This window comes from Xenopus tropicalis, chromosome 10 (genome assembly GCF_000004195.4).
Source record: "Xenopus tropicalis strain Nigerian chromosome 10, UCB_Xtro_10.0, whole genome shotgun sequence".
Classification (NCBI taxonomy): Eukaryota; Metazoa; Chordata; class Amphibia; order Anura; family Pipidae; genus Xenopus; species Xenopus tropicalis.
This window is the reverse complement of record NC_030686.2, coordinates 18,580,601-18,652,460: the sequence shown is the minus strand read 5'-3', so window position 1 is coordinate 18,652,460 and position 71,860 is coordinate 18,580,601. Positions and strand designations below refer to the sequence as shown.

Here is a 71,860-nt window from a genome sequence, read left to right as displayed (position 1 = left end):
GGTTTATTGTGAACAGAGATCTAACTAGGGGTAGGCAGAAGGGGCACATGCCTGGGATTAAATGATGGGGAGCAATTGTACCTGTTGTCTGCTTACCCGCTAGTCCAGGACCTTCCAGAGCCTGCTCCCCACAACCTGTCACTGCAGATCCTCCCCTCCCTTGCATCACTGTGCGTGGGAGGGGCGGGGTGGCCAGCCAGGTTGCCCAGGGCCCCTGACAGGCTTGGCCCAGCACTGACTGTAAATGGTTTTGTAACCACCTTATCTCTTCAGTGCTCTGGAAGTTGGAGGTTATGTGCTTAAAGGAACAGTAACGCCAAAAAATTAAAGCGTATAAAACTAATTAATATATTATGTTCTATTGCTCTGCACTGGTAAATGTTTACTTCAAATCCTTACTATAGTTTATATAGTTATGCTGCTGTGTAGCCATGAGGGCAGCCATTCATGCTGGATAAAAGGGACATTATATTCTACAAAGTATATCTGCTATATAGCCTGTGCCTTTTTTCCAGATTGAATGGCTGCCCCCATGGCTACACAGCAGCTTATCTATATAAACTATAGTAGGGTTGCTGTAGCAAACACACCAGTTTTACCATTGCAGGGTAACAGTACATTATATTTTAATAACTTTAAAACACTTTTATTTTTTGTTGTTACTGTTCCTTTAAAATGATGCCTGCTGTGTCACACTAGTTGGTGCCAGAGGGGCTGTAAAGGTGAGCAAGCTTCAGTACTGGAGGGGTATCATTTCTCGCAATAATCTCACTTGACTGAATAAATGGTGGATCTCTATCACTAGAAGACATTTACAGGAAAACAGAAAGGTGTATGTTGCTTGAAAGAAAGCTACATTTTTACACAATCACAGGAAAATCAAAGGAGGCCAAAGGCCATATTATAGAACTGTCACAAGCACTGTCACAAGCAAATCCAAAACAGAGGGGTTGCTGTGCAATCACAGTCGGGGCAGACCAATGAGAAAGGCTCCTTTGCAAATCCTGATGCCAACACCGAGGAATCCCATGCACCCATAAGTCAGGGTTACTAGGCACCCAGAAGCTGCTGCTGGAAACACTTTATATTTTAAGTATTTAAAGGCTATCTTTTAAACCTTTGTGGGTTCCAAATATCAAATCCAAAACACTACAGGGGTGCAGTTGGACAACCTTGAATGAAAATTTCCTCTAATATATGCCAAGCAAGTATAGGCCGTTAAAGACATTTAGGGGCCCATTTACTTACTCACGAACGGGCCGAATGCGTCCGATTGCGGTTTTTTCGTAATGATCGGTATTTTGCGATTTTTTCGGAAAATTATCGCGACTTTTTCGTTACCAATACGATTTTTGCGGAAAAACGCAAGTTTTTCGTAGCCATTCCGAAAGTTGCGATTTTTTCGTAGTGTTAAAACTTGCGCAAAACGTTGCGCCTTTTAAGTTTTAACGCTACGAAAAAATCGCAACTTTCGGAATGGCTACGAAAAACTCGCGTTTTTTCGCGCAAATCGTATTGGTAACGAAAAAGTCGCGATAATTTCCGAAAAGTCGTAAAGGCGCCGAAAAAATCACAAAAAATACGAAAAAGTCGCAAAATGTTCGTTTTCCAATCGGAATTATTCCAATTCGGTCTTAGTAAATCAGCCCCTTAGCTTTGGTCACTTATAGACGTATATAATAAAAGACACCAAGTTTGTCCAGGAGCAGTAACTCATAGCAACCAATCCGCAGGTAGCCTTTACTGGTCACCTGTTTAAAAAAATCAAACATTGTATTGGTTATTATGGACTGCTCCTGGGCAAACTTTGTGCCTTTTATTACATATGGGGGGATAGTGCTTGGAGATAGAAGGTTAAACCCCTGGGTACAAATGCAAGAGCACGCCCTCTTAGTGCTCATGCTAACAGCACTTGTGCCCAGACGTGTGTCACTTTTTGAACGGAGCGTCAGGTTAAAAATGCAGTACTACCTGTCTTTCCATAGCTTCTGCCAATAGCAGCACTTTGCATGCTGAGTGGGGCAATTGTGAATGCCCCCTATAGAGGTGCACACAAATGTACATTAACAATGCTGCTTTAGGGCAAAATAAGTACAACATAATGTAGCAATATAAAATAAAAGAGTTTGTTCTCTGCTGCTTTGATCTTTTTTGCTAGTTTGTCCCCTTGCTTGATGGCCTGCAGCCATCAAGCAAGGGGATCAGAGTTGCCGTCTTTTAAAGTTACAGCTTCTGAAACAAACAAAAGGAATTCTGGGAATGAATTCCAAACTCTTAAATTCCATTTACATGGGTTTATTCTATAGGCTACAGCTCACCCTCTGGGTTTGAAGCTGAAGCCAGGACAATAGCTTCAGCTTCAAACCCAGTGGGTGAGCTGTAGCCTATAGGATAAACCCATGTAAATGGGATTTTTTTAAGAGTTTGGAATTCATTCCCAGAATTCCTTGTGTTTGCTTTTGTCTGTATGAGGCAGTCTCCTCAACCTAATTTATTTGTTTGTAGCTTCTGAAACAAAATTTGTTAAAGACCCTCCACACATCACAGAAAGCCTTATTTTATCTATCACTGTAATCTGTTCATCTCTTTCTGCATCATTTGATATCCTGGCAGTGGAAGAGGGATTCAATATTGATGTTACAAATTGTAACAACTTCTCCAGTTGATAGACAGCATGCATGGACTACATAAACCACAATGCATTGCACTGTGATGTTCCTTTCCTTATTGACATCACCTGAGCAGGAAATTGTGGGATTTGGAGGATACAGGGCTTCAAAGTAGCTTCAAAGGCTTTAAAGGAACAGTAACACCAAAAAATGTATATATTTTAAAGAAATTAAACTATAATGTACTGCCGCCCTGCGCTGGTAAAAGTTGTGTGTTTTGCTTCAGAAACATTAATAGAGTTTATATAAACCCTGGTGTGTAGCCATGGGGGCAGCCATTCAAAAGAAGAAAAGGCACAGGTTATATAGCAGCTAACAGATAAACCCTGTAGAATACAATGGTGTCTTATCTGTTATCTGTTATCTGTTATGTAACCTGTGCCTTTTCTCCAGCTTGAATGGCTGCCCCATGGCTACACAGCAGCTTATTTATATAAACTATAGTAGTGTTCCTGAAGCAAACACACCAGTTTTACAATTGCAGGGCCACAGTACATTATATTTCAATTACTTTAGAACACTTTCATTTTTTGGTGTTACTGTTCCTTTAAAGTAGTCAGCCAGATCAGCAGGAGAACAGGGGGCCAGGCTCGGTAACTATTCAAAACCATATTATTATGTTATAAATCATTAAACATGTTTTAATGTATATTGCAAAGTTGCTTAAGATGTGTTTTATGCAGGGCATCAGCATCCAACTACTAGCTGTAGATAAACACTTCAATGGTTTAACTGCGCTTTAGCGTCTCTTGATAATTGCGTAGCCATGGTTACAGCGACGTCATCCAAGTAACATAATGAATAGGGTATTTACAAATCCCTGATCCTGAGAGCGCATTTATTAAGGCTGGGGATCTTAAACTGCACGCAAAGGCACCCATCTCACTCTGCACTCCTGTTCAATTGCTCCTCCTTTCCTTACATAAAAAAAGCCTCTGCTGAGTTCCATTTATTCGTCACCCAATCAAACTACTTCCTTATTAAATCCCGCCCTCAAACCTTATCATCTAATCGCTACTGTCCTGAGGGGCGGGTTTCCAAACGGGCAACCAATCAAAGGCTGTATACTCTGTTTACGTCTACGTCACTTGTAAGTGAAACCAGAGGCCTGCTCTGTTCTAAGTTTGCGTGCGTTGCGTTTTGCCTGCACTAAGATGGCGGACTTCACAGGACGATAAACGTGTTTGCACATTCCCAGGATGCTTTGTTCCTTAGAGCCACGTCCTGATGCAAAGGCTAAAGTGGAGTCCTGGAGTAAGGGAACGGGGCGGAGAGTTTCTGCTTTTAAACAGTGTAAGTGACATGAACTGGAGCGGGGAAAAAGGTAAAACCCTACCCTGAGTGCGGTACTGTATTAGGAATGTTGAGATATTATATTAACAGGGCTGGGCCAAAGACAGTTTCATCTAACTCAGCTGTCAGTGCTCAAGGTGTTTATTTATTGTACTGTGCCTAAAAGTGATGGGTCTGTCATTTTAACAACCCCAAACTTGACCACAAAGCTTGCTTTCTAATATACTGCCTGGGAGGCAAAGTGATGGCAGAAATAGAACATTGCATCAGGTAACCTTAATAAGCTTATGTTCAGTGTCAGCAGACATGTCAGTGTAGATTGTAATCTATTTTCAGTTCATCTTGTGATTGTTTACATATTTTGTTCAGCATTCAGGCTGGTTGCTGGGGGTTCATCACCCTAGCTAACAGGAACAGTTTTGAAATCAATATTAGGGCTGTGACAAACGGGGAGATGCCATCCCACCGGCTAGAATGTAAATCGCCAAGTGGGATGGCATTCATGGCGCCGCAATTTGCCGAAGTTGCCTTGAGAGGAAACAGATAGATAATAGAGGGAAGTGGTGTAAAGAAGGCCACTCTCAGGGGCGGGCCAAGCCGACCGGGTGCCCTAGGCAACCCGGTCGACCAACTCCGCCCACCTCCACGCCCCCCCGAACGGCTCATGCGCGCCAAAGCACAGGACGCGGTGGGGGGGGCGGGGTGATTAGATCGGTCATTGCCTCCGCCGCTACTAACAAGCGGCGGAGGCAATGACAAAGTAGCACTAGGGGTAGGCAGGAGAGGCTCCTGCCTGGCACCCCTCAATCGTTGCGCCCTAGGCAGCTGCTTCTTCTGCCTACCCCTAGTTCCGGCCCTGGCCACTCTGCTTGCAGAATCACCCTGTAGGCTGCTGCATGAGGTCAGACCACGCTAGACTTTAAATGCCCCAAAAGTTCCTCTGCAGGGGCCCTAAAAACTTTTGTCACGCCACTGACAACCAAATAGCATGTTCTATTGCAGGCTAAAAGAAAGCAGAATAGTAAAGATAATATTTAAAAACAGACAAAATAAAGACCTGTGGCTCGCCTTCCATTTTTTTGAGTTATGGCTCTTTATATCGCCAAAGGAGTGCTAGAGGCTGAACATTACTGCAGTGTAGAGCTCTTCAGGGTGGTAAATAGACAGCATGAAACCGAATAGCCAAGAATAACCTTAAAATTCTGTATACACTTGTAATATCTTGATATATGTACAGCTATGCCTCTCCGGTCACGTCCCACATGGTGTTTCTCAGATGCCACCTGACCTGATGTTATACAGCAAGACCCGATCATCTTTACAAAGGAGGAGATAGTTGGATTGGGTGGAGCAATGGCCTTCCAATGCTGCTTCGTCCTAGGGAAGGTTCTTCTGACCTTGGGACTGGTCCTTTTCTACTATTGCTTCTCCATCGGCATCACTTTCTACAACAAGTGGCTGCTCAAGGTAGGGGATAGAGGGTCCTTATGAAAATGATATGGGTTGACGGGCTGAGGAGACAGAGTAAACTTTATCTAGGCATTTGGCTTATCATGACCCACCACCCACTTCTGCCCCTCACCAGAATTTCAAAGGATGTAGAAAGTTAAGAACTGTTTTGCAGCTAGATTTCAGTATATACAAATGGTATTTATTCATACTTTTTGAAGGATCAGATTGCAGTGATAAGCATATTAGGGGTTTCTGTGTTGTGTTTGGGCAAAGCTTGCTTCATCTGTAGGTTTTTCAGTATGGTACTGTAGTATTGTGGATGCCTGTGTATGTGACAGATTGGTGCTCATGGTTTCACCTCAGTTGGACATATATTTTCCCTACAGCAGGTAGTTGTGTTTCTGGGCATAACCCTTCACATCTCTACCTCTTCTTCAGAGTTTCCATTTTCCTCTCTTCATGACACTTGTGCACCTCATAATGATCTTCCTGCTGTCCGGATTCAGCAGATTGCTTGCGGCTTGTTACACCGGCCACCCACGGGTCATACTTCCCTGGAAAGACTACCTCAAGAAAGTGGCCCCCACAGGTAAAATATGGAAAATCCATTGACATATAGTCTATAAGGGGATCTAGTTGCATGGTAGCATATGTTTCTCAGGCTGCTTAGCTCTGGGTTAAATTAAAGGTTTTCTGAAAATCAAAAACATTCATTGGTTAGATGTGATAAAGTGGTTGTGTTTGCTGGTCTCCCCAAGAATCTGTTCTTTAAGGCTTCAGCTTAGTGCATACAAGTGCTGTATATTACAGTGTGTACATCATCCAGTGCAGCAAGAGGAATCTCGGCAACCCATGGGATTCAACAAAATCCTTGTGCATACCTTCTTCTTGTACATTTCCAGCATAATTTAAATAATAAGTTAACATGGGTAAATGCTGGGTGGCCAGCTTTTACAAGGGGTTATGGGTGGGAAAAGTAAGAATTTATAGAAGTGCCTATGGATTTGGTAAACAAGATTGTTTTGGTCCCATACAAGAACCAGTGGGCTTTTGATTTGGTTACAAAGGTTTGAAATGGCGCACAGTAGGTGCCCATGTGTGGGCACTTTAAGACAGCAGTATTACTGAATCATCTAAATAATTTGTTTAATTTACATTCATTCTCAGCACTGGCCACAGCCCTTGACATTGGACTTTCCAACTGGAGCTTCCTGTACATCACTGTATCTCTGTAAGTCATAAAGCGGGGAAGGCGGGTGTTTGGAATGATGGCGAGCTAGAGGCCAATGGGATACTGAAATCCCTTCAGAAAGGTATTACAGCTTGTGGCTGCATCAGGTGGCCTAAACCGCTGTTGTGTCCCCCATGGCAGCTGTAAGAATGCAGTACAAGAGCAGAATGCAGCCTACTGTAAGGCACGGCCTTGTTTGCTGCCTACCAAAACCCCTGCCTTCATATATTTATTGATTTTGGCAGCTGGATCCTGTGTAATATACTTCCTTAGTCAGTGAATGGAGCAGGAGTATGAATCCTTATGCAGATGGTGATACTAAAGGGTGGTTCACCTTTAAGTTAACTTTTCTATGTTATAGAATAGCCTATTCTTAGCAACTTTGCAATTGGTCTTAATTTTTTATTTTTTTTTATATATTTACCTTCCTTTTCTGACTCTTCTTCCCAGCTTTCAAATGGTGGGGTCACTGACCCCAGCAGCCAAAAAAATTTTATTGTTAATTTTTTATACTTTTCTGTTTAGGCCCCCCTTGGTTGCCAATTTAGCCTAGCAACCAGGCAGTGGTTTGAAAGAGAGACTGAAACATGAATACATTTATTGTTAATTTTTTATACTTTTCTGTTTAGGCCCCCCTTGGTTGCCAATTTAGCCTAGCAACCAGGCAGTGGTTTGAAAGAGAGACTGAAACATGAATACATGTTTCAGTCTCTCTTTCAAACCACTGCCTGGTTGCAAGGCTAAATTGGACCCTAGCAACCAGAAAGCTGCTGGAAAGCTTAAATTTAGATCATTCAAAAAAATAAAATATGAAGAACAATTGTAAAATGTCTTAGAATACCATTCTCTACTTCATAATAAAAGTTAATTTAAAGGTGAACATCCCCTTTAATGCCTCATACTCCATTTTGGCAGCTGCTGCAGACATTTACATAATTTTACTAATTACTGTTTGGGCTTGAAACTGGAGGTGAACAATGGTTTATTTTCTTAATAATGTCATTCTTTTGTGGAAAAAAAATAAGCAATGCTGATCCATTTTTGTCCTGTTGCCAATTTAGGTACACAATGACAAAGTCCTCCGCTGTCCTTTTTATCTTATTCTTCTCACTGGTGTTTAAGTTGGAACAAATGGTAAGTTTTAGGGGTGGACAGGGTGGGGGAAGAGAAAGGCAAAAAGAGCAGACTGGTGGTGGTGTGGCAGAAGGAAATGGATTGGTGAAGGAAGTGAGGAAAGGTAGGGGAGAAACCAACATGAGCAGATCAGTAGCACCGACAAAAATCTACATTTTTGCTGAATGTGGTTGATGTACAAACTGGTTACTCTCTTCTCTTGTTTCCCACCCATGTAGAGGCCGGGCCTAATACTTGTGGTGCTGCTGATCTCAGGAGGGCTCTTCATGTTCACATTCAAGTCCACACAGTTTAACACTGGCGGCTTTGTCCTAGTCCTTGCTGCATCGGCTTTCGGAGGTGTCCGCTGGACCCTCACCCAGCTGCTAATGCAGAAAGCAGAGTTAGGTGAGTTATTAATGTAACTGATGAACATGGAGATCTGAAAAGGAAAATCTGTGCCTTTATGGCAGTTAAAATTGATTTCCATATCTCTCCCCCCCAGGTTTACAAAATCCCATAGACACAATGTTCCACCTGCAGCCTGTAATGTTCCTCAGCTTATTTCCTCTGTTCGTTGGGATTGAAGGTGAGACAGCAAATGCTGGGCTTGAACACATGGCGTCTCTACCTGGGCAAACTATGGTTGGCACCATTGGTACTGAAAGCTGTGCTAAGGATAGTCCTAGGGACCTGTTTATCTAATGGAGTTGTAGAAGCACCACACTTGTTTTTTTTTAATTTTGCTTTTATTGTATATTTTCAGGTCTTCATGTTGCTACGTCAGAGCAGCTCTTCTGTTCCCAAGATTCTCATCAGCTGCTTGCTCTTTTAGCGACTCTGGCTTTGGGGGGGCTACTAGCCTTTGGCCTGGGATTTTCTGAGTTCCTCCTGGTGTCCAAAACCTCCAGCCTCACACTCTCCATTGCTGGCATATTTAAGGTTAGCTTTTAGGGCTCTGGCACACGGGGGAGATTAGTCGCCCGCGAACAGGGAGTTTTATCGCGGGCGACTAATCTCCCCCGTGTGCCAGAGCCCTTAATCCCAAGTATTGCTTTTGTGTCATGTGCCCTAGCCTTATACAAAGATATCTGCACACTGTGCCACAGTGATAGTTCGAACAGGGACAAAAACAAATGAGATAGATGGGAGATATCTAGCCAAATACCCGGGAGACAGAACAAACAATTCCTACAAATGCAAACAGTGCTCCACAGGACAAACAGTGAGCAGCACATACAGTTTACACATGAGTTTTACACATGAGTAGCCATGGCAGTTGAATGGCATTCCAAGTTATTTCATGACTTTCAAATTGTGTGTATTGCCTCTGGCACAGGTCCCAGCAGCCTTGTATGTACACGTAGCTCTGTATATGCAGTGTAGTGAATGTGGGTACTGTAAAATGTGCACTGGTTCTGCTTTTATTTATGTACCTAACAGGCCTGGGCTGGGATTCAAAATAGGCCCTGGACAGAGCTCCAAACAGCCCCCCACCAGCCCAGTAAATAGTGACTGTCTATGGAATCTTACAGCAGCCACTCTGGCAGTCGCCTGAATCCACAGATTGGCAATCTGGACTTGATACCTAACCATTGACAGCTATTCAGATATATCCTGTATTGAACCACTCAGTCCCCCTCTGACTTCTTCCATTTCTCTCTCCTTCTCTTTTGCATATCGTTGTGAATGTGTACTTATTTTTACTAGGAGCTCTGTGTTCTTCTGCTGGCAACCCACTTGCTTGGTGATGAGCTGAGCATCCTGAATTGGCTGGGATTTGCTGTCTGTATTGCTGGCATTGCTCTTCATGTCGCTTTAAAAACCACCCACTCCAGAGGTAACACATGGTTGAAATGGGCCTTATAATTAATCAGAAATGGGTGGGGGCACAGACTACTGTATATACCATCCAGGCCTGGACTGGGATTTCAAATAGGCCCTGGCATTTCATAAACTGAGTCCCAAACATCCCCCCTCCAACTGTCCTTGGCATTTTGCAGCAGCCACTCAGGCATTTGCCAGAAGCCACAGATTGCCAGTCCGTGCCTGATACCAACCATAGTTTGGGCAATTGCTAAGTCTATAAAGCAACTGCTAATCTCATGTGTTTATCTACACAGTCGAAGAAGGCAGAGGAGTACTGACCGCAGACATGGAACTTTTGCTTAGAGGCCATGAGGATGAAGAGGAGGAAGAGACATGACAGTTTGAAAAAGGACAGAAATATTGTCAAGTGCTTCGTACCAATAACACTACCTCTGGGATGGGACAGGCCCATCCTAAACCTCCCCTGCATTTCAAATAACATGGAAAACCTGTTAGTAATGAATTTGTGGTAAGCTGCCCAGCAGGGGATTAGAGAAACAGGTTGACATCATAAGTGCATCTGCCAGAATTAGAGAGCTGGCCTCTCTCTCTGCCCTTTAAATTAATACATTTAGACTCTTGCGAAACCTTTCGGATCTTTTTATGCTACATTTTAACTGTAGCACATCCTGAGCAAATAATGGCTCTCGGACCAGTGCGGTGCGTAATATTATACAGTGGTAACTGACAGACTTTTCTCATTGCTTCTGGCCAGCTGTATTGTTTTTACCCTGGGCCTAACTGTTCCACCTTAATGATTCGTCCTGCCCTTTGATTATGGACATTTTTGTGCATAGTGTTTTTATGGATTTCTGAAGGACAGTTACCCTAATTAAAATACAAAAGGATCTCTCGGTTTACTATAAGTGCTGTTTGTCTGGCTTAGTTATATTTTACCAGAATAACCTCCCACAGATGATAACATTCGCCAATGACCTTACCCAGATCCTGTAGGAGATATCGGCCAACCCCAACTTCTAATAGCACTGTTTAAAAGCATGGAGTCTCCAGGGTGCAATTAAAATGTATACAATCCTTTCCTATCTTATTGAATGCACTGAAGTCTGCTGGAAGGACCTACTGTTAAATAAGGCATCAGAAAGTTAATTGTTTGGTTCACTTGTGCATTTATACAGTTATCTCATCCCCCCCCTTGAGTGCCTCTTCTCCTGTGCAATCAATTCCAAGTTTCCCAGCCTTTTCTTGGCCATCCATTTGCTTTATCAGCTTAGTTGCTTTTACTTAGACTTTCACTATTGCACTACACCCCCCAAGCATTGGAGACCAAAACTGCACTGCATATTCTAGAGGGGGCCTTACCAGGACATTTTTAAGAGAAAGGATGACTCCACCTCCCACAAATCTGTACCCCTTTTAATTCAGCTCCAAACCTTGCTGTCCCTTCCTACTGCTGACTGGCATTGCTTGCTACAGTGAAGAACATTATATACAAATACCCCCAGGTCCTTCTCCATCAAGAATTTGCCTAACTGAAACCTCTGGGGTATACAGTAAGTGGTGGCATATTTTTAAATTCCAGGTGCACATATTTAGATGTAACCTTAAATTAATCAATACTGAATCTCATTTGCCACTGCCACCCAAATAGCCAGTTTGTCTAGATTCCCCTTCAAGGATGCCACATCCTGGATGAAATTGCATAGTAATCATCAGCAAACACATACATTATTACAATGCCCCCCATTAATAAATAAATTAAATAAGAAAACACAATACAGAACCCTGCAACACCTCACTAGTAGAGAATGTGCCACTGCCAACCACCCTTTTGTACATGATCCTTTAGACGTCCTAAACCAGTGATCCCCAACCAGTGGCTCGGGGGCAACATGTTGCTCCCCAACCCCTTGGATGTTCCTCTCAGTGCCCCCAAACCAGGTAGTTATTTCTTAATTCCTGACTTGGGGGCAAGTTTAGGTTGAATAAAAACAAGATTTCCTACCAAATAAAGCCCTCTGTAAGCTGATAGGGTGCATAGAGGCTGCCTAATAGCCATTCACAGCCCTTATTTGGCACCTCCATGAACTTTTATGATGCTTGTGTTGCTCTCCAAGTCTTTTTACATTTGACTGTGGCTCACTTGTAAAAAAAAGGTTGAGGACCCCTGTCCTAAACTGTTAAAATTATGTTCCTTTAACAGGTGGCTCTGTCCTTTGTTCTCTGATATGTGCCTATATGTCCTCTATAACAGTAAAGGCTAATCATGTCCCTTGCAAGCACAATAGACAATAACCCAACTTTGATAGTCTTTCCTTCTATTTTAAAAGGGGAAATCCGGCATCTGAAACAAATTTGTTAGAATCGTACACAACATAACTAATATATATCACTGTAATCTGTTCCTTAAAAGAGTATGGATAAATACTGTTTTTATATGCTGAAATCAGCTGCAAAAGAGTTGTTCTCTTTCTGCATCATTTGAAACCCTGGTAGGGGAGAAGGGACTAAAACATTGATGTTACAGATTGTGACAACTTCTCCTCAGCTTACAGACAGGATGCAAGAACTATAAAACCCGCAATGCACTGCAATGTGATGTTCCTTTCCATATTGACATCACGTTTGCAGGGAATTATGGGATTTGGAGAACGCAGAGGACTACTGTTAAATTTTCACCCTCAATGTATAGAGAGTGCTTTATTTCAGGGTCAGACTGGGGTGTCCGGGGCCAACTAGAACTGCCTCCTGAGGGCCCCCACCCCAGTCATGACATCAAACTCTCTTCACCCCACCACATACTGCACTTCCTTGCAGCCATGATGGTAGGAGATGGGCCATCTCCTGCAGTTAGTGTAGGGAGGGATCGTGGGGCTCGCTGGGTTTTTTTTCCTGGTGCCCCGCCTGCCCAGTCTGACCCTGCTTTATATGTCTTAACAGACAATGACTAAGACTGCATAGATTTGTGAAGTTTGTTATCCATAACCCCCCTTCCCCAAAATCCTACTCACTTAAAGGGGTGGTTAATTTTTAGGTTAACCTTTTTGTATGTTATCGAATAGCCAGTTCTTAGCCAATTCAATTGGACTTTATTTTTTTAATGTTTTTAAATTTTTTACTTTCCTTTTTCCAGCTTTTAATTGGGGGTCACTGACCCCAGCAGCCAAAAAAACTATTGCTCTGTGAGGCTACAATTTTATTGTTATTGTTAATTTTTATTATTTATATTTTAAAGTAGGCCTCCATCTATCTATATCCCTGTCTAGCTTTCAGATCACTGCCTAGTTGACCTACCAAAAATAATAAAAAAATAAAGACAAATTGTCTCAAAATAGCACTCTGCATGATCCTTAAAGTTTATTTAAAGGTGAACATCCCCTTGAGAGCCCCATGGCAGCTAAATAACCCAGGTGTTACCAATAGAAATAATTTTGCTAATATTTCATAATTCTAATATGAAAGGAAACTGTATTGTTGGTTAATATGGTATTTATTTGCCTCTGAAATAGGACTGAACCAAACTACATTTTATGAACGGAGGTATGTACTAAAGAAAAGACATTAGAGAATGACACACACCAGACTGTTTTGAAGGGACAACAGTCCACAGACATTGTTAGGATATGGGTATTTATTACAAACTGTCTTCCCCCAGGGTCGATAACATCAGCAGGTACCATTCTTCCATAGTTTGTCCTTTTGTACCTCTTGCTATTCTGTGGGATGAGAGCAATTTGGGTGTTAGTGCCAGGAGAATATTGGGCATATTTATTATAGTTTGCAAGCCAACATTACCGGGTGATGTTGCCCAAAGAAACCAATCAACAATTGGATTTGAACGGTCACCTACAAGTTAGAAAAAAGCAAAGATCGAGATTGGTTGCTATGGGCTACATCACAGGTGATGTTGGCTTCCACACTATAATAAATATGCTCTTATGTCTTATCTTGGACCATAGTTGGTCTGTAAAATTTCATGGGCATTACCTGGATTCATACAAGAGAATTTTCCGCAGGTGTTTGGGCAGCACTTCCATCCCTGTTCACAGCCTGTGTCCTCAGTACATTCCCTGCCACAAATTCCAAGGGTTCCATCTCTTACTTCGGGGCAGGAAGTGGCATTTCCTGGGATGAAATAATGCCACACCTTATAGTTCAGACTGCTCGTAGGTAAACATGTCTAAATCTAATAAAGCTTCTCTGCACCACCACCCAGGGGGACTACTGTGGGCTCTAAGGAAGAACTGTTGACATTAAAAGGGTGGTTCACCTTTAAAGGACAACTATAACCCTAAACAATGTAGGTCTCTATAAAAATATATTGCATAAAGAAGCTCATATGTAAAACTCTGCTTCATTTAAATAAACCATTTTCATGAAAATATTCTTTTTTAGTAGTATCTAGTAGGATTCACAGTGCACACAAACACATACATGCTAGGCCACATCAGCCAATTAATGGACAGAGTTCTGTCTTTTTCTTTCACATTTCTTTCTGTTACAGTTAGAGCTGCATTATTTCTGGTCATGTGATCTCTAAAGGTCCCCATACACTATAAGATCGCCAAGTGAGCGGATCTTCACCCGATATCCCCACCTACGGGTGGGCGATATCGGGTAGCAAGTAGCTTAAAAAAAAAAAATCCGATCGTTTGGCCCTGGTGCCAAACGATCGGATTACATTTGCGGCCATGGGGCAGTCAGTTCGGGGACCGCATCAACGAGCAAATTCGGTCCCCGATCCGACTGGATTTTCTAACCTGGCCGATCGATATCTGGCCAATTTCAGGCCAGATATCGGTTGGCCAGGCCCCTCGTTTCTGCCCCTACAGGGGCCGATAAGCTGCCGAGTCGGTCCACGGGACCGATATCGGCAGCTTCTATCGGCCCATGTATGGGGACCTTAAGAGAGCGGTAGTTGGGGACAGAGATCAGCATTTTGATTATACAGGGGTATACCCTGGAAAGACTACCCTAGTCGCAAAGAGCTCTATGCCAGTGATCCATACATACAAAAATAGATTTTTAGATTTTTTTGGGTTCCCCTAGCTAATAACAAGGTTTGAAATAAGTTGTAATCATTACAATCATCTTCCTATAATGTAAAAATATCCATAACAGTCCATTACCATTGGCACAACCTTTTATTTGGACACAACCTGTGCCCCCCAACCCCTTCCCAAAGAACTAGTTTGGTCCATTAGGACTCCTCTAACTATTGGAAGGAATGCTTATACAGTATATATATCTATGCTACCTCAGGCACATAGTGCCTAAAATGCCAGAAGTACTCCTAACCTTATTGGCAGATTTCTGATTTTTTGTATTTAATAAAATTAAGGAGGGACAATGTTAAAAAAATATGTCCTTTTACGAGAAAGGTGAGTGGCGTAATTAGATGTTACTGTGCCCCACAGCAAATTTAGTTTATGGCCCAAAAATATTTGTAATTTCACTTATTTTACCACAGTATATTGACACTAATCATGAATTAGAGCCTCACCGGGTCCTTTCCACTTCTGGGCCCCCCAGCAACCTAAGGGTCTGCTTCCTCTATTTACATCCCTGAGAAAGGCTAGTATCCCTATAAACTACTATATGCCTCTAGTAAGCATCCAGTGCAGAGTAGCTGAATGTGGCATTTCCGTGGGGGGAATGCAAAAAAAGTCAATTATGGAAATATTATTTGCAATGCAAAAATGTATGCCTCTATGCGAACAAATTTGCCTTTGCACAAATTTAATATGGGCTTTGTGAATGCAAAAACTGTTTAGTGACCACACAAAGTTTGCGAATTTTATTGTTTGCAACAGTGCGCAGTGTATGTAATAAAACTTCTTACTGAAAAAGTTAAGTTTGCTCCAAAAGATTATGCTACCTTCAAGCATGCCTTAAAAGTTTGCAATGCGCAATTAAAAATTGCAATACAATAACAGTTACATTGTGTAATTCGAATTTGTATTCATTTGGTTGCATTTTTTTCCATTTATGACTTTTATTACATTCCCACAATAGATTTTAATGGCTCTTCTCATATTGAGATACTTAAGTATATATTTTAAATGCAAAAGAACAACTGATTTGTTTGCATTGACATTGTTTTTGTTGAAAAGATTACAACACAAGAAATTCTGACTGGTTTCATGCATGTTGGGTTATGTAATAACAAAATAATAATGGTCAAAAGTTTACCCCAGTAAACCATAGCCATCAAGGCGTACTGAGCAGTCACAGTCTAATGCAGTCAGGATAATGAAAGCAAACACTGTATTGGTTGTTATGAGTTACCAGACCTGCCCAACATTGCCCGTTATTCCATGACTTTTCATCTGTTAGAATAAGCTCTCATAAGAGACCACGTTTGCTGTCTAAGAATGAAGGGACTAGGTGCTGAAGACTCACATCAGCTCTTCTGTCCTATAGCTCCTATATACTGTAGTGTCTACTGAATGGCAAATGTCCTGTCCTTGTCCCACCTTTATCCTGTCCTTAATACTGTAACATAGTTACATACATTGGGCTAAAAAAAGACCAGAGTCCATCAAGTTCAACCCTTCCAAGTACCCACAGTAAGGAGTGTACAGAGATATCAGCTACTTTATTGTGCACTCCACTGCAGAATATATATACCCCTGTATTTCCCTTTCAACTATCTGTCAGCTCTTACCTGCCGCCTGCACTTCCATCCTCTCCACAAACACAGCCAGGAGCAGGACAAGTGTCAGATACTTTAGTGCCTCCATGCCGAGCTGCTTCCAGCACTAGGTCTGAGTTCCTCCAGGTAAGGCTGGGAGAGTCACACTGCCTCCCCCCTCCCACCTGCCGAAAAAACGTATCTGCTAATGACAAAAGATATTTGGCACCAGGACACGTTCCACATCATAGAGCATATTGCATGAGAGAGGGCGGGGAGGGAAAAGGAATTCAATACTTAATAAAGGAGGAGGACTGGGATGGATTCAGTAACGTTTGTTTTGTGCCAGGTCACGAACAGTAAGTTATTGTGCCCATGCACAGGGATTCCTGGCACCCTATCAATAGCTTGGGAGTGATGTAATGCATCAATTTACACACATGTTAATTTAATGCGAGAGTTTACAGTATATCGGATACTTAAAATATAAAGAGTGCTGTAAGCATTGGGTGCATATTTTATGATGAGTGTTTAAGGTATGGTTTTTGGAACATGTAATCGACATGTTATCCAATGGCTTTAGGGCATGGAACTCTAATCCTGCATCTCATACTAATTGCTTTTAATCGGCTTCTGAGCCTAGTGTGTGTGTGGATGTGACAGGGACCTTAGATTGTAAGCTCTACTGAGTCAGGGACTGGTGTAAATGACCTAATCTCTGTAAACCATATATTGTTTTAAACTGAAACCAGTATTGGAAGGTACATTTGTTTTGTTCAAGTAATTTAATTTTTAGATACAGAAGGTAGGTATGGGGCATGTATGTACCTTTTATGCCATGAATGTGATTCAGTACTGTATGTACCAATCACCTTGTCCTGCATCTGTGCAGGGTCCATCTGTTGTTAACCAATATGCATGTATTGTCTGGGTCAGGTTCATGTGTGGTTTGTGGCAGGTTACAGATGTTTTTAAAGGAGAAGGAAAGGTAAAAACTAAGTAAGCTTTATCAGAAAGGTCTATGTAAATACAGTCATAAACACTTACAGAAATGCTGCACTCCTCCCTAAAAGAAAAACCACAGTTCATTCCTTATATTTTGTATATATGGTCTTCTGTGTCAGACTTTCTTCTCTCAGAAAAATCCTTCAGGGCAGGGCACAAGCCTGCTCAGTTTGCTCCTCTCTTATCTCCCCCCCTCCCTTCTGCTCTATCCCCCTCTCCTCTCTGCTGTAATCTGAGCTGAAAGCTATTCCCTGCCTGCACGCTGTTGCCTGGAAGTAAAGTCAGACCAAACTAAAATGACAGCTGCAGCTGCTACAAACAGAGGGAGCTTTTAGGGCTCTGGTACACGGGGAGATTAGTCGCCCGCGGCAAAACTCCCTGCTCGTGGGCGACTAATCTCCCCGAGTTGCCTTCTCCCTGCCATCCCACCGGCGAACATGTAAGTCGCCGGCGGGATGGCAGACGCGGCGGCGCGATTTCATGCAAATCGCCGAAAAAGACTCGCGAGGCTTTTTCGGCGATTTGCGCGAAATCGCACCGCTGCGTCTGCCCGCGAACAGGGAGTTTTGCCGCGGGCGACTAATCTCCCTGTGTACCAGAGCCCTTAGGGCTGTTTACTCATAAAAAATTATGCAGAAGAAATATAGCATTCTAGCTTGCTCTATTGTTACTAAAATTCAGTGCAGGGTTGGGATGCCAGGAGCCCAACAGAAAACTTTAGACCCTGGGCCCACTCTCCAAGCTATTTTTCATCCACTTCTCACTTAACCTCTTTATTTTCCTAGTTTTTAATCTTTACATACTATAATCTATTCTTCTTTATATTTAGTTGATTTGTTCCCATAGAGAAATAGAAAATGACCACAGATTAGGCTAAATGGTTAGATGCAGGAGGGCCCAGTCCGACCTTTGCCGTCACTCCCCCTTCTGACTGTTCCTCCCCTGACATGTTCAATTTATACGCGCTCGGGGAGGACGTCAGGGGGGGGTTAGGGGGGCCCCTGGCGGGCTAGGGGACACGGCTGGCTGGGGCGGGAGCCACGGTGGGCCCTGCACCCCCCAGTCTGACCCTGGGAGTGCCCACTGACACCTGGGCCCACCGGGAGTTTTCTTGGTATCCCAGTGGGTCAATCCGACACTGCTAATATTTTGCCAATTAAATTCCTGAGTAGTTTTCTTTCTCTATTAAGTATTTTGTATGTACCACTCACTTTTTCTTTGTCTAGGCAGGGTAAATCCGTGTTTACATTTTCTGTGTGTACAATACACCTTACCCTTTGGATTGACAAGGTACATAGGTAAGTACTGATATTTACTTATACATTATGTTTAATGTGGAAATGAATCAGTCCTATATGCATATATTTCTTGGAAATTAATTTGTACTTACGGGTCAAAATTGCATTGGAATTTGCCATAACTGTAGTCAGATATTACAATAACCTTACTCGCCGGTGAAATGGTTTGAATCTTCAAAGGAAATAAAAGTGCTGTGACATTTGTATGCAAAGTTGTGCAATGAGGGTGTTTCGTGCACGATAACCGGTAGCTTTACTGGTGCAGTTACACAGAGAGTGAAAGCACAGGGTTGCCTCACCACTAATTGCACAATTATCTCTCTGGGAAGAAAGGGACACATGATCCATGCATAATTATCTTTTATTTATGAAGTACAATAATCAATCAATACAATTCAACAGAATGGAACCTGCGTGGCTAGTTTAAGGTGGGCTGGGCTTGCTAGTACAGGTGGCTACAGTACAGGTTTCTACCCAACCTTCTGAGTATGTGTGGTACCTTGGTGGGGTCAGTTCCACCAGACCATCCTCTTTACCTGTATTATGATTCTATTTATCTAGCCAAAGTGAGAACCTTGTCTGTCAATGCCCCTTTTTGGAAAATTAATGGGACACTTAGGCTCAGATGCCACAGGTCAGAAAGCTCATCCCATGCATTATTTCCTTGTGCTTCTATTTCTCCACACTCTCAGCTGACCTTGCTTTTTCTATCAATTAGCTGCTTTGGCGCTTTCTAATTTTCCAGTGATCACTTGAAAAGACCTCAGAGTCACATTGGTAGACATGATTGCCACCTGCTCTATGTGGGACATAGTCAAAATCTAGTTTTACTTTTCTTTGGAGAGAAAATCTAAATTGAATAGAGCTGATGAGCTCAGATTGCAGAACCTGTTGGGCTGGTAATCACCACCAGGACTTTCTTGAATCATGTAGTCGAGTGACCCCACCCAGTGACCCAAATTGGTCAGATAGAGTGTCAGCTGTCAGTGCCAGGAAACATAATAATATGTAATTTCTAGGTTGCACAACCCCCTGACTAATTTGTTATTACAAATATATTCTAAACGAAATCCTACTCCCAACTTGGGTCACTGAATGCGGTCATTTGGCTACATGAGTCACATACTGTAAGCCATGGTGGATATTATGTCCATGGCTTATTAGAAATCGAATGCAAGTTGCACCACTATGCTGGTTACTAGGTAGTTATGCGGTTTGCATGTAAAATAAGGTGGCCATGGACAGGCCAATAAAAGCTACTGATTCAACCACTCAATATTGACCTGGCAGCTTATTAGCCATGTACAAGCCTGGACTGGCAATCTGTGGATTCAGAGGGGTTGCTGTAAGATACCATAGACAGCCACTATTTATTGGGCTGGTGGGGCGCTGTTTGGGCCTTTGTGTACTTGAAATGTCAAGGCTTATTTTGTCTTCCAGTCCAGACCTGGTCATGTAAGGGCCTTTCTGTCAGCCTGCCTAATATATATCTGGTCAAAAATTGGCCAGAGTATGCCCAGCTTTATATACTAATTAATGGGGTTTATGTTCCTGTTTTAAAGGGGATAAAATAGCAACTCTCCTAAGAAAGATCTTTTGAGATTCTTCCTAGGTTTAGCTTTGCTGGAGCAACCCAGAGTATGGTCAACATATACAGGTATAGGTATCCAGAATGCTCAGGACCTGGGATTTTCCGGATAAGGCAGTAAGGCTTTGCACCTTTTCAACCCTTTTTTTTAAATGAGCCCTCATGTTTGCAATTGCTTGAGTCTTCTGGGATTTACAAGAAGTCCCATGGTAGCTGAGTATAGATGTCTGTAGTTCAGTGTCCAGTTACTTACCATTGTTTCATATACTCTATAGTCATCACAAACCCTCTTTCACCTGCAATATTTCTCTCAGATTTCCCCATGCCTTTGGAATGCGCTGCCTTTCAACTCCTGCCAAGTATTTATTCTTATTAGCTTCAAGAAATTCCTCTTGAATTATAAGAAAGCCCTTCAGAAGATTAATATACAGTAGTAGGAAATATCCCCTACCACACGTCCACTGGCCTTATCAGTTCCCTCTTGTTCTTTCTATGTTCATTTATGTATTTACCCTAACAAAACAAAGGATGGGTCATAAAATAGAGTTACATTTTGGCTAATGTCAACATTGGCAGAGAAAACACCAGTTCGCCATTATGTTGTCTTTCAGACCTGACATCAATGGCATCTGCCTTTCATTGGGCACACAGGGTGGATTTCAACCCAACAATGCACACATGTTTTGGTAGTGTTGGTGTTTTCTCCATCAGTGTTTAAAAAAAATAATTCCCTGTTGTATAAAGAAATTTCACATTTTTGAGGGGACCATTTGAACCCACGATATACAGCATGGGGGACTGGGTTTTGGGTCCTGACCCATAGGTTAAGAATCACAGTTTTAAGGATACCCAGGAAAGCAAATAAACATTAACTATCAAATTAGTTCTTAATTGCTAGACAGAGGAGAGTGGTACATAAAGAATAAACACATAGGTACCTGGCCAAGGCAGATGATGATAAATTGAGTAATCACAGATATAGCGTGCCCAGCTAGAGGGTAAGGTGGTACATCCAGTGTAGCTATGCCCAGACACAGGGTAAGGTGAGGGCTGATTTATTGGTTTCTAACACTTGACTTTGTTCCTGATTCTCTTGATTGCTGCTTGCCCTGACCAAAGCCTGGATCTGACCACAGTCTTGATTAATCCCTAGGATACTTTGCTATTGGACTTTGGCCTTCTCTTTATTGTTGATATTTTCTTCTTTATAAAAGACTAAAGCCTTCGGAAAACTTTATATTGTTTGTATTTGTTTTTTAGGACTGATATTCAATGACATAGGTACAGCAACACTAGTACAGCAAAGTTATTTCTGTACCAACATATACAGTATCATTGTTTGTTCTATGACACATGATCTATGATCATTAAATATAAAAGATATTTTATAAGGGATTTAGCTAAATCTCTATAAATATTGATGAAAGGTGATATAAACTAAGGTAATGCACAAGGAAATGTGTAAATGTAGGCACACCCACCGAATACTGATTGCTGTGGCAATATTGGAGTCAGGAAGGAATTTTTTCCCCTCTGCGGCAAATTAGAGAGGCTTCAGATGGGGTTTTTTGCCTTCCTCTGGATCAACTAGAAGTTAGGCAGCTTATATATAGGCATTATGGTTGAACGTGATGGACGTATGTCTTTTTTCAACCCAACTTGCTATGTTACTATGTTACTATGTATGTACAGGGAGGGATGTGACAAAGCTGCCAGAGGCAGTGTACACTGGTTCCAAACCCATTCTCTTCAAGTCTGTTTAGGATAAATATGGCGTTATGCTTGTGAAGACCCAGTGGTCCTGTTTGTCATGCGTTTAATAATTGCAAGCTTTGTGTAGTCAGACGCATCTATAACTCCCAGCATAAGCATGTCGCAATCAGAAAAAAAGTTAGCTTAAGGAACTTAAATAAAAACAACTAAGAAAAAACTAGAAATTAATTGAAAAAAATCATTTATTAAAGGGGAATTTTGGCTTTGAAACCAAAATTTGTTAAAGAGCCCCACACAAAACAGAAACCACTAATATACCTATCCCTGTAATCTGTTCCTTCAAAAACTATGAATAACACAACTCAATACCAAATGGAGTTGTGTCTGAGTTGCGCCCCCAGATTTCCTAATTTGCAATACCGGCCAGGCAGTTTTGACCTTGACAACCCTTCCAAAAACAGGGCTGTCCGGATCAAAACTGGACAGGCAGAAACCCTAGTGCACACATGTAGGGACTTTGCTTTACTTTGCTCAGCATTCTGAAATGCCAGTGCATAAAGGATAAAGGAATCACTCAGACCGCTTAGCTTTGACTACTACTCAAAATAGCACTGATACTGGTTATCTGTAGATGTCCGGAATATACTCCCCTAATCACAGTGGGCCACAGTATGCCATGAAATGCTTGGGGGCCATTATTTTGTCTGTCATGAAATTCATGAGGGCCACAGTGTGCCATGAAAGGTATCTGGGGTGTGTGGCCACAAAGTGTCTGTGCATGGCAGTTTATACTACAGTATAATTTTTCAAATGGAGTCAGGAAGGAATTTTTTCCTGAAGGAATTAGAGAGGCTTCAGATGGGGTTTTTTACCTTCCTCTGGATCAACTAGAAGTTAGGCAGGTTATATATAGTCATTATGGTTGAACGTGATGGATGGATGTCTTTTTTCAACCCAACTTACTATGTTAAATGTTGGGAGGCATGCAGTGATCTTACTGGCATGTCTGGAGTTCTGAATATTCTGAATCATTTTTTCTTGGATTCTGGGATGTTTCCTGGCCCAATATCTGCTAATACAAGCAACCAGTAAATTCTGGATAATGTAGTTTTACTGTATGTCAAGGATGGCAGCTCATGGGCACATAGGGCAAGACACATCAGTCATGTGTTGTGTGGGTGACATTGGAGAGTGGGCAGGGGGCACGGCTAGTGATTCTAGGCTTGAGATAGAGAAAGTGTATTTTAACATATATTCTTTTATTATATAGATTTTATTTCACTGCACATATTAGGCTATTTATGGGCTACTTTTGAAACATTTTGGGACTGACTTTATCTGGTTTTTAAATTAGACCTGGCAACTCTGGCCCACAGTATATTATTTACCATTCTCTACTATAGAACTTCCACTAGAGGGAGTAGTCTCCTCACTTATTATCTTGTGGATAAAATGGTGAGGCTGCTAGGGGAATATAATAACACAAAGTCAGGTTATATTTTGTGTATATCAGATTTTTAACTACAGTTACAAACCTTCACTACACTGATGAGCCCCAAGAAGGGCAAAACCGGTCTGTAGTTGGGAATCTGATCAGCTTTTATCCTGGCTTTTGCATTGAAAACCCAGTGGGTCAGCATTAGTCTATAGGATAAACCCATGTAAATGGGACAAGCCCATGTAAATGGGACTTATCTAAGAGCCTAAAGGAATTTCTTCCCAGAATCCTGTTATGACAAACCAAAATATAGGGACTGAATCTGTGCCTATGCCAACGAGACATAGTGCCACGTGTACATCATTACATACCAAAACCATATTTTCTGTCCTTTCCTTTCTTGTTTAGTCTTTTTAATGGATTATTTGAAAACCTGCTTTCAATAACCCCTAATAGTAAAAAGAATGGTATCAATAATGAACACAGAACAATCTTTTTCTTAATAAATACTGCCATCTAGTGGGAAATCAATGAATTTGGACAGAAACAGGAGGTCCTTTGCACTGTGCATTAAAGGGGCTGTTCACTTTTTCTATGTTATAGAATGACCAATTCTTAGCAACTTTGCAATTGGTCTTCATTTTCTTTTTTTTCTATTTAAATCATTTGCCTTTCCCTTCTGACTATTCCCATCTTTCAAATGGGGGTCACTGGCCCCTCCAGCCAAAAAACTGTTGATCTGTAAGGCTACAATTTTATTGTTACTTTTTAGTCCATCATTTTCTAATTAGGCCCTCTTGTATTTATATTTCAGTCTCTCTTTCAAACCACTGCCTGGTTGCTAGACTAAATTGGACCCTGGCAACCATAAAGCTGCTGAAATTCAAGCTGGAAAAGGTAAATAATTAAAAAAAAACAAAACAAAAAAAAAAACAAATGAACACCAGTTGTAAAATGTTTAAGAATACCATTCTCAACTTTATACTAAAAGTTAATTTAAAGGTGAACAACTCCTTTAGGCTACCAAGAAATGCCCTCCCCTTTAAGCAAAACAGGGGTTGTTTGTCCATATATTGCAATATACTACAAACAATCCCCAAGGGGAGGGCATTTCTTGGCATCTTAAAGGAACAGTAACACCAAAAAATAAAAATGTTTTTAAGTAATCACAACACAATGCACTGTTGCCCTGCACTGGTAAAATTTGCACATTTGCTTCAGAAACACTTTTATAGTTTATATAAAAAGCTGCTGTGTAGCCATGGGGGCAGCCATTCAAGCTGGAAAAAGGAGAAAAGGCACAGGTTACATAGCAGATAACAGATAAAACACCATTGTATTGTACATAACTTATCTGTTATCTGCTATATAACCTGTGCCTTTTCTCTTTTAAATGGCTGCCCCCATGGCTACACAGCAGCTTCATTTACTAAACTATAGTAATGTTTCTAAAGCAAATACACCAGTTGCACCAGTGCAGGGCAACAGTACATTATACTGTAGTTCCTTTTATACACTTTGATTTTTTGGTGTTTGTCATGCCAGGCCATATTGCCCGGGCATTGTAACAAGGCAAAATGGCAGCATTTGCGTTGTGTCCACCAGACACCCCTAATTAACCCAATACACACTATCAACATCTGGTTTCGGGCTCCCGCAGAGACCCTTAATGAAATATGCACCCAGTACTGCAGGAAGGTGTCAACTTCATCAGACAATGCGGGACCAGCCTGTTGGGGCAGGAAGCTGGGGTCTTTGATCTGTTGATCAAAGAGAGGCAAAGAGTGGGCTTAGGAACAGCAGGGGGGACAGCATACAGAAAATATGGATTATAGAAATGGATCCATATCTCCGCTGCTTTAAGGTCCACATCCTCATAAATCACATAGGATTTATGAGGAGGCCCCAGGCTTCCCAATGATACCAAACAGTGGCGGCCTTTACCCGCCAGTTAGGAGGGATGGTTTCTGGGGGACTGGGACATGAGACCCCCCTCATGTTTGGTATCATTTTGATCGCCCCCATATGGGTTAAAACAATTCCCTACTTTCATAATAATATTGAGTACTGGCTAGTACCAATATTATATGAAAGAAACTGGCATGAGAAGTACAGCTCTCTAAAGAGGGTGGGTGGGGACCACCCAAAGGGGTCATGTGACCAGTTCCTGGGCACTCCCTCCTCATGCATACGGTAATGAGGGAGGGGCCCAGCAGGGGATAAAAGCACGCATGCCCAGGTATTCTTTAGCTCATTCTGGAGGCCTCAATTTATGCAACTTATGTTGGGGGATGGGCTCAGGACCTTCAACCTCTTGCCTCAGAGGGCACAACAGATCACTCGGTAATGTACTAGGGTTTTCTCTGTGTTTTTATCCCCGTTTATTTTATTGACTGTTTTGTATGTATGTTTCTCTTTTGTAACATCTTTTGAAAACTGCACTGTTTACCCTGGTAATATTAAATATAAAATTTAATAAGTTTAGTCCATTGGCTCTATATCAATTCCCACGTACCTCGTATGACTGCTCAGGCCTAGGTGTATTAACTGTTTGGTGTGTGTATGTGTATTGGGTAGAGGGCAGATTCTGTGTAGATGCTAATTAACTAGTGGGCTGCTAGCAGGGGGGTGGGTTTGACTGTAATGTTAACCCTGTGGCTGCTAGTGTGCTGTTAAATTAGTGAGAACTAACCTTAACTGCAGTAAGAAAGTTTGTGTGCGATATATTTCAGTAACTAGGTTTCTATCGCCTGTTAATGATAGATGGTGGCAGCGAATAGTTGTATTTGGGGCGGTGGTTTGTTTGGGGGTGCTTGATGTTAGTCTAACCTGTGTGAAAGGTGACTGCGTGTAACCCCTTGTTCCCCGTCCCGGTGTCAGGCGCGTCTGTTAGTGGCGTTTTCCTGACAGTGTTACTGTTCCTTTAAAGGAGAACTAAATCCTAAAAATCAATATAACTAAAAATGCCATATTTTATAGACTGAACATACTGCACCAGCCTAAAGTTTCAGCATCTTAATAGCAGCAATGATCCGGGACTTCAAACTTGTCACACGAGCTTCCCATCTTGGAAAGTGTCTCACATGCTCATTGGGCTCTGGGCGGCTGTTGAGAAGCTGAGCTTACGGTCATTGCAAATTATCAAGCAGAACAGGAGGTTGGCCAGTAATATAAGCTGATGCTAAAAAGTTGTTTTTTAAATTCTGATGCTAGTCACACTGGTTTCTGAGCTACCATGTAGTAATTATCTGTATTAATTACTAATCAGCCTTATCCTTTGCCATTTATATTTTGTATATACAGTATATTGTATTGCAGTGAATCAGCAGAAAAGAAGATGGGGAGCTACTAGGGGCATCTTTGGGGGCACAGATCTTCCTTGCATAAGGGCTGTGGTTGCCTTGGGCTGGAACAGAAACCCAAAATATAATGTACAACATTTATTTAGTTGGGCTTTAGTTCTCTTTTAATACACAGAATGTGTCCTATATATATGGATGGGAGGAGTGCAGATGATCTCTTGTGTCTGTCTATATGAATTTTGTGGTCACATCCTCATTCTTGGGAAATCAGTTAATTGCCAAACCTGAGATTTAAAGGAGATGGAAAGTCTAAATGGGTGCCAAATATTAGTCTGTTAAATGTCACAAAAAAAGTATATACATAGTAAAGGTTAAGAGGTGTAGGAGCTTGGCTACTGGTGTGATTGGGTGTAGCCAAACCCTGTGCATGAGTGTAGTAGATGATTACCGTATAAGACTGTGCCTGGCACAATCAGTATGTTGAGCACTGGCGGGCAGGGCAGGAGTGGAGTGAAGCAGTTCCCTATCCCTAGCAGAATGATTAGGTGAGACTTGTTGCTTATGGTTGAGCAGAGGTTCTGACTTACATTGCATGCTGGGGAATTATGTATCTATTAAATTTGGTCAAAAGACACCTTAATCTAGTTTGCAGGCTATGAGTTTAAACTTACTCTGGCTTCTCTATTCTGTATTAATGTGCCTGCTATATAACAGACTGGAATACAATGAAACAGAGGTGTTGCATCCAACCAGGAGACTTAGCTCAGGAAATATACTATGATGCCAACATTGACAGGCAGTAGCTCAGGTCAAGCATATATATGTGTGGGGTTATGAAATAAAATTCCTGCTGATGGTTTTTCACTGAAAGCGTTGCTTTTGTAAGTAATTATTAGTTGAAGTTCCTAAACCTGACTGTTTTGCCAACCTGACTGTCCCTTCTCAGCCTGTCAGTTACAGCTTCTAATGCTAACAGACTCCTGCTGCACAAATATGGCAGCCCCCTCATAGAGGAACATGACTGTATATCAAGGCTGGTCAGGTCAATTAGAAAAACAAACAATGAGCTTTACACAACTATATTGTTGTTCTAGTATACAATATTTTTATTGTCCTAAAGGATAAAAGTTCTGTTGCATGTTGTTCAGGTATGGTATCTGTTTTCTAGAAACCTGTTATCCAGAAAGCTCTGAGTTATGGTAACACCATCTCCCATAGACTCTATGATATATAAAGAAAATTTAATTTTTTAAAAAATTATTTCCTTTTTAGCTGTTTCAATATAACAGTACCTTGTACTTGCTCCCAAATAGCATATATTTAATCCTTATTGGAGGTAAAACAATCCTATTGGATTTAATTAATGTTAAAATGATTTTTAGGAGATTTAAGGTACGGAGATACAAATTATGGAAAGATCCCTTATCTGGAAAACCCCAGCTCATGAACATTCTGGATAACAGGTCCCATACCTGTATTACAGAACTCTCTATGTGTTGTCCCTAATGGGCCACTATGCCTTTTTTCATCTACTGCTATATGTTGGCCAATGCTCATTTGTTTAGAGCACTCCACATCTGAATAGAGATTAATACTGAGAATATCCCTTTGGCCACGAAGCTGACATATCTTCTGTGATCAAGCCCAGTAAAATCTTGCCATAATTATCTTTTTTTTTTGGAAAACCTCTTTGTGAGTCAGTACAATTTAACTTTAACTTTATTTTACTTTTGTTGAGGTTACAAATAAATATTTTACAAACCCAGGCATTAGAGCTCCAACCCCATCACATTACAAAATAAAGCCAAAATTCAGGTATATACACATAAATATGCACTTTCTGTAGTTGTCATATGTATTTGTTGCATGTGGGCAAATATACATAGGTTATTTAAACATTACACACACGTGCAAGGCTGAAACAACATTTCTTATGTCCGGCTAGGTCCAGGCTGGAGGTTAAAGACTGGTATCGCTGTTCCATATACAAGGAAGGATGGCACTAGAACAAGAGAATAGAAACAGTGGGTCTTGTTTATAACCAGAACATATTACATTGGTACTACCTGTTTCCTGCCATACACAGTAGCACAGGTAATGCAATAAAAGTTGCAAAGTTTGTACCTAGTTCTGCAACCATTCCGAATTTAAAATGTTAAGCAGTAAATGCTACCCTAGAACCCTAGAGCCCTAGAGCGGTTGCAAAGACTTTGTAGAACTGGAGCACCCTTTGCGTCTTTCATTTCTGGTTTTGGTCAGCTCAAGCCTGAGAGGCAGAGTGAAGGGTCAACATATAGTTTAGGGGACAATAAGAAAATAAACTCATATGATGGGAGTTTTTGATACACAGCCTATAGTTCATTTGGGCCAGGAAAGTGGTAGCCCCCCAAACATTCCATTAACATCTGCTTTCTCTTCTCCCCCAGCCACTCTCCTACCTGTGCTGGCATGGAAGGGAGACACAGGCGGGCAGAAGATGTGAGTGGGCAGTCGGGTGGACAGATGCCAATATGGATCATAGTGTGCTTGGCCCTTCTGAAAATTTCTTTGTGGGGGGGCCTGGTGCATGCTAGTTACACTTTCTATCTAACTAAAGGTGGCCATACACAGGCAGATTTCAGCTGCCGACTCAAATTCTTTAGACCCATTCAGCAACATATCTGCCTGTGTATAGGGACCCCCCAGGGTCCTACCAAACCTATCATGCAGGTCTGATTTTTTAGTCGGGACGGTACTGCATCGGATGATTGATGTTATTCTAGCTCACCTTTTTGTATCCCCTACATTGCACGATATTCTGAAGGATTTGCTTGTATGACGCAACATTGCCAAAGAGCTAATTTTGAGTATGGCGATGTTTTGTTACAAAATCATCACGCTTCTTGCCTGTTGCACACCAACCATGAATGTTTCCACATACTCCTACATTTTGGGAACACTGGTCTAGGAGAAGAGAAATATAATATGAATAGTAAAGCTTACCATTTACTGCTTTCAGGCATTGAAATCCACAATTGGTTTGGCAACACTTATAAAACATGGCGCAGTCGTAGTCAGTTTGGCAAACTTTCTTTGCATCATTGGAGCAGGTTGGTGGGGATACAGGACATGTACCTGCTCTCTCTAAAATGCACAGGAGAAGTAAATCAGAGATGTTATATGGCACGTTATTTTGTCACATTCAGCGGTCACTTAAAACTATAGGATATTCCCTATATTTATTTAATACTTCTTATAACTCTTACAAATTTTTCTTTTGGTCAGTTTAACAGAATTCCTCTTTCTAACTCTACCTGCTGACCAATATTATCCTCCACATAATACTGCTGCTCCATATAATGCCTAAATTTAGTTCCAGATATTGCCTCATATTCAAGAACCATCTAATGAACTCCTCCTTTTGCTTCAAATGTCCCCTATCTATAATACCTCCTATTTCTCCATACAACCAGTGTCCGATTAATAACACGTGAGGCCCCTAGGCAACACTCTCCACAGGCCCCCTTCTAGGCTACTCCCACTCCCAACAATTATAAAAAATATACAACAATAAACTTTCAAAATGTTAACTATTAGTAATAACTATTAGTAAAGTAATGCACCTGGCCTGTGTGGAGTAGGCAGACAAAAAAAGAAGTGTGTGTGATCAGGGACACATGTACCCTTTTCAAATATTAAAATTTACGCTTACATGGGGTTACATGGGGCCCCTGATCGCACTGGGCCCCTGATCGCACTGGGCCCCTAGGTTATAGCCAAGGGATGCCTAAACATTAATTTGCCCCTGCATATAACCCTGCCTATACCACCTCCTATTGCTCCATATAACTCTCCCTATAGCTCCTCCTATTGCTCCATATAACCCTCCCTATAACTCCTCCTATTGCTCCATATAACCCTCCCTATAACTCCTCCTATTGCTCTATATAACCCTCCCTATAACTCCTCATATTGCTCCATATAACCCTCCCTATAACTCCTCCTATTGCTCCATATAACCCTCCCTATAACTCCTCATATTTCTCGATACACCCCTCCCTATAACCCTTCCTATTGCTCCATAAACCCTTCCCTATAACTCCACTTTTGCTCCATATAAACCTCCCATAACCCCCCCCCCATAGCTCTGGTTTTGCTCCATATAACCTTCCCTATAACCCCTCCTATTGCTCGATATAAGCCTCCCAATAACTCCTCCTATTGCTCCATATAACCCTCCCTATAACTCCTCCTATTGCTCGATATAAGCCTCCCAATAACTCCACCTATTGCTCCATATAACCCTCCCTATAACTCCTCCTATTGCTCCATATAACCCTCCCTATAACTCCTCCTATTGCTCCATATAACCCTCCCTATAACTCCTCCTATTGCTCCATATAACCCTCCCTATAACTCCTCCTATTGCTTCATATAACCCTCCCTATAACTCTTCCTATTGCTCCATATACCCCTCCCTATAACTCCTCCTATTGCTCCATATATCTGCTCCCAGTAACTCCTTCTGGTATATCATAAAATTCCTTCATGTCAGGGACACCGTTGCAAACAGATGGCAGATTTCTTTCTCAGTGACTCACTGAGTGTGAAAAAAATGAGGTTGAGGAATTCACTGATTAATTGTTAAGTATAAAAACAGCTCTGAAGCTGGGCATACACGCTCAGTTTAAATGCAACAATCTGAAACCAACAATCAGACTGAAATTGTAGGATAAAGCCTTTAAAATTCAAATCGATAATGTTCTAAACATGAAATAGTTGGCACACAAATTGTTTGAAAATTACTTTCACTGTAGGTCCCCCAAGGATATTACGCAGATTTTATCGGTATCTGACCAAAAGAGTCTAACCTGGCCAATAGACTAAGCGACCAATCACCATGGTAAGAAAATTATCGGGACTATGATTTGGAGCCCACAGACGGTTCCAAAATCATACTGGTTTTCTTACAATCTTATTGGTATGTGGATGGTCTGCTTAAGAAAAAGATTAATTTGTAAAACCTATTTTTTTTTAAACCCCCACTAAGGTCTAATGGTTTGTTTTTATTAGGGACAGTTCTCCTTTAAAATATTTAACATCCTTGATTCTAATAACGGCAAGGGTTGTAATATACACAGAATTGCAGCAAATCACACATTTAGAGGTACCTTTCAGCGCCGGCTGACACTCCTTGCGGCATAGCTTTGGACAACATTTTTCACCTCTGTAACAATTTTTATCAGAACCGCAATAATCTGCCTCCATTACGCTGCATTTTAGGAGTTGTTCCTGTTGACAGAAACCTTTCTTCACTGAAAAAAATTTTAGAAAGAAAAAGAAGAGTGAAACTGAAATAAAAATACTGTACATTCCAGAAGTGCTTAGCAAAGCACCCTGAGCAATTTTAGTTCTTTAAGGGTTACATATTCTTTACCAATCGTATACAGCTTAGAACGCACACCGGATAGCCGTAAGATGTTAAAAGCTTACAACCTTTACTTGTATCATTTATTTTGCCTTTGTTGGCACTCTGTTGTTATGATACAAATAAAGGTTGTAAGCTTTTAACATCTTACGGCTATCCGGTGTGCGTTCTAAGCTGTATATGATTGGAATTGGATTAGTTCCCTTGGGCTACGGGTCCGGGGCTTGAAGCACCCGGACCATTCATCGACTGCGGTGAGTCTCCTACAAACTGTTGCAGATCGTTTGTGAATACGTGAAGTGAGAAGCCTGGGGTTTGGACACCCGGGCTAACATATTACTTAGGTATTGTGTTTGTAGCCATACCTGCTTTTCTAACTTTATCTGCCACAGTTTTTCTAAGTAATTTCCATTTGGATGTAATAAGAATCAATATATAACTTTTTCTTTTGCTTAATTTATCATTACATATTCTTTAAACAGTGGGCCTGCTTTTCTAGAACAAGCTGAAATGGAATAAAATGTCTGCATGTAAATATATGAATAACATAACACACTGCTGGAACATTAGAATCTGCGGTCAGATGGAACATTACTATATAGAACAATGGTTATATAGTATATAGTAAGCTTAGTATCAATACAGGTATGGGATCCCTTATCTGGAAACACGTTATCCAGAAAGCTCCGAATTATGGAATGCCCGTCTCCCATAGACTCCATTTTAATCAAATAATTCAGAATTTTAAAACTGATTTCCCTTTTCTCTGTAGTAATAAAACAGTATCTTGTAATTGATCCCAACTAAGATACAAATAATCCTTATTGGATGCAAAACAATCCTGTTGGATTTAATTGCAGTTTTATTGATTCTTTGGTAGACTTAAGGTATGGAGATCCAAATTACGGAAAGACCCCTTATCCGGAATACCCTTGGTCCCGAGCATTCTGGATAACGGGTCCTATACCTGTACTTCATTTACTACAAGAAGGAAGAGACATCGATACTGACTAGACAATAACTGCATACAGAGAAATAATAGACTGTATTTATGGGATGTTTAGATACATAGCACGAAAGGGTGGGTGTTATGGCAGAGGGTAGGTACCTTGTACAGTGGATGTGCAACTCCGCCCACAACTACTCGGACAGCACTTCCCTCCACCCGAGCATTCATTGTCATCGGTGCAGAAGTCATAACAGTCGGTTGCGTTTGATCTAGTTTCTATAGGACATTCACCTGGTCTTTCTGCCAGAGAGATAAATGAATAACTGATTACAAATCAAGTACAGGTATGGGATCCTTTATACAGAAACCTTACAATCCAAAAATATGGGAAGGCCATTCACATAGAACTCACTTTTAGTTTAATATTAATTTTAAGAATAATAATATAACAGTACTTTATATGTGATGGTTACTAAGCCTAAGCAGTTTTTTTTTTCTTGGGGGGGAGGGGCAACATATAACACAGAGCAACCCAAAGAGGGAACATCAAAGGACAGCTAGAGACATAAGGGTTGATTCACTAAAGTGCGATAGCGCTTATCGCATGCTTTTTTGCGTTAAAATAGACGACAAAAAAGGTGCGATTCGCTAAAGTATTATCGTATGCGTTAAGTCGCATATCACGTGCATTAATTAGCGCGCAAGCACATGCGTTAATTAGAAATAATACTAACGCATGATTCACAAACACTTAGACGTGCTAAATATTGATTAGTCTGTGCGAAAATTAACACCTATTGGAGCAGGCGGTAATTATAGAAAAGTAGAGTTCATGAGCTTTTGGCAACACAACATGGACTTTGCAGTGTGATTTATTCAAGTCTGTGTTGGCCCTAGAGTGATGCAGCCGCCAGTTTGCAGGGAAATGGTCATTTTAAAAAAAAGTAGTTTTACGAACGTAATGGTGTGTATGGCTAATATGGCGTGCGCGCGAAAAGTAGCACATGTGCGTTAATTAGCGTGCGCGACAAGTAGCATGCTGCATTAATTAGCCCACATTGCGCAAATATCCTTTTAGTGAAAAGACGCGAAAATTAAGATGCGATAACATTTTTAATACATGCTATAAATAGCGCTCGTTTTAACGCACCTTAGTGAATCAGCCCTATAGGCTGTAAGGGGTTGCAGTGCTAGACAGCAGATCCCCCCAAAAAAAGTATAAAGTAACTCAATACAAAATCTTGACTTAAAAAATCACATTTTTATTCAAATATCCATATGAAAAGCATACAGACCCCACAGAATGCCGCCTTACTCGTTTCATACCCTTCCAGTACATAGTCATAGGCAGTTGTATCTCATAAGGTTCCAAGACAAACTTTTATGCACATAGTTACCCCACCCATCAAAAAAAATAATATATATATATATCAATATTAATTAATTTATTAAATTGTGAATCTCAGTACAAATGTCCCAAACCCTTCTAAATTTGCCAGGCCTGGAGGTGTGTCTAGTTGTTGGTGGCCTACTCCATGTATTGGCTCAGTCACCCAGCTGAAATCTGCCACCTTTGCATGTACAAAAATGTACATATAAAGGCACTACCACATATTTGGTCAGGACATGTATGGAGAAACAACATGGGGTGAGCACCCTAAAAGTAGATTAGAGGAAAGCCCCTTATGATTTATTCCATTAGTGCAAAAGTGCCTGGCTTGCACAATGTTTCAGGGGGCCACTGCCTTCCTTTTTTTTTTAAGAAAGCATCGCCCAATCTGCCATTGAAGTGCTTGCCTCATTCATTTATACTTCCAATTTAAATCTTGAATGATTAGCAAACCATTCAAATAAGTTGATGTAAAATTGACGAGAGTACTATTCTAATCACTTCTGACATTTAAATGTATTTATTTTTTTTAATTACAAAATATTAAAAGTAAAAATATTAAGTACTGTTAATATGAATGCATTTTGTTACCACATCGCCACCTGCTGTTCACTTTTTGAACATGAAGTATTTGAGAACATTGTCACACTGACCAGCAGGCGGTGCTGTTGTAACAAAATGCATTCACATTAACAGTATTTTAACCCTTAATATCTTGGAATTAAAGAAAAAAAATGAATGTATATTACAAAGGTGCTTAGAATAGTATTCCCAATTTACACCAACTTGTTTGGGGGTTAAGGACACCCAGGTATTGATATGAATTTAATAATCATGCCTTCTTAAAGTGATGCAGAAGTGTTGGTCAAGAGGCTGATTTACTAACACAGGTGCTAAATTGTACCAGTGCAACAGCTACCAATCAGCAAATAGATCTGATTAGTATTGCAAAACTTAGTTTATCTTGTCAGTTCCAAGGCTAGTGGGCCCCAGCGGCCCAGTCCGACCTTTGCCGGCGCTCCCCCTACTGACTGTTTCTCCCCTGACGCGTTCAATTTATACGCGCTCGGGGAGGACGTCAGGCGGGGCCCCTGCGGGGGGGTTAGGGGGGCCCCTGGTGGGGGGTTAGGGGACGGGGCTGGGGCACCTGCAGGGCCCCTGGGGCGGGAGCCCCGGTGGGCCCTGCACCCCCCAGTCTGACCCTGCAAGGCCCCCATTTCACAACCAACACCAATGTCTTAAAGTTACTCCCTCTATCTAAAGGTCCCCATACATGGGCCGATTCTAGCTGCCGATATGGGTCCCTTAGACCGATTCGGCAGCTAATTGGCCCATGTATGGGCACTACCGATGGGACTGCCCAACTGATATCTGGCCTGAAATCGGCCAGATCTCGATCGGGCAGGCTAGAAAATCTAGTAGGATCGGGGACCGCATCAGCTCGTTGATGCGGTCCCCGGGCTGACTTTTCCTATGCCGGTCGTTATAATTCGGGCTAAACGATCAAATTATCCTGGATTCTCCCGATATTGCCCACCCATAGGTGGGGATGTCGTGAGAAGATCCGCTCGCTTGGCTACACTTGCCCGTGTATGGGAACCTTAATTATATACATCCCCCTGAGAAGCCTAAAGACCCAAATAGAAGACAGGAGAGGACTGGAGAAACATTAGCCATATGGTTGGCTGGAGTTGTAATCAACATGACGGCAGATAATTCTGATAGTCTGATCTGCAAGGATGACTTACCCTGCGCAGGCGGCTTGCAAATCTTTTGGCAGTTATCGAAACAGCACTTCTTGTCCCCTGTACATGTATCATCATTTTTGCAAGTAGAGACACATCTGAATGGAAATATCGCTGGTTTATGCCTCTGTGGGGGACATGTCCCAGGTTTCAGTGGTCTTGGCTCTAGAATGATATTCAAAAGGTTTTTTAACAAGGGAATATGCAATTGTTTTGCATTATAATTACAGCTTATGGGGGCAATATACCCCTTGTTTAAATAAGTGCAATGAATAGGGCTGGTGTTGAACATACTTTTTTCCTCTTGTTTTAATTGTGAAAAATCTATGTTTTTTGTTATTTCTTGAGCTAAACAGGGAAACTGAAGTTTCTTCATGGTTGGTCCTTGCAAGGTAGATCTCTAGATTTCAAGTATATAAAACCTATGCCTTTCCCCCTTTGTTTCATTAGCAGGGGTCTATTTTTCCAGGGGATTATCTGTACACTGGTAATCTAATTATACACCTCGCAAGGACCAAACATGGAGTAGCTTCAATTTACCAATTTTATATAGAATTTCTAGTGCTCCTTGTCCCTTTTCCTCTTTTCACACAAAAAAAGGTCTTACATGGACAATCCTAAAAGACATAAACTAAACCACATTTCATTACTGTGTGCAAAAGATAGAGGCAGGAACCCCATTTCAACACACTTTAATTTGATGCTCTGAAATAAAACTTACCTTTTATCCCTCTTGATGATTCTGTAAGTACCACGGCACTGAGCAGGATTCCAAACAAGAAGACTTGCCCTTTGTTCATCATGATGCCCATGTTCAGCTTAACAAGATGAAGACGAATGAATTCATAGGAATAAATACCTGGGCCACAGGGTGGAGCAACCTGCTGGAATTCTTGGAATGGTGCTTTGCCTATATCAAATTAATGTTCTCTTTGTTGTTTTAATAGCCTATTCTTAGTAGTATCTATTAAGTGTAAGTCTGGTGTTCATGCAGGGCTATTACGTGTGTCAGAAGTAATTTTAGATATCGGGTTCTAATTTATCAGTTCCAGATTGAGTCACTTGATTCTTCCTCATAGAGGGGATAGAGAAGGTATGGGTTTTGGCTCCATCATTGGCAGAACCTCAAGCATTCTACGTTATTATTTACTAATACATCATCCTACTGTCCTTTTAAATGGCATTATGCAACTTACATCTTCTGGCCATAAGTCTGACAAAGAAGGGTCAATATTTTATAAAACAATATATCTTTGTCAGTATAAAAGATTCCCTTGGTACTTTCCACACAGAACTGGATTTAGAGCATTGTCTAGTACAGTGCTGTCCAACTGGCGGCCCGCGGGCCGCATGCGGCCCTCGACCCCCCTCTTTGTGGCCCCCCACCTGTCTGGCTGCTTTGATGTTTTACCCTTGTGTGAGCTTTAAATGGTATCAGTACTGAGATTAACTGCCCCCCTGCATTGCTCACACCTCAGATTCAGGCTGTAATCCCCCTGTATTGTTTAAACATGCAATCCCCTGTGTTTTTCACACCTTTTAGTTTCTGCATTGTTCACCCCCTGCAGTGTTCACACCTCAGGCTCAGGCTGTAATCACCCACACTGTTCGTCTGTTCACACCTCAGACATTGTATGTACTGCCTGGCCTAGGGTGCCTGTGTGTAGACAGCATAGGGTAGGCAGAGTATGGCACATAGGCAGCATAGGGCAGGGAGGGTATGGCACACACAGGCAGCATAGGGCAGGGAGGGTATGGCACATACAGGCAGCATATGGCAGACACAGGCATCATAGGGCAGGCAGAGTATGGCACACACAGGTAGCGTAGGCCAGGCAGAGTGCTGCCTGTGTGTGCCATACTCTGCCTACCCTATGCTGCCTGTGGGAGGTGAACCTGGCAGGGGTTTGTTCTGGGAGTTTGTTAGCAGTTGGAAATAGCCATTATATGCTCCCTAAGGTGTGTAATTATACGCTGGGGGTTGCTGTGCTATCCACAGGGGAGGAGAAGTCATATGGATTTTAGGGTGTGTCTTAATATGACATAATATAATTATTTCATATATGAATGATGGTTGATATCCCTGCAGTGAGGACCAAGCATTTGGGTTTTTTCTGCACTAACACCATTGTGATAAAATGGTTGTGGTTTGAAGTGAGTGTGGTTTAAAAGGGGGGAGTGGTCAAAACTGGCTTCCATTAGCGGCCCTCCACCATGTATGCAAGAGAAATTCCGGCCCTCGGCACCGCAGAAGTTGGACAGCACTGGTCTAGTACATACTAGTTGTTGATATTCCTCCTAGCCACACCCCCTATCTGCCCATAATCCCCTCTAATGTACTTGTACAGAGTAATCATGTCCCCTCGCAAGCGCCTCTTTTCCAGAGAAAACAACCCCAACCTCGACAGTCTCACCTCATAGCTTAAATCTTCCATCCCCTTAACCAGTTTAGTTGCAGTCTCTGCACTCTCTCCAGCTCATTAATATCCTTCTTAAGGACTGGAGCCCAAAACTGCACTGCATACTCAAGGTGAGGCCTTACCAGGGACCTATAAAGGGGCAAAATTATGTTTTCATTCAATGCCCTTTTTTATACAAGACAGCACTTTATTTGCTTTAGTAGCCACAGAATGACACTGCCTGGAATAACTTCCAACTTTATATTATTTCCACCAAAGTACATAACATAATTTTATCAAATTGGTCTGAAAAATGGCAGCATCCTGCATGGAACTTATAGTTTTGCACCATTTAGTATTGTCAGCAAAAATAGAAACAGTACTCTCTATGCCCACCTCCAGGTCATTAATAAACAAGTTAAAAAGCAAAGGACCAAGGACTGACCCCTGCGGTACTCCACTAACCACACTGGTCCAATTAGAAAATGTTCAATTTACCACTGTTCTTTGTAAATATTATATTCTAGGCCAATATTCCTCGATTTTATCATTAACTTTCTGTGAAGCACTGTATCAAACGCTTTAGCCATTCCAGCATCAAGGTTCCTGCTCACCTCCTCATAAAAGGCAATTAAATTAGTCTGGCAAGTTCTGCATAAAACCATGCTGGCACAAACTTATAGTACTGATTTGCAATTCAAGTATCCCTTATTACACCTTCCAAACGCTTTCCTACTACTGATGTCAGACTAACAGGCCTATAGTTTTCAGACTAATCTTGGATTCAATTTTACTCCTAGCTGCAATATCCCTTTTCATCTCTATTTTAGCTTGCCTGATAGCTTTTTCTTGTATGGTTTATTTGCTTCCTTGTACCTGATCAAAGTCCCTGCTGTCCCAGCTAACTTGAATGCTTTAAACGCATGTTTTTTTCTTACCAACCTCGACACTAACACTTTTATTCAGCCATAAAGGTTTTGCTTTGCAATGTGTTTCCTTGCTTACAATGGGAATATACTGATCTGTATAATTTATAAGCAACGTTTTAAAGATATTCTATTTTCCTTCCGTGTTTAACCCTATGAAAAGCCTTTCCCAGTTGACCCATCGCAGAGATGCCCTTATACTGGCAAAGTCTGCACGTCTAAAATTGAATGTTTAGTTACTCCCTTATAGAGCTGTCTCTGCAGCATTATCTCAAAGGAGACCATGTTGTGATCGCTGTTCCCCAAATGCTCACCCACACAAAATGTTAGAGATGAGTTCGGTATTATTAGAAATCATTAGGTTCAAAATGGAGTCATTCCTAGTAGGTTCTTGAACCACCTGAAATAAAAAGTTGTTGTTTAACATATTTACAAACCTACTAGCTTTTTCTGACTTAGCCACCCCATTACTTCAGTCAATGTCCGGATAATTAAAGTCCCCCATAACAACAACTTGACCCAGTTGTGAAGCCTCCTCCATTTGCACCAGTAGCTGGGTCTCATCTTCCTCACTTATACTTATATGGTTTATAGCATACACCAATGATCAGTTTTTTTGTAACCTTTAGCCCTACTGAAATTTCTACCCAAAGGGATTCCACATTGTCCCTGATCATTTCTTTAGCACATGGTTTTAAATCTGGCCTAAAATAAAGACAAACCCCCTCCACCCTTTGTAATCCCTCTGTCCCTCCTAAAAACGGTGTAACCATTTAAATTCACAGCCCAGTCGCATGTTTCATCCCACCAGGTCTCAGTGATACCAATAAATTTACAATTTTCAGTACATGCAATGGCCTCCAGCTCTAATTTACCTGACAAGCATGATCCTTTAGACAGTGTTATATCCCCAGACAACCTTCTACCTCCTTAAATCCCACCTTGGTGTAAACTCAAAACCAAAAACAAGAATATAGGACACACTCCAAATATTCCCAAATTGTTGCTAAGAATAGTAATGAGAATGGGAGCTGCCCTGTTAAATATCCCTTTGTATCCCTTTGTTTCTCCTAAGAATGCTAACGACAATGACTTCCAAATTTACTCTGTAGTTCGAAGATAATATATAAGATGTTAATTTCAGATAATGGTTGATAGAGATGATTCATTTACAGAAGGGTGTGAACACAGGGCAAACAGCAAGAATGCCAGCCTCAGCGAAAGAGAAATAAATCAGTTTGTCATTCTCAGACACAAGAGCAGGGCACGTGCCTCCTACAGAGTCAGTCAAATACCTTTATCAGACATTAGATACCCCTACAAGGGTAGCATTAGGTTACAATTAGGTTACAAGTCTCTTCTTACAGGAAGGCCTGTCCAAAAGTAATTTTGCATAGGACAATGCAATTGTTAGCACTGCTGCCTGGCAGGGCTGAGGTCCTAATCTCCGACTAATCTCCCCATGTAGCATTGCCCTAAGAGATAAAACACCAAAACAGGAATAGAAATATACAGAGCTCCGAATTACGGGAAGGCCATCTCCCATAGACTCCATTTTAAGCAAATAATTCACATTTTTAAAAATGATTTCCCTTTTCTCTGTAATAATAAAATACTGTAAATACTTGAGTATAAGCCTAGTTTTTCAGCACCCATAATGTGCTAAAAAAAGTCACCCTCGGCTTATACTCGAGTCGGGTGCCATGGGTCCCTCTAGACTAGCACCGTCTCTCCTTTGTGTGCAAATTAGGCCACCTACAACCAGACCCTCCAGTGCCCTGGCCTAGGCTCCCACTAGCAATACTTATTTCCCCTTACATCTCCTCTGGGACTGGGTCTGCTGCCAGTTTGCCAATGTGCAATGAGCGTGGGGTAGTACTCATATTGTTTTTGTTGACCCTCTTCTGCGCTTACAGAGCTAGTTTACTGTTTTTCTTTGAAATACATATTGAAAAACGTATACCCCACTGATGCCTCAATTAATGTAATTTTATTGGTATTTATTTTGATTATTAAAACTTAGCAATAGCGGCTGCATTTCCCACCCTAGGCTTATACTCGAGTCAATAAGTTTTTCCAGTTTTCTTAGATAAAATTAGGTACCTCGGCTTATATTCAGATCGGCTTATACTCGAGTATATACGGTAGTAGCTTTCCCTATGATCCCAAAAAAGATATTGGAGGCAAAACAATCCTATTGTGTTTGGATGATTTTTTAGTAGGATTAAGGTACATTGATACAAATTATGGAATGATCCCTTATCCAGAAAACTACAGGCCCTATAACTGTAGTATGAGGTCACAACATGGGGAGATTCAAATATGCCAACCAAATACTCATGGAATTCCCTTTGCTTACAATGTTTTGTTGAATGGATTCCACGAGTACCTATCCTTGTTTTGCATATTTGAAACTCTAGCTTCCTCTCCCACAAAACCATACAAGCAGGTTATTTGCCTCCTGATAACACTAAATATACTGTGTGTGAATGTTATAGGGACATTAGATCATAAAGCTCCACTGGGGCAGAGACTGATGGGAATGATGCTGAGTATGTTGATGCTTAATAATTAAAGAGCAAAGATAACATATCTAGTGCTGGGTCGTGCTATTGCCATTATACCTAACGGCAGCAGCTCTTGTACTTTGACAATGCTTTTGACAGTGTCACATAATAAACCCTTGCTTTCTGAGCTAAGGTCTTTTGGTCTTCAGTATAATAACTGCACTAAACTAAGCTAACTGCCATCTGAGTATTCTGATTTTTCTACAGTTTTTCAAGTTACAATATACTGTATACCCCTTTTAGAAAGCAATCAAATTAGACTTTGTTTTACTCATTTAGTGTATCTAATGCAGTGATCCCCAACCAGTGGTTTGTGAGCTCACAACCCCCCTTTTATGTTGCTCCCAGTGCCCTCAAATTAAGAGCCCATTTTTACACTTCTGGCTTGGAGGCAAGTTTTGGAGGCACACAGACACAGTTTTACTCCAAGCAGAGCCTCCTGCAGTATAGCAGATCATATGGGGCTTCCAAATAGCCAATCACAGTCCTTATTTGGGCCAAGGAACTTTTGTGTGTGGCTCACAAGTAAGAAAGGTTGAGGATACCTGATCTAATGGATTATGGTATTGCTTTTTCAAAGATCATTGCAGTACCTAATTAGTTTAAAAAGAGCATTTTAAGTGTGCAAAACAGCTGGTCATATACAGACCAATATGAGCTGTAATTAGAAGTCTACGGGGCAGGGACTTCCTTCCTACTGTGTCTCCAATTACTCAATATCTGTATATCTATACCTATATTTGCATTGATTTATTATAATGCAGGGCAGCATGCAGGGCTGTTTTAATAAACAGGCAAAATGACTTTTGGCAGAGGCATCCTGTAGAGATGCAGACCCCTTCATTTAATTAACTGGAAGAGCTCTACGGTTGGGTTATTACAATTGCTTTTCCTTTGTTTTTCTTGTGGCATCACCATTTTGTAATTTTTTTTGTTCAGGGCTGTTTCCCACACCTGGGAAACATGTCTACTTCAGTGAACACAGACCGTTTCTTCACTGCCTGCCTTACTATATTGAATTTTACATGCTTGAGGGTTATTCTATCACAAATTTCTTAGGGCAGTGGGGGCTCACCAATTAAATTTTTCCCAGGGCCTACTGGTACCTCAAAGAAGCCCTGGTCCCATGTTGTTGGGAAAGAACCCATGAGCTAAATGATTTGGTCCCCCCATAACTGGTCTCCATAGGTCCCGTATAGTATCAGCCTGATTTTGCCCAGCACAAGTCTTCTGGTTCATGGCCAACAAGGTCTTTAGTCACAAGAACGGGCCCCAATTTAAAGCTTAGACATTTAGCTTTAATTTACTGCTAGAAAAACACACCTGTTACAGATTGTTAGGATTGGGCTGTGGACTAAACTTAAGGCTAAGGTTAATGTCAGACGAGGCGTCTGGCGTATATTTTCGGAAATTGGAATTGGCTCCGGTGCAGGCACATGTAGCTAAAATACGCATAAAAACGAGAGAGAATGCAAAGTCTCGCTTTTTTATGCATATTTCGGCTACATGTGCCTGCACCAGAGCGTATCTCATTTATTCGGGAGCAGGCACAGGTAGGAGGCGGATGGTGCTTTTTTCGGCAAGCGGAAAATATACACCAGACGCCTTGTCTGACATTAGCCTAAAGTAGAAGCAAAGATCAAATCACTGGGCGAGTGCCAAAATGTTAGCCCCCCACCAAGTGATTGTATTTACTTACCCCGGGTACATGCAGGCCTGTACCCCGGGTACTTTCTTTGCCCCGGCAAAGAGAAGTAGAGTGGAGTGAAAAGCTGCACTTTAACAAAAAAGTCAACTTTTTGACTCTACTGCGCATTCATGGGCCCCGGGATTGCAGCGATAGGAGAAGATAAGGAAGAGGAAGAGGATCACTCGCCTGCATGTACCCTTGGCTGGTGAGATTTTGTCAGTTTTACTTGGTTCTGGGATGTTAATTGTCAGAAAGGTATAAAGTAGGTTATCCTTATTTAAGGCATGTTTGGCTTATCTACTTGTTAGAACAATATATTTAAAACCCAAGCCCTTTTTAATAGATTTATATCTTGTCAGAGCACCTGAAATATGCAGATAAATACAGCTAACTGGGCAAAATAACATAGATAACATAACACACAGAAAACTATCATGCTTATAACAGTACTGTACTAAAGCTTCTAACATATGTTTGTATGGCCCACCCTGCCTGCAATGTTAGCATGCCCTCCAATTCCTGCCTGCCCTCAGATTATTTATATACTGGCTCCTGCCTGCTCTGCCCCCTTTGGTGACATTAGAGATGGGTATTTTGGGCATATATAACTAATGATGACCTACATATCACTGCTGTGCCATGTCTGTACCGGGATGGATTTTGGGGCAATTCATGTATATGTACTGTACCATGTAAAGCTCCATTGAACAGGTGGAAAGGTGGGGTGTTGTAAAACTTAAAGCAAACACAGTAATACAAATAGGAACCTTTGATTCGTAGAAAACATTTTAAAGGGGGGAACTTCTAAACCAAAATTTGTTAATAAGCCCTACAAAACACAGAAAACTCTAATATACCTATCCATCTAATCTGTTCCTTCAAAAAGTATAAATGAATACCATTTTATATACATACTGAAATCCAGCTGCAAAACAGTTCTCTTTCTGCGCTGAAGTCCTGGAGGGGAGGAAGGACCTAACATTGATTTTACAAATTGTAACAACTTCTCCACATCTTACAGACAGCATGCAGGAACTACATAACCCACAATGCATTGCTCTGTGATGTTCCTTTCCTTATTTAGATCACATGTGCAGGGAATTGGGGGATTTGGAGGATTGTGGAGTCTCAAAGTAGTCAGTCAGATCAGGGGACCAGGCTAAGATAACTGTTCCAAACAATATTAGTAAATTACAAATCATAAAAAGGCTGCATATTTTTTGATTGGAATTATGTTTACTTTTTAAAAAGTTGTGTTTGGGTGGAGTTCTCCTTTAATGTGTATATCTGTATGTCAGTTGAAGCAAATAAATATTATCTGTGGGATGATTGGTATTGCAAAATAACACACGTTAGTACTGTGCTTACCATTCTGTCCCTAAACTGTTGTAAAAAACAAAGACGTGCTTTATTGTTAATTGTTATCTACACCTTCCAGTACATAAGACAGTGTAATTATGTGTGGTATGTTAATGATCAGAGCTTCATAAGCAGTTCATGAGTCTCGTTTGTATTGATCTAAAGTGCAAAGTGAAGTGCTCCTTCCACTTGATTGGCCAATGACAAATTGTATATGTGTGCCTATTTAAGGATCAAGCATAGCCACTCAATACATTGTAGCATTATATAGAGTGCTGGGTGTGTTTCTTACATAGTAGCGGCCTTACTCATCACCATAGTTGATTTAAATGGTTTAGTTTTTAAAAACAGTTGTTTACTAACCAACGATTAGAGGAATAAAGCTGGTCATGCAAGGGTTAATATCAGCTGCCCAAGCTTCCCCTTCAGTCAGCAGCCCATTGGCTTGTGTATAGGGGCAAACCAATGGCCTGACAACTATCATCTGTTACACAGGATTTAATTTCCTAGAGGGAAGACAACATTAACCCCCTCTACCCACAAGCCTGCTAGGCCCTCTATTATTATGATCTGACCATTGACCTTAGGGCCAAAATATTGGCAAATGGTTAAGTTGGAGAAAGATCCACTTGTTTGGTGACCCTACCAAAAGGATCAATTTCTATATAGCAATGATTTGGAGGTCTCATGACATGAAATGGGATCACAGATAAAGTAAATAAAATGTAATACAAATAAAGATATTATAGAATGATAACATCTATGTAAGAGCAATGGCACACATGGGGGATTTCCTGCATTTTGCTTGCAGCCCACCAAGCTGAAGATTGCAATCACTCAGAAAAACTCGGCAACACTTGTGTGTGACAAATTAACTGCAAAAATCCAATGCCACCACACAGAAGTAGAACATTAGCATTTTATAACACTGTGCACAAAATGGGTACCCTAGGATATAAAAAGAACTTTAGTACTGGTTGCCCTGGTGAAGAGGGCTTAGACCGTGCCCTTACAGCTAATTGCAATGTTTGGCACAATCCAGCATGTTTTCTGCCTCTGTGGCAGCTGGAATAGTAAGGAACTGAAATTGTGCCCACATATATTACAAAATAATTTTATTATGATCCTGCTGTGCTCAAGCTAAACTGGACATCTTGGATTGACAGCGTTGGCTCCTTAGCCTTGTAGCATTAGAATCAGCTTAAGTGGTAATTACCAGTGATGATAATTGGATTTAGTAATAAATTTATGACATTGGATAACCCAACCCAGCAACTGTTGTTATGGAGAGGAGTATTTTTAGAAGTTAATGCAACCTGTGCCACAGAATCTAGGGCACTTGTTGGTAGGTGTGGCAGGGCAGAAATATGCTTCATACTGGGCTCATTTACTAACAGTGGGAAAATTTGCCCCAGGGCAGTAGCCTATGGTAACCAATCAAATTTCTCCTTTCATTGTTTCCCTTGCAGCTGGCTGAACTAGCTTATTGCCGTTACCATAGATTTCTGTCCAGATGCAATTTTGCACAGTATTAATGAATAATAATAATAATAATAATAATAATAATAATAATTATTATTATTATTATTATTATTACTAATATAATAACTGTAGACTCGGATGTGCTGCCACCTTTAAGTGAATGCCACTGACATTTCTCTCTTTGACCTTTAATATACTACTTCCTTCTGTAGAAGAACTACTTTACAGGAAACCTGTTATTCAGTAAGTTCCAAATTATGGGAAGACCATCTCCTATAGACTACATTATGAGCAATAAATTCCACCCATACCCTTTATAGAGGCATTTAAAAATCCTATCTGTCAATCATATAATGCCTGACAATTACTTTAACTTTTCATTTAGTGCTCACTTTCCCCTGCCCTCCTCACCATTTAATTGTGTAGTCAGTGCATGGGCATGAGCATCAGGTCTCCTTTTATGACGCATAGACAAGATTTTGGTTTGATACAAAGCTTGACTTAATAACAGTTTCCACAAAATGGCACCTTCCTGCTTGCTGTGATTGTGTAATTACAAAACTGAACTTATATAGTGTAAGTAAAGTTTATTTTGCTTGACAAACACAATAGAAAAGAAAAAAGACTTTTATCTTTTTAATCAATTCTCTCATGAAGTAACTGCTACATGGTGGTCTGTTTACTGAGTCGAGGTGTAGTGCTGTAATTAATAAAAAAAACAGCATCGCATGTAGCAAAAGTTACAATACATCTATTACTGTGGTGCATCTCCTGATATATATCTGTAGTAATAAGTCAAAACAACTTGACTTGCTGTGTTTTACCTGAAGAAGTTTTGCCAGTCATCCAACTGGCTTTCTCAATTCTGAATGACTTCCTGGAATAAATACTCTGGAATGTTGCTTCAATCTACATATCTGTTTAGCATGGGATCAGGGATCACGTGAAGGTGAGGTGTTGATTGTAATTAGCATGATTTGAGGTGTTATTAAACCTTCCAGGGAAAGGTGCCAAAACAACATTGTACGTGGCAGACAATAGATGTTGCAGCCCCCCCGCCTCTATTCATACTCGGTTTTTCTGTGACTGGATGACTGGCAAAACATCTTCAAGAAAAATACAGAAAGCCCAGTTGATTTGACTTATTACTACAGATATACCATGACCTGGATGAATGAGAATATTCACAAACATCTTCTGATACATTGTCTGCATGAAATGGTAGCACCAAAATACAAAAATGTAAGACCCCTTGTAACTTTCTTTCTCCACATCTGGCATAACGTAATATAAGGTCCCCCAAGATCCCTTAAGATGGATGAAGGATCTAACCCTTCTATAACCTGGGTGCAGCAGTATGGGCATAATAATATATGCATGTGGGTTGCGTGCAGCCCATTGGGTTGACCAAATATGCACTGGGGACTGGGCAAGAGATTGAATCTCCTGTCTGCCTAATCCTCATTGGAGCTGATTAAGTTTGGAGGCAGCGCACCAAATTTAAATCCAATCCCTGGTTGTGATTTTAAATGGGCCCTCATAACTCCACTTTATGAATGGATCTAGGGCTTGGGCGGCACTGACCAGACAAACCATTTAACTGAAAACACATAAAATGCATTGATTGAAATGCATCCATGCATCACTGCAGCATATGTTTTAGATTTATTAAAGACAGGCCCGGATTTCTGGCAACGCCACAAAGGCCCGGGCCTCGGGTGGCATAAATTTAGGGGAGGCATGCTGCCAAGCCACACTGGAATATTTTGCTTGCATATGGAGCAATGGGGAGAAGAAGCGCAGAAACTTTAGCGTGTCCTCTCCCCACTGCTCCCTATGAGTTAAGTGGCCCCCTTTTGCCGGGGGCAGCATCGGGGTGCCCTATTCAGAAATCCAGCCCTGATTATAAAGGTCGGCCTGGTTGGATTATTGCTCAACCACACAACATCTCATCAGTTTTGGACTGGGACCTCAGGGGCCCACCAGAAAACCTTAGACCATAGGCCCACTATCCAAACTTTCCTCACCCAACCGGTTTATTTTCCTAGTCTCTTTTATTTACATGCTAACATCTATTCTTCCATCTATTTCTCCTTTTTATTCCCATTCAGAAATAGGGAATGACCATGAATTAGGCCAAATGGTCAGGAGCAGGAGGGCCCACTGACCCCTGGGCCCACCGGGAGTATTCCTGGTATCCTGGTGGGCCAGTCCGACACTGCATCTCATTTAAAAGATCACCTAGATTGGAAAGTGCTATGCTGGTATAATTTGCAAATGGTCTTCATCATTTTTTTTGTGATTTTTTTTCTTTTTTTCTTTTGTTTAGCAGCTCTCTAGTTTGAAATGTCAGCAGCTATCTGGTTGCTAGGGTTTAATTTAGCCTAGCAGCCTGTAAGGATTTGAAATGTTAATAGTTAATACTAATTAGTTTAGCCACTAGGTGGCAGTGGGGCCGATTCACTAAAGTGCGAAATAACGTGCGCTGTTTATAGTGTGCGGTAAAAATTTTATTGCGTCTAAATTTTCGCGACTTATTGCACAATTCACTATAAGCACACGCGCTAATTTACGCGCGATATTGCATGCGTTATTTAACTCGCGAAGACTATTTTTATGCGGTATTTGACGGTACATGCGCTAAATAATGCACGCGTATAGTCGCCGCATATAAATAGTAGCTTATAAATAGTGTATATAAATTTTCGCCGCATATAAATAGTGTATATAAATAGTAGCCACATCTAAATAGTAGCCGCATATGAATGGTAGCATATAAATAGTAGCCACTAGTGATGAGCAAATGTGTTCTGGTTATCTTTGTTGAAAAATTAGCAAATCTTTTGAAAGATCCACGAAACGGCAAAAATGTTGTGCGGGCAAAAAAATTATTTTTTGACGCCTGTGTCATTTTTTGGACGTGCGGTGAATTTTGGTGTGGTGAATTTTTTAATGCGTTTTGCCATTGGCAGATTGTTTTGCGAAATGCATGAAATAATTTGCCGCGGAAAAATTCGCTGCACGTCCAAATCCATGCCTGGTGAAACAATCCAACCTGAAAGTGAACCACCTCTTTAAATTGCCTATGTTTCTCCATGCTCAGGCACTTGTCTTTGTTTCACCATGATATTACAGTATATCAGCTATGGGCAAGGGAAAACTCTCCATGTGTTGTATTAGAACTCTTACGCCTCCTAATGGCCAATTTGCTTATGTACTGTTGTTTGTTACATCCATAATTGCACAGGCACTGTGTGTAATGCTCATCCTCCTGGAGCTAATTTCTGGGTTGTCAGGTCAGAGTGGTGTTGAGCTGGTTACCATATAGTGGGATGGATATTTATTATACTATGTGTTAGGCAGGGGCTGGGATAAAAGAAAACAATGTTATCATTCGAAGAGTTCTGGGGCCATAAAAATCTCTCGGAGGGACACATTTACCCTGCTGTCCTCCAGCGGGACAGATCTGCTTTAGATTATGCTAAACTAGCAGTCTGCTTCTAAAGTGTAAGCTACTGTTAGACTATTTAAGTTATACCACTGAGTGATACTCAGAGTTCCCTGTATAACTCAGCCTGCAGCCTTGTGCCTTTGTATGGTCACAGAGCCCCTCAGTGACTTCTAATATCCTTATCATTTACAGTAGGGGGTACATTATCCCTTATAATACATGAGTGATACTCAGAGTTCCCTTTATAACTCAGCCTGCAGCCTTGTGCCTTTATATGGTCACAGAACCCCCCAGTGACTGCTAATATCCTTATCATTTACAGTAGGGGGTACATTATCCCTTATAATACATGAGTGATACTCAGAGTTCCCTGTATAACTCAGCCTGCAGCCTTGTGCTTTTATATGGGCACAGAACCCCTCAGTGATTCCAATATCCTTATAATTTACAGTAGGGGGTACATTATCCTTTATAATACACAAATGATACTCAGAGGTCCATGTATAAACTGCTGCCAGTCTTAGAGCTTTAAGGCTACACTTACCAAACTTGAATCACATAGTGATGGGATCAACCTGAATGAAAATATGATATTTGTTGGATGCCCAAAAGTGGGCGGAGGTAGGAACAGCCAATCAGATTTTACCTTTTGACTTTCAATGGCGGAAATTCAACCTGCTGCCATTCTCACAGTAATAACGTCAGGGTCCTCAAACTGCAGAGGTAGGCACCACGTAAGTGCGGGTCATGGTTAAAAAAAAGTGGGCGGAGCCACCAAGAGCCAATAAGATTTTACCTATTGACTTTTGGGGGAAATTTAAGCTGCTCCCATTCTCACAGTATTAACACCAGGGTCCCCAAACTCTTCACAGTTGGTCACTAGGGAACTGCAGTTTTAGGTTTCAAAAAGTGGGCGGAGCCACCCACAGCCAATCAGATTTCACCTATTGAAATTTTTTGGTTTCCATTTACCATTGATTTGCTTTTTCTCTGTAGTAATAAAACAGTACCTTGTAATTGATCCCAACTAAGAAATAATTAATCCTTTTTGGATGCAAAACCATCCTACTAAGTTTAATTAATGTTTTATTGATTTTTTAGTAGACTTAAGATATGGAGATCCAAATTACAGAAAGACCCCTTATCCAGAATAGCCTTGGTCCCAAGCATTCTGGATAATGGGTCCTATACCTGTACATATAAACTTAACAGTACTGTGAGTGGATCAATGAGGCAGTGTTGAAGGCAAAGACATAAAAGACATAGGAATGATACGCAGTTCTAATATATATATATTTATTACTCAGGTGATATATTGGTGAAGGGGTGGTGTTGTTGTGATATGTTCTTTTATTATTATGATTATTTTTTATTTTTTAAGTTGCCTTTTTTGTTGATACTTACCTTGTGTAGTCACGCATGTTGTAAGTCTTGACCCCACGTCACATTTCTGTGTTTCCCGCCACAATTATTACTTAGGGATGGCTGTTTGTTTGATTTGTAACTTTGAAAAAAGGCTAGTGCAATAAAACTAATAAAAATTGTCAGTTTAAAAAAAAAAAAAAGGCTAGTGCAACAGCCAAAACGTTAATCTTGTATATTTCAATAAAATACATTTATTCTTCATAAGACCTTTGAGAAGTGGTCCGTTTGTCCAAATGTCTATCCGGTGAAATTTGAGGACTGCACCCAGGCATTTACAGACTACTATTGTCAAGAGTGCCTACTTCTGGGACTGTTATGATTTTATAATCTGCCCCTATGGCTTTAAACCCTACCACTTCCTGATTTCTGCTGTTACTGGGCAAAGACCCATGTATCAGTTTATAGTTATGCACTTATACCTATTGGTTATTTTGGTTGATCACACCCCTTGCAAACTCATATAGTGTTTAGCAAGGAGGTGTGGCTTCCCCTTTGGCTGCCTCTGTATCTGAGGTGAATGTCCACTGAGCCTGGGAGCATAACTAGGCCCCATAACAGCATTTTATGTGGGGCAAAGCTCCAAAAAAAGTACACTCACCCCAGAAAGCCTTATATTTTCGGAAATTGCATACCCCCATGAATCAAAAATGGCACTTCTCTTTCTTCTCCAAATGACCAAACCGCAAAGCTTTCTCAAAATTGGCGATTTTGATGACATTTCCAAAAATCACCTCCAAGCTTCCATTTTGCAGCATTTTGCCTCCTATGTATTATAAGATGCCAGAATGAAACACCCTAAATATGAATGCCATGGATCCACTGAACAGTTTGATGCCCAGCGTGCATGGCTTATGTAATTATTTGGCATGATGGGGCCCCAAGATATATCATTCCTGCCATTTCAGCCATTGCAAAGCAACACTTTTACGGCATTTTAAGTGGGGTGAAGCTCCAAAAAAAAGTACACTTACCCCAGAAAGCCACATTTCCCCAAATCTAAAATGGGTTTGTGTTTCTTTCTACTCCAAACTACCAATCCGCAAAGTGTTCCTAAATTTACTAATCTTGATGACATTTCCAAAAATCACCTCAGCATTTATTACTGCAACTGCCATACAGCCAAACAGGGCATGTGCGCCGTAGGTGCTTGTTACGTAACACACAGCATGTGCATGGTGTAATGTGCATCGTGCATGTGGCATAACACTTGGCATGCTTGTGGTGCAATGCGCATCATGCACGTGCCATCACATGCATGCCATAGGGGCGTGTTTAGATCCGATGTCTAGGGCATCATGATGTCATTTACGCAACATCGGTGTGTGTTACCTTAGTAGTATGCCATAGGCAGGGTTGGACTGGGCGGGCAGGACACCGGGAAAGAAACCCCGTGGGCCCCCGGCCCAGACCTGATCCCAGTTGCCTTCCCTCTCGCCTACTTTTGCGCACTCAGGGGATTTACGGGGCATAATGGTGGGGGCCCCTGTGGGGGTGTTTGGGGCCCCCGGGGGTGGCAACCCTGGTGGGCCCACACACCCTCAGTCCGACCCTGGCCATAGGGGCGTGTGATGTAATGTGAGCAGCACTGGACCAAAATAAGCCTCTGCCCACCTGTGACCTGGGTTGTCTGGGTAAAGAGCCATGCCATCCAAAGCTATGATGCCCAATGAAAGATCATTGGCAGTGTATGCAAAGTGACGCCAATGATCTGCCCAAGACTTGCCCTCATCTTTCCCAATGGCCACAATCAAAACCTGTTTGAGCCTCGCCCACTCCAAGCAAGCCCTGTCCAAAAAAGACCTGCCACTACGCCACTTTGTCATTATTGTATTTATTGCTATTGGAACTTGGCTAGAGCTGCCATACAACCAAACACCATCTGTGAAAAAGGAAAAATTACCCTGTTGCTTAAAACAACGCAATATGACAGGGGTGGGGGGACCCAAGCATTTGCCAACTGGTCACATTGGCACCTGGGAGAAACCCCCAGCCCATTGCAACTGTAATTGCAACAGCAGGTTTAACTTCCCTCAAATAGATAAGTATTTCATTGATCCTGTCTGGCTTATTCTTTCTATATCCATTTCTTTTGATTATCAGATCCTAAATTTCCTACATTGCTCTAGGGATGGCAGGGGATGGGCAGGTGGGTTTGCTGGGTACATGTGATGGGAAAATGTCAGCTGAGCACAGGGAAATGAAAATAAAGAATCCTGATAAACTTTAAGAATGATAAGCAATAAAGAATGCAATGTATTGGTGGGTGGTGTGTGAAGAGGGTACTGGTAGGGGCCAGCAAGCCTGATTTAAAGAATGAAGAGCTCTAAAGAAGTTTTTTGTTTGCGGGGGGAATGCAGCAGGATTTACTATGCCTTGCTCTCTTGCACTTGTCCCTTCCAATACAAGGCACAATATTGACTCCTAAGTGAGATAGCTTTTCCTAGATAAAGATAATTGTGCAACCTTGGTGCAAAAATAAATTACATTTGTGAAGAATTCTTTTTAACTGCCCTTTTAGCTGCACAGGGTTGTGTGTGTTCCAAATATTATCCCTGTTCCTTCCTCTGCTTTCTGAATCAAAGCATTAATGAGCATATTACCCTCTTTCTAGCAACATAACTGACACGCAAATGTCCTGTCAGTGCCAAGGCTGCTGGGGATCTACCTTCCCAGGAAGACTAACAGCTTTACAGCTGTGCTGCGGAAGGCGGGCGGAACTCTTAAGCAACAATGGGATTGGAGGCGAATCATTAGACACACCCAGACTAGCTCACTATTTATTGGGCTGGTGGGGGGCTGTTTGGGCCTATTTTGAATCCGGGCAGGGCTGCAGCATCTCTTGTGGCCCTCTATTCATTGCTATTGGAACTTTGGCAGAGCTGTCATATAGCCAAACACTGTCGGTGCAAAATAAAATGGAAAATGAACCTGTTGCTTAAAACAATGCAATATGAAGGCAAGTCATAGGCCCACCAGTGGAGAGCCTTGCTAAACAATACAAGAAGCACCAGAAAGAAACATATAACAATGGAGGTTGCAACCTTACAGCCCACCAACAGATGGTGCTGTGCTATCCCCAGAAACCCAGAAACACTATTACAAGGTCAACCAACAGACTCCTATAAAGCACATGAAAATAAGGGTTGCAATCTCTGTAATCCTGTAAAAGCTCATTAACACTGCGCTGTTAAAGTTTTATATGGTCTTCTGCGGCCAGTGTCGGACTGGAATGGCAGGGGCCCACCAGAAAACCCTGGACCATGGGCCCACTCTCAAAACTTTAATTCCTCCTCTCCTACCTATCAAGCTTTCTTGTTCCTATACAGAAACAGGGAATGACCATGAAATAGGCTAAATAGTTAGAAGTATAAGGGCCCACTAACACCTGGGCCCACCGGGAGTTTTCCTGGTATCCTGGTGGGCCAGTCCGACACTGCGGCATCACTGTCCTGCCACACAGTGGCGGATAATGAGTTATAAGGGCCCTAGGCTACACTTTCCGAAGGCCCCCCTGCAGGGACCCCGACCACAGGAAATCGTCACTGACCTCTTTCCGTGACCACACAGGTACGCCATAGGTGCATGTGATGTTGGGCTGTGTGACGTCAGGCGTATGGTGCACTTCATGCCACGTGCCTGCCATAGGTGCGTGTGAAACAATGCGTGGCATAACACGCAGCATGAGATTGACATCACATACATAGCTATAGGGCCGTGTCTAGGTCCGATGCCTAGGGCACCACCAGAATTAAATTCACTGCGAGAGTGGTGAGAGTCCATTAGAATTGAACATGGGTACAGATATACATGCAGAATAAAACACAATTACTGGATCAGAGTACAGAAGTATCCTTTGTATAGAATTTCAAAGGCAGCCAAATTTCCTATAGCTCTTTCTAAGGGTGATGGGCATCATAGTTCAACAACTACAACAGAAGAAGTCATGACACCCTGTGGTTAATGCTAGAATTAATTAATACTTAATTATTATGGCCATATTTCCATGCATTGTCCATGGAACTTACTGTTGTCATTGTAAAGTGATCTCTGGTGATTTGATCACTGCTACAGCCTGTCTGTACCGTAGCCCTAAGGCAAATATCACATGAACAAAAGCAGCCTGTACCAGTAGCATCAGGGAGATTCCATTAGGTGGCAGACAGCACAAGGTGGTTTGGGGTGTTTTGCTGGTGGAAAAACTGAACCAGTGTGACTTAGCCTAAGGGGAACAGATACCCAAAATAAACGTAGAGTTTATCTTCCACTTAAATGCCACTTCCCCTTCTTGTAATACAATGTAAACAAATAACTGCTCTACCCATCCCCATGTACACAACCAAATCAACTGACCCTGTTTAGCATTTAATAAGAACGGGTAAAGTGAAGAGGCATCTTCCGAAGGCAGTTTTCATGACAACCAGAGTTTATTCCAGTGACAATAAGATACACAACACATTATGGTTTCATACTGGGGTGGTCCAAGGTCCCACCAGCAGGATTAATGATAATGAGGGTCACTGTCCAAAGAGATATTGAATGGAGATCTGAACTAAAGGTCAATGCCATGTTATGTGATAGAGACTAGAGATGAGCATTGCAAGTTCTAGATCTTGGATCTAGATCACTGGAACCTTTTAATTTTACCTTATGTGTGCGCTTGCCAAGGGCACAACCTTGACAGATGTGCTGATTTGGTGGGAGAACTTCATTGGAACTTTGTACTGTAGGCTGATCATGGTCAGCAGAGAAAACCAACGCCTTGAGTGAAAGATTTCATTCCATAGTTACTAGGCCACACTCAATGGTCTTTCAGTGGTTCTGGTCCTCCTTTAATGAATTTTGTGTGCAGTGTGTAATGGTTTCAGCTGAGGCTCTTAGCAACACTTCTAACAGAGAATCATGTGGGATTCTGGGATCTAAAGTCCTTCTACCCTTGTTGGCATGTAATGGATTGTGGTTGTGCTGGGTGAACTTCTCCATGTCTTGTAGGCGATGCATTGATTTTGGATTTCCTTGTTAGAGCCCAATTCCAATTTTATTGAGGGTTAGGAAAGCTGGGCTCCTTCAGTTGAGGCAAAAAAGGTGTAATGGGCTAATAAACTCAGCTTGGGCTCCCAGTTGGGCTGGTCTCGCTGCTGTTGCTAACAAGGCATTCGTTGGATTTTAGACTTGGCAGAGATTTACAGCTGGGAATAGAGGCCAAAGAACCACAAAGGCCCAACATGGAGGGTGTTGGGTCCTTTCCTGCCATGAAAGATATGTATTAATCATGGTATCTTGCTATTTTATTCCCACAAAGCACATCATGTCCACCAGCTATCTGTCTGGTCTACCAAACTGCCAAGAACTTATAATGCAAAGTACCCAGTACCAATTCCTTGCAATTTTTAAAGCTGTATATTGGCCTGTCTCACTTCACTCTATGTCATACCACACAACCATCTCTCTTACCAATAGGCCCCCAGGGCTCCCCGTCTTGTTTTCCATCCAACCTCTGGGATTCCGAGCTCAGGCTAAGCTCGGCAGAGAGGTGTTCCGTGCTCAAGAAGCTGTGCCTGTGGGAACAAAACTCAGAATCAGCACACTAGCAACCGAGAGCAGTCAACAGAAGGCGGTGTAAGGATGGAATATGTGAGGCGATGGAATGCTCTTTGGCATGGGTTACAGAAGAAGGTACAGTTAGCAGCTTGACATGGTAGTTGTAACAAAGCAACATTTTGCTCATTAATGCATTAGTCATGCTTAACACCAAGTTGCTTTTATATTAAAAAGTTGTGTATGTTCCATTTTGTCAGTGATTAGTTCTACTGCAGTTATCACAGCTCTGAAGGAGGGAAGGGAAGGAATCACCTGAGGAGCTTTCTGCTATGGTGTTGCAGTACCTTCCGTTGGCCAGACTAGTAGCCTGCTAGATTGTCACTGAGAAAACCAAACGCATAGCTACAAAAATTTCTTAATTGTGCTTGTTTTTCTATTCTATACAAGAGCAACCCTTGTGTAAGCATTAACAGGATGATCCATGGGGGGTGGGTTGAAGGGGTTTGGTACTTAAAGACTGATGGAAACACCACAATGTGATTGATGCAATACTGTGCCAAGCTACCCCACTACAAAGGTTAACTTTTATTCATGTCTGTTTGTGAGGTTGTGCATCTTACCTCCTGTACAGCGATGGGTTAACAGGTGCCTCATTATCATTAAGAGTGCTCAGCGAGGGCCACTGGTTTACGAGAGGGGCCCCAAGGCTCGGGGTGAACTGTTTGATTGGGGCAGTTTCAGAAGGGAGAAGGCCAGTGCTGGAATCACAGGGAAAGAGCACTCCATTATGAAACACACTCAGTAGAGGCTGTCTACAGTCAAACATCAAGCACCCCAGTGCATGATGGTCATATCCTGCTGAGGCCCCAGGGCATTTTTGTGAATGGTAGTTGTGTGTCTCATAGGTGGATAGCACTGTGGTTTGTGTTCCTATGTAAATGCTGCAATTAAGTGAATAGTGATAAGGGCTGTTTGGCAGTCGCTGAGGTGGAGGTCCTTATTAAATTTGGGGTGCTTGTATCTATAGTTATTAAGACCAATCATATTGCTTTATGGTTTGTGTGTTGGGGAGTAAGTGGCTCTTACATGGGGTCATATAGTTATGTTCTATAGATAGGAAGATGTCCATATCATCTTTTATGGATCAGTTAAACAATATCAAAAAAGCTGGACAGGTGATATAAATTCCTTGCTGCCCTTATAAACCCTACAACTTCCTGCATCTTAGTCTGACTTCCTGAAACTCCACCAGTATGGCTAGAGATGTTATTTTAAGGTTGACTAGCTAAATCATGTCATGAATCCTTTGAACACCTGTGGCTGCATGACATGGTGTACATGGACCAATGCGCCACAGAAATGCTTTAAGTGTATTGAATGTAATGAGAATTCCAAAACACAGATACATGCACAAGACCTATGGAAATTATCCTCAACAAGGTTCTCCTGATAAGTGGCACACGGAGTGGAAACAAAACCCCAAGCCTATTCTCAAAGATTTTAATACCTCTGTATCTACTTCCACTTTATAAAATGCAGTCCAGTTAAGAAAGGTTTTATCTGCCAAGACATGGTTTAATGGCCTATAAGAGGTTTAGGAGCCACTTTGGCAAAACATAGGGGGCCAAATTAGTCAGTACCGTCCAGATCTATTCTTTACAACAGCCAGCAACTAGATCAGCCAGAGCCATGGAACCCATTTGGCTGGTGACTACTTCTATTTCCTGACACAGTTATAGGCTATATTTTCACATGTCTGGGTGGATCTGCTTTTAAGACAGAAATTGGTCTTGTTTTAAGCCTACACACAAGAGTCTAAATTAACCAACCCTCTCAGTGTGTGGCCACAATTAGCACAGAGCACAAGTCAAATAGTAAACTCTGCACCATAGTAATGCATTTTGGGAAGGAAGATTCCAAATGAATACACTTAATTGCTATTGAAAGCAGTATCTGTTGACCCTTTGCTACTAGGCCTTTTGAGCCTGCCTAGGGCTCCCACATGGGAGGGCGATAGGCAAGTACCTCTTTTGCCTACTCATATTCCGCTATCTTTTGCTATCTGCTCCTGTGACATGCTACACTCTCCTCCAAGAACATCGATGGGAGGAGGTGAGGTAGCTTAAACAATACAGACACTAATTCCCCTTTCAATTGTAGAAATATCTTTAGAATAATTGAAAAATATTTAATTAACGCATTATTCGCATTTTTGTAATGGAACTATGCATTATATTTGGATCTACTTGCCCTTTATGTAACTATGAGGAAAGTTTATTCTGGGCTTATGTTAATGGCTAACAGGTCTGGTTTTTAGGGCAATATATTTATTTTTGGGCCAGGGTTGGTATCTGGCTGTGTGTTAGATGTACAGTGGGCAATTGGTATCTGGCTGGCTAGGTGGCAGGTGGTTGGGTATACTGTGTATTGCAAGATAGCTGGGTGCATGTAGTGTTGATAGGTGGGTTCTTGGCTGATGGTCGGGTGTCATTATGGATAGGGGGTGCTATTTAATGGGTGGGTGTGCTGTGCCTAGCTGGTCCCCCATGCTCACAGCTGTTCTTGTAGCTCCAGAATGACTCCCTCAAGCTGATGCTTTTCCTGCAAACTCTGCTCCGCCTGCTCACTGATCCTCTGGGTCAGGCGCTTGTTTTCAGCTTCCAGGTTTTTCAGCTGAGTTTCCCGCAGACGGACCAGTTCCTCCAGGTAACCCTGAGAGGGAAAAGTGATTAGTGAAAGTCAAAACAGTGACAGCTCAGAATGATGATCATTATCAGTAACATTATAGGTTTGTGTGTGCTGGATTTACTTGGAAGGGTTAAACTTGATGGATTCTGGTCTTTTTCCAACCCTATGTAACTATGTAAGAGGTACACAAGGTCCAGAGGTACAGGTATAAGCCCCACATTCCCATGAGCTAAATGTAATACCTACATCTGGTTTCATGCTGCTTCTGGTTATATCCTTTAAAGCAGTGATCCCCAACCAGTGCCTCATGAGCAACATGTTACTCACCACCCCCTTTGATGTTGTTCCCAGTGGCCTCAATGTAGGAGCTCATTTTTAAATTCTGGCTTGGGGGCAAGTTTTGGAAGCACAGAGAGACAGTTTTACCCCAAGCACAGTCCACATGGGGCTACCAAATGGACAATAACAGTCCTTATTTGACATCCCCAAAGATTTTGTTTCATGCTTGTATGGCTTGATAAGACTTTTTTACACTCAAGAGTAAAAAAGGAAAACTATACCCCCAGAATGAATACAAAACCAACAGATAGTTTATATTATGTTAAGTGACCTATTAAAAAATGTCACAAAACTGGAATATATATCAGTAAATATTGTAATTTTAAATCCTTTCCCTTGAGCCGCCATTTAGTGATGGCTGTGTGCTCCCTCAGAGATCACATGACCAGAAATAATGCAGCTCTAACTGTAACAGGAACTAGTGGGGAAGCAAAAGACATAACTCTGTCCATTAATTGGCTGATGGGGCCTAGCATGTATGAATGCCTTGGCTTGTTTGTGTGCACTGTGAATCCTATGATCCCAGGAGACGGCCCTTAATTCTTAAAATGGCAATTCTCTATTTAGGAGTACCCAGTAGCACGTACTATTAAAAAAGTATATTTTTATGAAAACAGTTTATTTAGATGAAGCAGGGTTTTACATATGAACTTGTTTATGCGATATATATTTTTATAGAGATCTATATTGTTTTGTGGTATAGTTTTCCTTTAAAGGCACGACAGGAGAATACGGCTGCAAGTGCTCATTTATGAACACAAGTGCTAAACTGCATCAGTGCACTCATAGCAACCAGCCAGATCATTGCTTTCATTTTCTCATTTTCAGTAGCCTTTTCAAGGCTGATTGGTTGCTACCGTCAACAGCACTGGTGCAATTATGCTTGTAAATCAGCCAGAAATTGATCAGCAGAATGCAGTATGGAGGCAGGACTGTCTATAGTAGTCACGGGGTGTTAAAAAACAAAAACAGGTTTGGTGGAGCCCATTGATCTGTAAAAAGCAGAAGCTTTTATAAGTTTCCAACTTCAGTCCTTATTTCACTACAACTCTCAATCATTGACTGGAGTAATGGGGTGGCTAAGTCAGAAAAAGCTAGTAGGTTTGTAAATATGCTAAATGAAAACTTTTTATTTCAGGTGGTTCAAGAACCTACTTGGAATGAGTCTATTTTGGACCTGGTAATATCTAATAATACTGAACTTATCTCTAACATTTGTGTGGGTGAGCATTTGGGGAACAGTGATCACAACATGGTCTCCTTTGAGATAATGCTACAGAGACAGCTCTATAAGGGAGTAACTAAAACGCTCAATTTTAGACGTGCAGACTTTGCCAGTTTAAGGGCATCTCTGCAATGTGTCAACTGGGAAAGGCTTTTCATGGGGTTAGACACAGAAGGAAAATGGAACATCTTTAAAACATTGCTTTGCAGGTATACACAACAGTATATTCCCCTTGTAAGCAAGGAGAGGCATCGCAAAGCAAAACCCTTATGGCTGAATAAAAGAGTTAAGGTCGAGGTTGGTAATAAAAAACGTGCTTTTAAAGCATTCAAGTTAGCTGGGACAGCGGAAACTTTCATCAGGTACAAGGAAGCAAATAAAGCATGCAAAAAAGCTATCAGGCAAGCTAAAATAGAGATGGAAAGGGATATTGCAGCTAGGAGTAAAAAGAATCCAAAATTATTTTTTAATTATGTGAATAGTAAAAAAATGAAGCAAGAAGGGGTGGGAACTTTATTATCACGGGGGGGTACGTTGGTTGATGAGAACGGGGAAAAAGCTGAAATTTTGAACTCTTATTTTTCATCTGTCTATACATCTGAGGAGCCAGATAATGAAGGCTTCCCTTTTAATATACCCAGTGCTAGTAATTTAGCTACTGGCGCATGGGTCACTCAGGAGGAAATTCAAAAGAGACTTGAACATGTAAAGGTAAACAAAGGTCCAGGACCGGATGGGATTCATCCCAGGGTATTAAATGAGCTGAGCGCTGTGATTGCCAAGCCTCTTCACATAATTTTTCAGGATTCGTTGAGGTTTGGCATGGTGCCGAGAGACTGGCGGATTGCTAATGTGGTGCCGTTATTTAAAAAGGGATCTCGTTCTCAGCCTGAAAACTATAGGCCTGTTAGTCTGACATCAGTAGTAGGAAAGCTTCTGGAAGGGGTAATAAGGGATAGGATAGTTGAATACATTGCAGTTCACAATACTATTAGTTTGTGCCAGCATGGTTTTATGCGTAACAGATCTTGCCAGACTAATTTAGTTGCCTTTTATGAGGAGGTGAGCAGGAACCTTGATGCTGGAATGGCAGTTGATGTCATCTACTTAGATTTTGCTAAAGCGTTTGATACAGTACCTCACAGAAGGTTAATGATCAAATTGAGGAATATTGGCCTAGAACATAATATTTGTAATTGGATAGAAAACTGGCTGAAGGATAGAGTACAAAGAGTGGTGGTAAATGGAACATTTTCTAATTGGGCCAGTGTGGTTAGTGGAGTACCGCAGGGGTCAGTCCTTGGTCCTTTGCTTTTTAACTTGTTTATTAATGACCTGGAGGTGGGCATAGAGAGTACTGTTTCTATTTTTGCTGATGACACTAAATTGTGCAAAACTATAAGTTCCATGCAGGATGCTGCCGCTTTGCAGAGCGATTTGACAAAATTGGAAAACTGGGCAGCAAACTGGAAAATGAGGTTCAATGTTGACAAGTGCAAAGTTATGCACTTTGGTAGGAATAATATAAACGCAAACTATCTACTGAATGGTAGTGTGTTGGGGGCATCCTTAATGGAGAAGGATCTAGGGGTTTTTGTAGATCACAAGTTGTCTAATTCCAGGCAGTGTCATTCTGTGGCTACTACAGCAAATAAAGTGCTGTCTTGTATAAAAAAGGGCATTGACTCAAGGGATGAGAACATATTTTTGCCGCTTTATAGGTCCCTGGTAAGGCCTCACCTTGAGTATGCAGTGCAGTTTTGGGCTCCAGTCCTTAAGAAGGATATTAATGAGCTGGAGAGAGTGCAGAGACGTGCAACTAAACTGGTAAAGGGGATGGAAGATTTAAGCTATGAGGTTAGACTGTCGAGGTTGGGGTTGTTTTCTCTGGAAAAGAGGCGCTTGCGAGGGGACATGATTACTCTGTACAAGTACATTAGAGGGGATTATAGGCAGTTGGGGGATGTTCTTTTTTCCCATAAAAACAATCAGCGCACCAGAGGTCACCCCTATAGATTAGAGGAACAGAGCTTCCATTTGAAGCAGCGTAGGTGGTTTTTCACGGTGAGGGCAGTGAGGCTGTGGAATGCCCTTCCTAGTGATGTGGTAATGGCAGACTCTGTTAATGCCTTTAAGAGGGGCCTGGATGAGTTTTTGAACAAGCAGAATATCCAAGGCTATTGTGATACTAATATCTACAGTTAGTATTACTGGTTGTATATATATAGTTTATGTATGTGAGTGTATAGATTGGTTAGTATAGGTTGTGTGCTGGGTTTACTCGGATGGGTTGAACTTGATGGACAATGGTCTTTTTTCAACCCTATGTAACTATGTAACTATGTAACTATGTAATATCTTTTGGCTTATGGTTGGACCCCCTATGGAGGGTAATGGAGCAATCAATCTTCCCATGCAAAGAAATATATCTGTCCTTTACCTAGGTCAGGACCTGCAAACCCTCTGCTTACCCCACCAGGTACTTATTACTGGGCCTCACCTCCCCTAACCCACGACCCCACCCACCCCCAGCCATAGATTCTGTTCCCCCTATGATTATGCCACTGGACTCAGAAACAATGAAAAACAATGAAGATTCAGGTATAATCAGGCACCTAGATATGTCCCATTGCCCGCAGACCAAACTAGTCTTGACCCATACTCACTATACAGGACAACCATGGTTTCTAGTCTAAAATCTAAGTACCGACAGAATCTGTGACCATAGTAATGCGTCTGTGCATCTTTGTTACAATCCTCAATGTGTTGTTAGGCCCATGACTTAAAGGGCTAGTTCACCGTTAAATTATCATGTAGACATTTATATTCTAATTCTAATATCATATGATCAAATGGTCTAAAATGCTTTATTTTGGTTATTTTATGGGTTTTTAATTATTTAGCTTTTTGTTCCAAAGCTCTGCATTTTGTTATTTCAGCAGCTATCTGGTTGCTAGGGACTTATTTACCCTAACAACCAAATGGGAATATGAATAAGAAAGGGCCTGAATAGAAAGATAAGTAATAAAAAGTAACAACAGCAAGAAAATTGTAGCCTTACATTGTGGAATTGTAGCCTTACCATTGCTCAATGGTTTTTGGCTGCCGGAGTCAGTGACCCCCATTTGAAAGCTGGAAAAAGTTAGAAGAGGAAGGCAAATAATTCAAAAACCATAAAAAAAATAAATAATGAAGACCAATTGCAAAGCTGCTAGTAATAGGCCGCTCAATAACATACTAAAAGTTAACTTAAAGGTGAACGGCCCCTTTAATGGCACACATAATGCAGAGTTCAAGGCAATTTTTGCCAGATTCAGATTTAACCAAATCCTTGCAATTTTCAGTACAATGTCACCCACTGCAAGACACTGATTCTGTGAAAGATATTCAACTGTCTGACTAGGAATAGTATAACTGTTGCCTTGATCATCTTAAGACCAATATTCATTAAAATTTTATACGGTGCAGCCGAACTGCATGATCCTTGGAAGGAGAATGGGCTCACATCTTTCCAGCAACTTGGACAATCAATCTCAGTTGCTATTGCACTAGCGTTTATCAGCCAAAACATGGGCTCGGTATAGGGCCAATAGCCAACTTGGAAATACACCAGGCCGCAGTAACACCAACAATCAATACAATAGGGTGATCAGATTCTTAATGAACTAATAAGGAGATCACGTCAGTGAGGAAAGCTCTAGCATCTTTCTATAACCCAACAGCAGGAACTCGAACAAAGTTATTTTCAGTAGTAGTAGATTTCAGTACTAGACTGGAAACATGAGTTTTCTGACCGGTGCCAAAGGGGCTGCTCTAAGCTGCCACAGACCTGTGCTTTAAATTGGGCCTGTTGGTGGCTGCCTGGATTTTGGTTTATGTGAAATACCAGGGCCATTGGGTATTATGTTATAGGGTATTCCATGCAGGTATGGCTTTGATAATTTGTTTGTACTTTCCTCCTTATATATGTGCTGTTGTATAAAATCAACCCATTGGTTTCCCATAAGTTGATCAGAAACAACTTGTACCAATCTGGACTGTTCAAATAAACAATGCACTTTAATCCAAGCCCTGAAGTGGCAGTAATTCCTGGGTTCCTCAATAGTTGGACCAACAGGCTAGTACCAAGTAAACTGGAAGCCAATGCCAAAGGTGGTGTACTTGGCTATAGGGTTTACAATAACAAACTTTTTCCCCCTTTTCCAGGAAAGCCTTGTGTTGGCTTGTGGGGTGGGTGCATGCACAGTACCCTGGAACTTGCTATGAATCTCTAAGAAATGAAAGAATTTGTTCTGCTGTGCTCCCCAGTGAAGTACCTGAAGCAGGTCATTTTTATAGAAGAGAAGCACTAGCACCAGGCAGACATGTATTAGGATTTAAAATAGGCCCTGGAATTTCAAGTACACAGAGTCCCAAACAGCCCCCCTCCCCTCTGGCATTTGCCAGCATTCACAGATTTTCAGTCCAGGCCTGGCCCCAGGCAGAAAGTTAAGTTTTTTTTACTTCTCCCAGTTATTTAAGCTTTCCTTGTCCTTTATTAGAAAAAAAAACCAAACATGATCTCATAGAAAGGGAAAATGTCCTTGTATAAATCATATTCCATATGTTATTCAAGGGCTACAAGCAAGGAAGGGTTCCAGAGACAGAACAAAAATCTGCTATTGTGAGGCTGAGCTACAATGATATGCTGGGGGTTGTAACATGATAGGAACAAACTGCTCATGCATGTAAAGCATGAATTCCCCGTACCTTTTGTGCATAGACGATACGGAATTTCTGCTCCATCTTGCGCCACTTGCTGTACCAGCTCTCCTCGTCAGTGAGCAAAGGCAAATAGGGGTGTTCTGGGGAACTGTCCTCACTGCTACTGCCACCCACACTCTCCCTGTCGTCTTCCTCACTCAGGTAATCATAACTGGAGGAAAGGACAGGGCATGAAGCATTCCAGTCACATCTACATCCTAGCCACACCTATTCCTATCATACACTGCCCCATTCATCTTACTTAAAGTATGCCAGATGAAACTCATAGGAAAAAAAACATATTATGAAGAAAAGTCTATGTCAATGAAGTAGAGGCGGCACCTGCTACCCAAATATTTGAGGATGCTGATTCTCAATGGATTCTCCACCATTCAGCTTACCTTTGTGTAAACTTCAAGTAAGGGGTATAATCTATCACTGCCGGGGTCTTTCCATCGATGCCTTCCCCTTTCAGGCAAAAACTGAAATACAATACAAAGAGATAAGTGTGGCAGCCAGAGGGAACAATATAACTATGAGACATATGGAGATTTCTCTCTGTGACTTGCACCAAAACTGTGATTTGGGTAAATGGTTACCCATAGACCTTTCTACTAAAGGTGTATAAGACCAGGCAGATAGACGGATGGAGATGCATGATAATGCAAATACTGGGGAATAGCAGTCCTCACCTAAAGTCAATGGCACTTAGACCTATAAGCATTCCTGTGAGTACAGAGGATTCCTCTCTTAGCAAGATGGCTCCATCATCATAGAAGCGTCTGTAGAAAGATAGGAAGCAACAGATTGTGAGCAAGAGATGAATGTGAGAGAAGAACAAGCCACAAGAAAAGATGAGTTGAGTTGTGGTGCCAGCAGCAGACAAAGATGAAATAGAGTAGAATGAACTGTTGCAGTGGGAAAGGAGGGATGCAAGGCAGAAGGTGCATTTGTCTTCTCACCTGGTGGTCCTGGTGTCCCTTAAAGCTGTCACTATGTACTCTGAAAGCCGCTTCTCCATAAGAGCAAGACGTATCCAGGCCCGGCCCTGCAACACATGTATGGACCACATTTACTAAAGAAAGAAGACAGTTTGCCTGGTTTCCTTTCCTTATTATAATGTAGTATGGCCCCCTATAAAAATCTAAGGTGTAAAACAAAGATAGGGGCCACAAGTGGGGCTGTGGAGCCCTGGAGTATAGGGGGCACTTAGTAGTCCTTACTTATGTGCAGAATCCATAAATGGGAACTATAACATTATACACTATAAACTGCAGGTAGGTTTATGGGGATACACTTTCATATTTGTCACCTCATGTGTTTAAGGGGTAGCCACTTTTGCTGACGCTGCTATTTTAAAAAAATTGCACATGTGCTTTATTTCTTATTAATTTTAATTAACAACATTCTGCAGTGTGCAGCTGTTAGGCTTAAAACGTTAACAGCCAGACTGGAAGATAAATCATAAAACATACAGCCACAAAAGAAAAATAAATAGGTAACAGTGGGCAATTTGAAGGGCTTATATCCTACCTAAGCCATCTCAATAGGTACAAGCTTATGGGTCTAGAAGCAGCGTTAGAACTGTGTCCTGCCCCTCTTACAGATTTCTTGCAGCCCCTCCCCTCTTAGATCAGTTGTATATATCATAACAATACTCTGGTGAGTCACTTTGCACTATGAATGGCATGACTGCCTATTCATCTTCCATTCTGACACTGCCTAAAGATTAGGGTCAGTGACCCCTTCAGCCAGAGAGCTGAGTGCTGGTGATGTAAGATTTTAATTGTTTGCAACAATGTTACACCTTAAAGGGGAACTACACCTATAATTGTTCTTGCATAATGAAAAAGGAAATGTCATTTGAAGCAACTTTGCTATATACATTCATTAAAAATATTCAATTAGTTAAAGGTTATTTGCAAATTTAATTGCTATTGAAAGCAGCATTTGCTTATCCCTTTCTGTTCTCTCCTAGCAAAAAAATTCAGTAGCAAAAATGTGTTTATTAGCCCAAGTACATACAAAAAAGCATCATTTCGGACCCCTCCAGGCTTGAAACAATGTAGTCAGCCTTATTAACCCTTTAAAAAAACCCCACAAAGTGACTGTAGGTGATCTAAAAAAACAATTTGTTGTTTAGATTTTTAAAATCTTCCCTGTTATAAAAGGTGAGGTATAGCCTTAATAAAAAGTGAGGTACGACCACCCTTACTTCTGAAGTAGTTAATACCATCCCTTAACCCCCCCATAATGGTTATAGTGGTGCCAATTCCCTTACCATATTGGTCAGCGCAGGCCTGGATTTGTGGCGAGGCCACAAAGGCCCGGGCCTAGGGGGCACATATTTAGGGGTGGCATGCCGTCCCGCCACAAACAAATTTTGACACTTCGCTCCCATACGGAGCCATACGGAGGGGGGGGAGAAGATATGTTGCGCATACGAGATTGTCCGTGCATTTGCACATGCGCGCGGGGGGGGGCGGCCTCGGGGCACCTGGATTTGAAATCCAGCGCTGGGTCAGCCTATTTGATTGCAGTGAGTTTGGCATGAAAGGATGGGCAGACACCTTTAACTTCTCCACAGCTTACAGACAGCATGCAGGAACTACATAACCCACAATGCATTGCACTGTGATGTTCCTTTCCTTATTGACATCACGTGTGCAGGGGATTGTGGGATTTGGAGGATGCAGGCTGGGAGGAAGGTCGACAACTGTTACATTTTATTTGAGTCTCATAGCAGTCAGCCAGACCAGCAGGGGAACAGGGGGCCCAGCTTAGGGAACTGTTCCAAACCATATTTTTACTTTAAAAATAATGAAAAGGCTGCATATTTTTTAATTGATGTATGCTGCAAATTTGCTGAAATTATGTTTACTTCAAAAAGCTCAAATTGTGTTTTGATGGAGTTCCCCTTTAACCCCTCAATATCCTATATATCCTATGCTAAGTGACCCAGTAAAATTGCCTGAAGCCTCATCCCAAGGCTGTCCCACCAAAGCTGACCTTTGCCCTGGCACTGCTAATGTTCTCCATATTTTCAATGCTGCTAATGCAGTTGTTTGTGACTTTGCTGCAGGCAATGCGAATATAATCCCAGAATCCTCTCTGGCCATCTGTGCTAAACCAGCTGACATGACCTGGAGCAAGAAAGAAAGAAAGAAACCGGTCAGATTGGGAGGAATGGGCAAGTTTCAATTATATAGCTTGGCCTGGACATTTGGTTGCCATAGGGGTATTGACCACTAATATTTTTTGTATGACCTTTGAAGCGATGGCTTAGGATGTGCTCCAAAATAGCAGCAAAGTTCACAAACTCCTCCGACGAATCATCAATGGGCTCCGCTGTGTATTTCTCCAGCAGGGTCTTCACAGAGAACCTGGGGAGGCAGAAGGGGACAAAAGAGAGAGTAAGCACTGAGAGGGGTACAAAAGAATATATGGGAGCAGGAGATGAGACAGGACAGAACAATGGAGTGTAAAAAGGTAAATGAAAATGTCAGCAAGAAGCTGAGGAAAGAGCAGTGAAGGTCTGAGAAAGCATTGGGCAGTACAGGAAAGGAGATGGCAAGGAATGTAGGCTAGGTCACAGAAATAGAACAGCACAGCTTGGCTCTAGCTAAGGGAGATGGATGATAAAAGAGAAATGGGAAAGTGAAGTCACGGGATATGATTCATTGTGTTGCTTGTGCTGCTCTCTGCTTCTCTTGATGACTGCGTGGACATAAAATAAGCCATAAAGACACCCTTCCATTATGTGCTAAAACATGTATGACCCAAGCATGTATTCCCATCCTTTTCGCTGTTCTAATTGTTTTCATCAGTAGGCCATTTTCTGTAGTCCTTTCCAGCTTAGGAAAGAATAACCAGGGGTGTCCAACCTGTATACCTCCAGCTGTTGCAAAACTACATTTCTGGTTCTCTCTGACAGCAGATACTGTAGATACTGTAGTTGTAGTCTAGAGAAATACTCAATGAACATCTCTAAAATACCATGTTTTATATACATGTGCATATATTGTACATGGGCTGGGCTGTGAAAGATAACTGTAGGTGGGATGCCAAAGTTTGTTCAATGACTGGAAAGTCACTAGTTGGCTATCCATGATAAAGGTTACATTTGTCCTTGCATGTTATATGTACTGCACATGCATTGTGTAAGATGGCTAGCAAGGGGGTGATGGGAGTTGTAGTTCAACAGCAGCCAGAAGGATGCTGATTGGAACTCTTTTATAACAAATACATGCAAATGCTGTGTTTCTGTTACTTTCTGTTCATGTTCTGTACTGAGGTGACACTGTATATGTGTTTGACTCACAGGAAATCCCAAAGGCACCTAACCAGCATGGCTATCTTAGGTCACCTGACCCGCTGTCTTCTGCCCATGTCTGTCCCTGTCTCCCGAGAGCCAAACAATAGCCAAACCACTGGAGTCAGACAAGGGGGGGCCCTGGCCACTATAAAGGGTTAAGGGCCCAAATAATAAAGATTAGGATACAATTACTGGACACAATAGCAGGCAGGCTTTGCTGACACCAAGGCCCCTTTCAGGTTAGGGCCATACTAATGAATTGGAGCCCATAATAAATGGATTTCTGCCCTGACATAAAATTGACCCTATAGGTGCCAGAGCTGAATTATTTTAAATCATTTAACTCATATTTATTCCTCTACCCACCCTGCAATGTTACATACAAACCATATCTTTTAACCATATCTTCTCACCCCCTTCAGATTTTCGTTGCCCCCATTATTCCCTCAATGCCTTGTAAAGCCAAGACACCCCCGTCCCACCTGCACACAGTCAGTAGGTTCTTTCTCTCCACAGCAATGTTCCTGGAGGAGGCCTTCTTAGATGGCAGTCCCAGAGCCATGGCCGACTGGATAAAGCTCGGTTCCATCCACAGCACAGGATTCTGGCCCCCCTCCCCAAATGATCCCTCCACTCCTCCTCCGCCACCACCAGCAGGGCTGCAGCTTTCCCCTTCCACCCAGGTCCCCTCCCCGCCTCCTCTCGCTGGCCTCCAGGCTGCCTGTCCCCCTCTTGTGAGGAGAGCGGCCCAGGGAGAATAGAGCGGCCGAAGGATGGAGCGCAGGGGAGAGGCTGCTGTCCTTGGTGCTGAAGCTGGAGAAGTGACGTCACAGGGCCGGAACGAGCGGCTGGGGGGGCGGGGGGAGAGGAGTGAGAGAGAAGCGGCTCCGGATAGGGAGGGAGGGAAAGAGGATGTGAAGTCAAGGGGACCCCTGAGGCTTTATATCCTATTCAGCTGCCTTTATACTATCAACATATATGGAGCTTCTCCTTATTTTACTGCTTCATTATCTCTCCTCCCCTGTACGTTTGCAAAAAATAGGAAATTAATACAGTTGTCCTTTAGGAGGAGTTATAAGGAGGGTAATATGGAGCAATAGGAGGAGTTATAGGGAGGGGTTATATGGAGCAATAGAAGCAGTTATAGGGAGGGTTATATGGAGCAATCGGAGGAGTTATAGGCAGGGTTATATGGAGCAATAGCAGGAATTATAGGGAGAGGATATATGGAGCAATAGAAGGAGTTATAGGGAGGGGGTATATGGAGCAATAGGAGGAGTTATAGGGAGGGTTATATGGAGCAATAGGAGGAGTTATAGGGAGGGTTATATGGAGCAATAGAAGGAGTTATAGGGAGGGTTATATGGAACAATAGGAGGAGTTATAGGGAGGGTTATATGGAGCAATAGAAGGAGTTATAGGGAGGGTTATATGGAACAATAGGAGGAGTTATAGGGAGGGTTATATGGAACAATAGGAGGAGTTATAGGGAGGGGGTATATGGAGCAATATGAAGAGTTATAGAGAGGGTTATATGGAGTAATAGGAGGAGTTATAGGGAGGGTTATATGGAGCAATAGAAGGAGTTATAGGGAGGGGGTATATGGAGCAATATGAAGAGTTATAGAGAGGGTTATATGGAGTAATAGGAGGAGTTAT

At 41.7% G+C, this 71,860-nt stretch overlaps 3 protein-coding genes and 1 long non-coding RNA gene across 5 annotated transcripts; 1 reads left to right on the top strand and 3 right to left on the bottom strand.

Moving 5' to 3' along the window:
* Positions 1-3,831: 3,831 nt before the first annotated feature.
* Positions 3,832-7,233, top strand: slc35c2 (solute carrier family 35 (GDP-fucose transporter), member C2; the record flags this gene model as incomplete). Its single annotated transcript, NM_001015731.1, is given in 4 exon segments — positions 3,832-3,962; positions 5,200-5,429; positions 5,853-6,003; positions 6,582-7,233. Coding segments are annotated over 3 exon segments (333 nt in total). The 5' UTR covers positions 3,832-3,962; positions 5,200-5,315.
* A 5,823-nt stretch (positions 7,234-13,056) lies between these two features.
* On the bottom strand, positions 13,057-16,450 carry LOC100490365. Its single transcript, XR_001925414.2, has 3 exons — positions 16,253-16,450; positions 13,573-13,710; positions 13,057-13,301 (listed from the first exon to the last, which is right to left on the bottom strand). It is a non-coding gene; the product is annotated as an uncharacterized LOC100490365 (long non-coding RNA).
* Positions 16,451-28,264: 11,814 nt separating this feature from the next.
* Positions 28,265-36,879, bottom strand: LOC116408036 (WAP four-disulfide core domain protein 3-like). The gene is made up of 6 exons (XM_031894772.1): positions 36,776-36,879; positions 36,058-36,219; positions 33,079-33,219; positions 31,714-31,857; positions 29,546-29,686; positions 28,265-28,565 (listed from the first exon to the last, which is right to left on the bottom strand). The coding sequence occupies exons 1-6, from the start codon at positions 36,864-36,866 to the stop codon at positions 28,495-28,497; spliced, it is 750 nt and encodes a 249-aa protein (XP_031750632.1). The 5' UTR covers positions 36,867-36,879; the 3' UTR covers positions 28,265-28,494.
* Positions 36,880-55,754: 18,875 nt separating this feature from the next.
* rundc3a (RUN domain containing 3A) lies at positions 55,755-71,036 on the bottom strand. 2 transcript variants are annotated; one of them, NM_001079443.1, is given in 11 exon segments: positions 55,759-56,597; positions 56,805-56,908; positions 57,512-57,649; positions 59,446-59,603; positions 65,893-66,058; positions 66,288-66,368; positions 66,579-66,668; positions 66,849-66,934; positions 68,896-69,029; positions 69,154-69,269; positions 70,684-71,036. In NM_001079443.1, coding segments are annotated over 11 exon segments (1,323 nt in total). In that variant the 5' UTR covers positions 70,791-71,036; the 3' UTR covers positions 55,759-56,454.
* Between the last annotated feature and the right edge of the window lie 824 nt (positions 71,037-71,860).

Bases quoted from the DNA above. Each gene is read 5' to 3' on its own strand.
- rundc3a (XM_012952587.2), bottom strand. From the start codon at position 70,790: ATGGAACCGAGCTTTATCCAGTCGGCCATGGCTCTGGGACTGCCATCT. The intron at 66,935-68,895 runs GTCAGCTTTGGT...CATGTGTTGCAG, and splicing joins TTAGCAGTGCCAGGGCAAAG to GGCCGGGCCTGGATACGTCT. The intron at 66,369-66,578 runs GTGAGGACTGCT...ATTGTATTTCAG, and splicing joins CTAAGTGCCATTGACTTTAG to TTTTTGCCTGAAAGGGGAAG.
- LOC116408036 (XM_031894772.1), bottom strand. From the start codon at position 36,866: ATGGGCATCATGATGAACAAAGGGCAAGTCTTCTTGTTTGGAATCCTG. The intron at 36,220-36,775 runs GTAAGTTTTATT...ATATCATTCTAG, and splicing joins ATCATCAAGAGGGATAAAAG to AGCCAAGACCACTGAAACCT. The intron at 28,566-29,545 runs GTAAGCTTTACT...CTCTTGTTCTAG, and splicing joins ATGCCTGAAAGCAGTAAATG to TGCCATCCTTCCTTGTATAT.